At 37.9% G+C, this 68,291-nt stretch overlaps 5 protein-coding genes and 1 long non-coding RNA gene across 6 annotated transcripts; 3 read left to right on the top strand and 3 right to left on the bottom strand.

Annotated features, from left to right (window-relative positions):
- The first annotated feature begins 805 nt into the window (after positions 1-805).
- Positions 806-1,576, top strand: LOC136980041 (E3 ubiquitin-protein ligase SIAH1B-like). Its single transcript, XM_067276089.1, has one exon. The coding sequence runs from the start codon at positions 806-808 to the stop codon at positions 1,574-1,576; it is 771 nt and encodes a 256-aa protein (XP_067132190.1).
- Positions 1,577-4,129: 2,553 nt separating this feature from the next.
- LOC136980042 (uncharacterized) lies at positions 4,130-4,726 on the bottom strand. The gene has a single exon (XM_067276090.1). It carries the CDS (start codon positions 4,724-4,726, stop codon positions 4,130-4,132), a length of 597 nt encoding a protein of 198 aa, XP_067132191.1.
- A 26,617-nt stretch (positions 4,727-31,343) lies between these two features.
- On the top strand, positions 31,344-32,815 carry LOC136980043 (uncharacterized). The gene is made up of 2 exons (XM_067276091.1): positions 31,344-31,648; positions 32,090-32,815. The coding sequence occupies exons 1-2, from the start codon at positions 31,517-31,519 to the stop codon at positions 32,525-32,527; spliced, it is 570 nt and encodes a 189-aa protein (XP_067132192.1). The 5' UTR covers positions 31,344-31,516; the 3' UTR covers positions 32,528-32,815.
- Positions 32,816-39,892: 7,077 nt separating this feature from the next.
- Positions 39,893-43,092, top strand: LOC136980044 (uncharacterized). Its single transcript, XM_067276092.1, has 2 exons — positions 39,893-40,327; positions 42,262-43,092. Exons 1-2 carry the CDS (start codon positions 39,893-39,895, stop codon positions 43,090-43,092), a joined length of 1,266 nt encoding a protein of 421 aa, XP_067132193.1.
- A 1,496-nt stretch (positions 43,093-44,588) lies between these two features.
- LOC136980040 (uncharacterized) lies at positions 44,589-45,487 on the bottom strand. The gene is made up of 2 exons (XR_010881487.1): positions 45,441-45,487; positions 44,589-44,748 (listed from the first exon to the last, which is right to left on the bottom strand). It is a non-coding gene; the product is annotated as an uncharacterized lncRNA (long non-coding RNA).
- Positions 45,488-50,993: 5,506 nt separating this feature from the next.
- LOC136980046 (uncharacterized) lies at positions 50,994-52,261 on the bottom strand. The gene has a single exon (XM_067276093.1). It carries the CDS (start codon positions 52,259-52,261, stop codon positions 51,065-51,067), a length of 1,197 nt encoding a protein of 398 aa, XP_067132194.1. The 3' UTR covers positions 50,994-51,064.
- Positions 52,262-68,291: the final 16,030 nt, after the last annotated feature.

A 68,291-nucleotide genomic window follows, 5' to 3' on the forward strand; every position in this document is an offset into this window, starting at 1 on the left:
CCTCACCATTCGATGTCCAACACGACGTCGCAATTTCCCTCTTATACCATCCACAAGGAAATTAAATAATACCGGCACTATTAATCTCCCGAATGCTTGTACCGGATACTTGCCGGGATTATTCTCACGGGGCACTTCCAAAGACAGTCAACCCTTCAATTGGACATAGCCCAACAATTGGTTGTTCCCCAAATCGAACAAATCCTAAATCAAACCGAAATACGGTTACTACAAACCCGTCTAAAGGATCCCCAGACTCTACCCATCAAGGTAATAAACTCCGCCGATATTGGAAAAGCCGATCGTTCCTTGACAAATGTCCGGTATGACCTCGAACATTTATTACGTATGTCAACACCTCCTCCATCAACTACCTCGACCCCCTCGTTAATTACCATCCTGATGAGTTGCTTACTGATTGCTCTTCTTCCCATTGGCATTATATCTGGTTGTCGCTATTACCTACCACGCTGCCGATGTTGTCGATCCAACTCCCGCGAACGAAACCCTAATCCGGCAAATCACCTCCTCCAAGAGGTACAATTAGACAATCTAGCTGCGAACTTGGAGCAAGAGCACATTCCGGCCGCTGAGGGACCCAATGCCTCAAATTCCGCTCAGCGGAGACCGACACCTGTTGCCTTCTCCTATTAACTATTCGTATAGTCCGGTGCGCGTATACCTATGGGACCGGTTAGCCTACAAACTTCCCTTTATCCATTGTTTCTCCGTAATTCTACAATTTATATACTACCCCTCGCTTCACTGTCGGATATCTCACATATCCTCTTTCCCTTTCAGACCAATGGCCAGCACCGAAGACGCCGTTACGTCCCTCTTGACTTGCCCAGTTTGTTACGACCTGGCCCAACCACCGGTCTATCAGTGCACAAATGGGCACCTCATATGCTCCAGCTGTCGGCCTAGAATCGACCTGTGCCCCACCTGTCGAGAGTCATTGGGACATATCAGGAGCCTTGTCGTGGAACAACTAGCTTCCACGTTAAGCTTTCCATGTGCCCATCAGTCTTACGGTTGTCCCTTCCGTGCCCCCCTCCATCAGAGGGAGGAGCACCAAAAATCCTGCCATTTTCGACCGATGACATGTCCCTTCCCAGAATCTCGCTGCTCCTGGGAGGGAGACCATACCACGCTTCTTACCCATCTGCAACAACGCCACCCCCTTGCCCGTCTATACTCACGCTCCACCCTCCTTTTTATGGGGATCGCCTCGGGTCAACCCGAACCTACAATGTGGGCCTCCATTCTCGCCTGCTACGATCAGCATTTTTTGATTCGCGTCATTCGACGTCCGACGGAGATCCCGCTCTACCGGATCGAGGTTCTCCGCCTACCCACTCATCCGCCCAATTCCGACTCCACTACTTCCTTTTCCTACTTCCTTGCTCTCCGGAAAGGACGGTACTCTTTACAATGGTCCGTCCCTTCGGTGCCCACCTTAGGCGACGTTCCCCTTTCTACTGCCCTTCCTCCTCTCGAACTCCCCGTCGCGGTTGTACATTCCTTCAGCAACCGCGACAACTTCAAATTCTTCCTCCAAATTAATACCGATTGACCAACCCCTTTCAGATGGCCTCCACCGACTGGAGTCGAGGAAACATCTTCCATGACAGCAGAGCCAGAGCGACCGGAAGTCGATGCGGCGGCCCTCCGGGCTGCCCTAAATTTCGCAAAGTCCCAGCGGAAAAAGAACGCAACACCCGTCACCATCGTGTTGCCGCTGGGACACCAATGTCCCGAGGATCTTCGGCTCGCCCTGACCGACGAAGACGTTTTACGGACATGTGGTATCGAACAACGCAATCCTCAACGCCAAACCCACCAACGCACGCGGCGCGAGTCCCCCTGTTTCAGGACTCCGGCTCGACTTCCGGAGCTCAAAATCTCCCACGCCGATCCCGACACCGGAACCACAATCGCCGGACGCAATCTTGACCAAGTCTATTTAGTTATATTTAACCCAATATTTAACCTTTTAACCGAATTTATGTATTATTATATAACCGAATTTATATATATGCTTTTACATTCTTATATTATTATCGAATATTATAGCCATTTATACACATAGGTTATTATCACCATTTATATGTAACCATTTAACCATGTTAACCATATATGTAGCCTTTTATGTAGCCATTCAAATTCAATTGTGTTACTTTAATTAGTATGTTACCTTTAGTTTAATAAATTACATTTTGATGTTTTATTCAAGTTATTCATGTTAATTATTACATAGATTCGCGATACACTCAACCCAGTCTCTATTAACCAGATATCGGTTATAACCAATTTTCCCGAGAGAGAGAGTAGAAAACCCCACTTTACCTATCTGTTATCATACCTCTACCTATAACCATGAATTAATTGCCATTACGTATATTTTAATCTTTATTTTTGGATACCAAGACAGTATCAGCTAACAGCCACGCCAACAGGATGTCGACTTATCCAACGTTACCACCATTCGCCATTCAACCCACCAAATTCCAGCCATCTACTCCTCAACCGAGGACCAACTCTTCCTTCCTCCTAGCACTTTATCAACATTCTATCAACACTTACCTGTGATTTTCGTCAACCATCGCCATCTAATATCCAGTAATATCCCATCAACGTACGAACCGACAACAACTGAACAAAGGAAATAACGCACCCACGTGTTTCCTCGAACTACAACCTTTGTCTTCGACCTCCAGACCTCCAACCAATCACCGATGTTTACTGCTAATTAACAACAGGCATCCGTCCACCGACGTCGACGAATTACCATTGTATCAATCCGATACTACCAGACAACAGAACGACCCAGTTTTAACTCAGCCTATGTTTTGTATATCCTATTTCTGTATCGCGATCAACTCTGTACCGCTTTATAATATGTATCTATATATGTATCTTTATAGATGTATCTGTAAAATACGTACGAATTATTTCTCAGCGATCTGAGAGAGAGCACCCTTCATAAAAGCGAACACCCGGACAGTCAATAAAATCAAACTGGTCCCGTTTAGGACCAAGTTCGATTTCGAAAGTCCGAGGCAGTGTGAGACCCGTATTAGGCCTGTCCAATGTTAAATTTTAATTATTTCGAAGCCCTCTCGGGAGATAACGATCGCGATCCACGATAACGATCAAGTTTCGAAGGATGTACAATCTTCCGCCGTCAAACTCACTTCCCTCCTTCTCAGGATCCGACCTGAGTCACGGAACTCAAGTCATCATCCTCGATCGCGATTGGTGATCGTGGCGGAAGGGACTTAGAGTATAAATAGGGGGGAGATCTCTAAGAACGGGGAGCTGACGTCCGAAGAAGACGAACTGCCCGGCGACATCGTATCCGACTCGAAAGCCAAGTCGAGACGCCGAAGCCTCAGCCGACAAGCCAATCCTGCCGCCCACCTGTCGCTCCGCCAGGAAAACGCCCGAGTCCGACGAACATCCTCGACCTAAATCGATCACCGAGAGGTATGAATCCCCTAACAATTGTGAGCTCTCTCTCTCCCGCGATTAGGGACGGGATGCGTAGCGTTTCTGTAGTAGTTCCTATGTTCCAATAAACCATTATCTGTGTTGTCCTGTTATACGGATATTGCCTTTCTTTATCGACGACCCCACACACACTCCTCCACTCGACCTGACAAGTAACTGACCGATCCCGACAAGTCGGGATATCGCGCAAAATTAGCCATCCTTGACAGTGGGGCGGGTCTTGCCGACCTATTCGCCGAGAACAAGGAGGTCCGACTTCCGTCCTACCTCCCGGCGTTTCCCACATTTTGTATTGTCTTTTTCTGGTGTTTCTTTTGATGGGATCAGTAAACATTTTGCATGGCGAGTGAGAGATTCCTTTGGGGAAACAGAAATGTCTGTCTGTACTTCACATGTCTTTGTGGATTTCAGAGCAGCAGCAAATGTTTTTTGTTTCAGTGGTGCACTTGAAGTGACCATGCGACGTGCCTCTGGGTAGGGTAAGTTGTTTACTGTTTTTACACGCTGTATTTCTTTTTCTCTCTGCCATGAAGGGCATTTCCGGGAGTATGCAGGATGGGCATCTTTGCAGTTCACACAGCATGGGGTACTTTTACATTCGGTACTCTCGTGACCTTCAGTCCCACACTGTGCACATACGCTTTTCCCTGCGACAGGATGTTTGTGAGTGTCCAAACCGCTGGCATTTGAAACAACGCAGCGGGTTTGGGATATATGGACGAACTGAGCAACGTAGGTATCCTGCTGTAATGAAGGATGGCAATGTTGGCTTGTTGAAAGTAAGTATCAGGTGTTTGGTTGGTATCAACTTGCCATCTCGACGAATGGAAATGCGCCGGACAGCAACGACACCTTGATCTGAAAGACCGATCTGAATGTCTGATTCATCTTCAGACATCAAATCAATTTCAGATATCACACCACGTGATGAGTTTAGGCTTCCGTGTGGTGTGACAGTGACTTCCATTTCTCCCAGAGTCTTTGTTTGCAGAAGTTTTGCCGATTGTTGTGGGGAAGCTGTTTCCACCAGTAAATCTCCCGATCTTAATTTTTGTATTTTTTTCAATTGTCCAATAGTTGATTCAAACAATTTTTGAATCAAGAATGGAGATGCTTTAGATAGAGGTTTTTCTCCAGTCGCATGCACTATTAAGTAAGCAGGGTGGCTGGAGGTCTGGTCTTTGGTCACTTGTTTTGTGGTTTTATGATCCATATTTAAGAATATATATTCAGCTCCTAGTGACCCCACCCACCATGGGGCCCAACAAGGGGATGCCGTCACATGAGAGATCCCATAGACCGTCACACCAGGGTTTCCCAGGAGCTATACCCTCACAATGCAGTCAAGTAGAGCACACCTTGTCTGACGTGTCTGCCCGGTCTGCATCGATCGGTTGACTCCAAGCCGAGGTCACAGAATGACTCAACGACCAGCCGATTGACTCAAACGGAGCCTGATTTGAGCCTCCCGTTTATCCGAAGCAGGGGCCAAAGCAGTGTGTTGGGGACGTTATGTTGCCCCTCAACTACCAGGATCCCCCTTTCCGGCATACGGGAGACCACGCACGGCAAACACGTGGGTGGGCGTTCAGATCCCAGGGATGGTAAAGAAGAGATACTAAACCATCTCTGGGAGGTCCCCTCACCACGGACAGGAACCCACATCGAAGGGACAAAACCACTTAGCAAAGTTTATTAAGGGCTACTGTACCCTTGGGACCTGTGGTCCGGTTATAATCCAATACACTTTGTCTAATCCTCACTTTTCTTCTTTCAGTTCTAATTTCGACGTTCCAGCTTCAGCTACTTGGTGAGTTCGTCTTTAAGTGCGGCGGCCGATTTATTCTTAATTAATTCGCATATTTTATACTAAAATGTCTGGCGTTTACTCTCCATCAAACGCAGTTTTCGATTGGGTTATCAGCGACGCCACATCTGCCTTCGAGAAAAGCAGAAACTTAAAAATGGATATTAAAAAACAAATTACTGAAAGTTTGGGTAAGGCTAAAGATTTATTTCACGAACTACTCAGGAACTACAACCGTATAGTCACTTTAGAGGCTAAAGAATCTGTAGCTCCGGTTGATGAGGCCCGAAGTCAGGCCGTTTCTCAGCCAGCCCCTAAAACGTACGTGTCCGTACTTAAGCTCTGACCACCTCCCGTCAACGACAAAGTGGTAATCATTTATAACAATGATGAATCTAAATCCATCCAAGAAACAATGGAAGCAGTCACTCAGAATGTCGATCTTACTCAATTGAAAGTTGGAATAACAGCCACGAGAGAGATCAAAAATGGTATTGTAGTAAATTGCAACTCTCACGATGCTACTAAGCGACTCGTTGCTGCACTTTCAGTAGCTCCTCACCTCTAAAAATCCAATCAATTGACCAGTGTTAGTTAACGCCATCCTGTCTCTTAGACAAGCTCATGCAAGACAAGAGATGCTCTTATTAGAAATTGTCAGAAGCAACACTGCAGGCAAGAAAGACATCAGCGAAGGGAAAAGATTGTGCTCAATTATATACCATTTCTTAAAGGAATTGTTAAGAAAATTAGCAAAAATAGGAATTTACAGATAGTTTATAGGCGTAATCCCACTGTATATAGGCTCTTAAGGAACAATAAAGGAAGTTATAACCGTAACACCCTGACAGGGATATACTCCATACAATTGGAGGACCGTAGATTTAACTCCAACTTGGTATATATAGGAGCAAATATGAGAAATGTAAAGAAAAGAATCGATGAGCATAAACAATCGGTGAATAGAAACATTGACACTACGGTCCTTGCTGCTTATGCCAAACAGCGTATCATCAAAGTTTCCTGGGATCAGGCCTCGATTATCAAAGTTACAAGATCCAAGCAGGCAGTGAAGCATATAGAAAAATTAGAAATTTACAAGGTGGAAATGAACGCATGCTGCATCAATCATAGAGATGCCAACGTGTTATCAACCACATGGAAGGCGTGCTATGATAAATTGACTTAATCTATATAAGCAGTACTGTTAACTGCGATGATTAGCAAAGATTATACATCCATTAAAAATTTATTTTGTTGGTTGGTTTTCTTTAGACATACTAATTCATTTTATATTTATCGCAATTTTTTTAATGGCATATTACATATTAATGTAAAATTGTATAATCATTTTTGAATTTTTGTTTTGCACAAGTTTTGAATTTCTCAATCAATTCAGGAGAATAACTGAGGATGATCACTTAAAACGTTCAAAAACGTTTTTAAGATATTAAAACATTTTGCTGGACTATTGAAGGTTTTGTCTTGATTTTAAAAACTGTAAACCCTGTGTAATGTATGGAGAAATTTAACTTTAAGAACAGGGAGACCATCCATGTAATCGTCTGAAGATATGCTACAGACAGCTGGAAAAAAAAGACCAGGTGTGAGGAAAAGACAAAGAGAAGAAAAGGGGAGTCTAATGATCATGAATCAGAGGATGAAGAAGAGGAGCAGGATGAGAGGTGGAACAGAAGAGTGGGAAACAGTAACGTTAGAACACAGGATGTTGGCAGTGCCAATTCACATAGGGATAGCGCTGAGGAAGGTGTTAATAGAGAGCCTTACAACTTAAGGCATCGAAAAATTGACTTACGTAGATTACACTATGCAAGCTAATTGCTTCTGAGGGGATATACACATAAATAACCGCAAAATGCTACACGTTATTTTTTCTTTACTTTTTTGCTTGTTTTCCATTTGTCACATGTCTGTTTTTGTGTGGATCCCTCTCCATTTCCTTCCTCAGTACCACCAGTTCACTGTTGGTGGGGTGTGCGACTTGGTGATTGCCCAAAGTGTGATCATGTGGGATAAAGCAACATCCATTGATAGGCGATATAAAAACAAGGGTAACCCACATGAAGGGGCTTTTCATGTTGGATTTTTTCGTATGAGGATGCAGCAGGTTGCAAAAACTAGGAAAGAGTACAGGAGAACTAACCGACCTGGGATTTAATAAGTTATAGATTGGAAAAAAAAATTTCCATTGAGGAGATATGTCAAGATAAAATGAGATTAGTCTTTACTCTTTTTTGGTTCCAAGGGAAACTTTGTTTTTTTTTTAGTCGCTTCCTTTCCTTAACTGTTTATATGATATTACCTTAGCATTATTGTTTTCCACATGGTTTGTCAAAAAAAAGTAGGTCTTTGCGTGAAGAAGGAAAATTAGGAGAAGGTAAATCATACTGGAATATTAGTGTAATGCGATCAGAAGTCACGACTTAGAATTGTGTATTATTTTGTTAGCTGACTATTGATTTTGTTTTTTGTTCAACCCCACAGACCACATGCTACAGGAGTATATACACTATTAGACCTACCTGTTATTTGAAATTTAGCACCTATGGCAGTTTAAATACAGTGTCTTTATACATGACACTCTTTTGTCATAAATACACTGATATGGTCGAAGAGATTTGATAAACTCCACTATTTCATTTATTTTTCGTTTTATTGAGACCATCACAATTGTAAAGTTACTCTCATTGCTGCCATTATCAGAATAAAAATGACTTCTCTTTATTGGAGGAATTTTGGTGTAAAATTTTACGCATGTGTAGAGACATGTTCTACTCTTTTTTCAATCACACACATTGTTATTAGATTAAATAATTGTTTTGTTTTGTCGGTTATATACACGTAGCTTTGGTCAATTATTGAGTCCTTATCATATTACTTTCTTCATACGCTCTGTGAATTTTGGTCTATAGGAGTCACTATAACTTCTATGTTAACTAACAGATTTTGAAAATGGTTAGATATAGTAAATCTAGTAACTAAATTTCAGTTTGTATACAAGAAAAATGAAATCAATGACAACAAAAAATATACACATTACATTTTATTAATAAACACAGAAAACTTTATGTTGCATTTGTTGATATAATGAAGGCATTTGATTCAATTTATGTTCAAACACTGGTTAATATACTTAATCTGAAAGAATCTGGAAAGAAATTTTTAACTTCAATCTTGAGGTTGTTTTCTAAATATAAATTCTGAAAATATTTGATTACCATGATTATACTAATTTTATTACAACTTGGGGTATCCTTCAAGGTGATTCATTGTCTCCCTATCAATATCCAACATATAAAAATTAAATAACTTGTTTCTACATGAAACAGACGAAATTAAAATTTATGATAAAACATACCATTATCTACTTTATGCATATGATCTTGCTATATTTGCACCAACAGAAATAGCATTATGAGAAAAAATTAATTTATTAAACAAGTATTTGAAAACTAGCAGATAAGGAGGAAAAAGTGATCTGTGTTGGATAGGTTGCGATAGCCATTCACAAGATTGAAGTTGCTAACCTTACGATTCAAAAGACTTCAATATGAGACTTGCATAAATAAAAAAAAATCTCATAAAAATGCTAGAATAATTGCTTTTTAAAATTTTTGCAACAGATTGTATAAACTATGCAAGAAGTATGTTCTCATAAACATTGCATTTATGAAAAAATCATTGCGCTCAATTTGAAAAATTTGGCCTACCAATGGGCAAGCAGTTCTGTTCCCTGAACACTGGGAATTTGGTCATGAGTATGCGCCTCTCCAGGAAAACCTGACCATGTAGTGTGTTCTCGTCTGTAATGCCTGAATAGGGGCAAGTTGCCCTTAAAAATACCTCCTGAAAGATATCCCACCTAGGCAGATCATCCAGGTGTTGTGTTGCCATAACTTAACAAACAAAACAGTTGAAGAAATTTTAGACTAATAAATTTCCGATCCAATATAATATTTTCATTCCCTATCTATCTGTACTTCCTTAATCTCAAGAAAAGTTACATAGATAAAAGTTGAAACCAGACATGGAAATCATAAGAAAAAAAAACCAATTTACTTAGACAAACTTCAGATTTGTACTGCAAGTTACATTATTTTAATACAAAAATTTCCTCCTGAGTCAAGTTAGATACATAACTGGCGTGACTGTATTGTTAACAGGAAAAGAATAATGTACTACACTCCACATAGGCAAGTGCTATTTGCTACCTGTCACAGTAATGGCATAATGGTGCATCTATTTTGTGCTATATCTTTGTCACAGTAACGCAGTGAAAATATATAAATTTTTTTATACTATGCGAGAATCTGATATTAAGTTAATTGAAATATTACTTTAAGTAAGTCAATTATTTAATCCAATACCCTCAGGAAAAAGGGGCAAACAAAAGGTCACCGTAAAGGGGAAGACCAACCCAAACAAAACCCACACACGTCCTGTTTCATGTGATTTCTTGATAAATAAAACAGATTAAATATCAACAATTATTAGTCAGGTGATAACCTAAGTTCTAACCTTAGTCAATACAGGCAATTAGTAATTTGAAACTGTCAAAAACTGTGATTTAGGAGATAATTGGAGCCATGATGACAGATACAAAATGGCAATAAATTCATCGATACGTCAACTTTTTGACAGTTTGTCTAAACAGCACCTGGACCCAGTTCGAACTTAGAACAGTTACTTCGTAGATAGCTGAGTCAGTTCTCATGCAAAAAGGCATATAAAAAGGGGTCATACCCGAACATCAGAGTAATTGTGGGAACGCCAAGAGGTAGGACGGAGTCGTACCTCCTTTTTCTCAGTGAACAGGTTGGCAAAGACCCACCCCACTGTCAAGGATGGCTAAATTTTTTTGATATCCCAACTCGTCGGGATTGGGTAATTAATTGTCAGGTCGAGTGGAGGAAGTTTGTGGGTTCGTCGATAAGTTTATGGCGATATTTGAATAAACGGACCCAGGATGAAAACACATGACGATTTATTTAGACGGACAAACAAAATAGAGAAATCTCACGCGTCCCATCCCTAATCGCGGGAGAGAAAGAGTTTACACATGTTGGGGGATCATACCTCGTCTTCTGATATCTCGGTTGGAATCGAAGGTGAAATCGTCTCGGCTCTCCGGTTGTGGAGGTAAGCAGGAGGATTGGTTGGGGCAGCTCGTCATCGGCGGGCTTTGGTGGCTTCGGGGGTTCGGCCCTCGATTCTCGGGATTAATTCTACGGGTCGGGCGTCTTATGCGGACCTTCAGCGACCCCGTTCACAGATATCTACCCCCTTTATATACTCCAGGGTCTTGTCCGCTGCGATTACCAATCGCGACGGTGGGTGATGAGTCCATCTCCGTGACTCAGAGGTCGGATCCGGAGAGGAGGGAAGCGTGTTTGACAGAGGAAGGCTGCACATCCTTTGACTCTTGATCGCTATCTCCCGAGGGGATTCGAACAATAAAATTTTAAAATTGGACTGGCCGGTTTAACCCGGTCCTCACATAATTTTCAAAAGAAAACCTCCAAGCCGGTAACTCCATTTGGATCGCTGTTCCACTTTCCTACTGAAAGACTGCGCAGGACTTGATTGCCACTGTATAAGAGGTATTTACTGAGAGTAAATAGAAACTCTCTCTCTGTTATAAGATAGACTAATGCTAAGGTAAACTAAAGAAACTTAGGCCGAAGAAATGTCCAGTATAGAGACAGTATATTGACAAGAGCAAAGTAATTAGTGCCGTGCCAATAGAATTATTAACTTTTCTATAGAGTGGCCTACATTCTATTTTCTGTGTTATGTCGTGACATCATAGTTAGTTGATAGGTAGTTGACAAAAAGCGATAAACTGTCAACATTTACGCCTGAGAGAGAAACATCTGCTCAGTTCTCAGTCACCTAAAGGACACTTTCTCACCACATTTCAACCTGAGATTCTAATTTCATCCATCCAAAAAAAAACAATGCATCAAATTTGGCAGTTGTCGCGCGGATCTAGAGTCGTCGAGACCCCAAAATTCATAGTGTAGTAGTATTCATAGCAGTAGTTTAATTCATCGCCTTTGGATTTCTTGCCATTGGACTAATCGCCCAGCCTATTGGATTTATTACCGAGCTAACATCCCCAGAACTTCTAAGGAACAATTTATCACCATGCAAATCCTATGTAAACTCTCTCTCTCTCAAATCGCATCATTAGGTTTATCCCCCTTTCTGTTTCTTTGTATGTAAAGTCATGCTCTGTGTAAATAAACGTTGTATTTTGATTAATGAGGCCTCTGTTACTTCTGGTGCCTTCTCTCTCCCTCCATCCCGAATCTGACCGCTCATGAGACCGGTCTTTAAACCGCCACGACTTCCTTGTCACCTAAGACGCACTGGTGTCAATCCTGACAAGGGCATCAAAGAGGTGCAACTTCTACCATCAGGGAACAAATTGCCTGGCCGTCTGTTCAAATCCCTGATCAACAACAGGAGTATCTTCACGACGTTTACTGATGGTTTGTATAGAGAATCTGTCAAAGTGCAGCAAGATACCAATACTTAGGCATGTCTTGCATGCACTGCATCTACATAATGTCTTACTATTATTTATTACTGTGTTCTATAATCTTATGTGGTCTTTGCCTGGCTTGGCAATGGAAATAATAATCGATAACCTCCAATAGTCAGGAGAAGTGTGCTCTGCCCACATTCTGTTAAACAGATTGAAAAGATTGCTAAGGGAATTGTCTGACAAATTTTTAATCATGTGTAGTGGATTTTATCTGGGCCTACAGCAGCATTCCCTGAGCGAGAGATCACTGTATGTAGTTCTATTCTGGTGAATGGCACATTGTATTCCTTATTAGATCAGAAATGAAAGTCTAAATGTTCTCTTTCTGTTTGGGCTTTATAGGATTGAAAATTCTTTGTATACATAATATTGCTGGATGAAGATGTAAAAGTTTCATTCAATAAATCAGCAATACCTTGTATATCACTGATTATTGTGCCCTTATTTTCCAGCATGGACAGAGTGAAATGCATATTTCCCATTGATTTTATGGATTTTATCCCAGACTGCTTTTGAGCTGGTGGAAGATGTTACGCTAGAAACATACCTCCTCCAAGAATCCCTCTGACTTTGCCTTCTTATTTTTCTAGCATTTGCTTTTGCATTTTTAAAAGCAATCAAATTTTCAGCAGTGGGGTACTTCTGAAAATCCTCCATGCTTTCTTTTGTTTTTTAAATGCTGCCTTGCATTCTGGTTCCACCATGGTTTCAAATGTTGGATATCTGGTTCAAACATTGTATATATTTGTGTTGTGAAAAAAACTTAATTTTTTTCTTGGACTTGCCTCAGAGTTGGAACATGTATTATTCTAAAAAATCTTATCGATAATAAAATTTTGTCCTTTGAATTATATCCTGTCATCTTTAAAGTAACCCCAAACATTGCAATGGTGTCTGCGACAGAATCCCAATATTGTTTAAACCGTATATCTTTTCGATTGTATCATTATATCAACAGAAGTGTTTAAAACTTTAACATGGTATCAAATAGCCGAGTGGGAAGTATCATCCATAGTGATAGGACCAATAGTAATCTTCCCTTAGTTGTAACAATATTTTTGGCGATGATTTGAATGTTTTAAAATTCTCAAAGTGATTCTGTAAATGTGAGACAGTTTTTCCAAACTGAAGAGAATATTGCCAATCTAGCAGGATGGAACAACGTAGTGAAGATAGTGGTTCTCCAAGCTAGACTAAAAGGGGAACCTGAGAATACATTCTTTTGTCTTTTGGAACAGTATCAGTCTTACGAGGACATAAAGCGGGATCTGGTTGAATGTTTTGATAAGATGAAGGCTAGGGATAAAAATATTATAGATTAACTGCTAAATTTAAGGCAAGGGGCTAAAGAGTCCATAACAAACTTTGCCATATGTACCAGGACTCTGTTGTCCAGAGCAGTAAAGGACTATCATAAAATCAATGTGCTACGTGATGACGTAATAATGGAAAGGTTCAGATTCCAGAGTGTTCTTTTGTTTAGAGAAGATCTCAGTGAATTCTGTGCCAGCAGTTTTAGGTAAGTTCTGTTTTGTGTGGTTTCTCCAGTGTCGGCAGGGGCCTTTCGTAGATATAGCAGGATACTCATATTAATATTAGACCTAATTTAAGTATAATCATAAAAATAATAATATTATTGTACCATGAGTCATTGCAGCATGTCGTCCTCACGTCCTCTGACTCTCGCGTCTATAATACAGTTATTTCAAGAGAAAATAGACCATGATAAAGCCTCGGTCGACAAATCGAAAAATTTCAGCAGACAGCTAAAAGATAACGTGTGGTATAATCTAGGAGAAGCTACTTTCCTGGTTAACCATTTAAAGGATTTCTTTATCACAATAGCCGAAGTAAACAAAGACTTAAAGAAAAAACTACAAAACAAAACAGACTTTGGCTTCCGCGAGCCACCCAACCCCACAACAAGCCACCTATGCAGATGTTGTCAAGCGTCCTCCTCCTCCCTCTAATGATAGGGTTATTTTAATCTATCCTAATGAAGAGGAGAAAGTCAAAGAGGTTATGAATAAAGTAGCAGATGACATTAACCCCTTCTCTATTGGAGTAGGTATTGAGAATATTCGGAAAATTAGAAAGGGATTTGCAGTCAGCTGTAATGACCCAGATGGTGCCACCAAACTAACCGAAGTTCTAAAAAAAGGGATGACATTAAGGTTAAATCTCCGACCTTACAGGACCCTAGAGTGATCATCCCCAACCTAGATTGGGATTTGTCCGAGCGGGACGTAAGAGCACGCGTCCTCGGACAAGGCACAAACTCATCTAATAACGATGACATCAAACGTATCTTCTTTATGGGAAAGGAGGAAAGAAAGATGAGATCTTGGGTGATCATAATCAGCCCCAAACTTAGAAGAGAACTAAAAGATCAAGGCAACAAGATTTACATAGGATGGATGACAAAAAAATTATTCGACTTCCACTACTACAGGAGATGTACGAACTGTTGGTCGTACTCACATACTAGAGCTCACTGCAAAGAGCAACGGATCTGTTCCGACTGTGCGTCAGATGCTCATCCCTCCAAAGACTGCCAAGAAGCAGAAGAGAATCATACCTGCATCAATTGCCTAAAATATAACAAAACATGCAAGTCACCAAAGGATCGTGTTGACCCTGGTCATAGCACCAGGAGCAGGCATTGCCCTGTACTTAAATATCATATCAAACTTAAATACGCTTCTACAAAGCAATATTAAGCAAATCTGTAGCTTCGGGATCAACATTCATAATGGCTTTAAAAGTAATACAAATTAATTTAGATAGAGGCTCCACCACTACCGACCATTTTATTAAATACGCAATTAATCATCATGTTGACATAGCATTAATTCAAGAGCCTTATGCTACTAATAGAATTCTTGGCATACCGCAGTGTTGTCTGTTTAAGTTTAACAAGCGTCTTTCAGCCTCGATTGTTGAACTGTCAAACGACTATTCCACCTCTGTACTCATTGGCTTTCAAAATTATCAATTCATAATTAATTCCACGTATCTTGCTCCCTCTGGTTGTATCAAGGAATAGCTTCTAACTCTAAAACCGCTTTTTTCAGCCATTAAATCACCCGTTCTAATAGGCATAGATGGAAATGGAAGATCTCCCGTGTGGTTTGACAGACTACTTAACAAATAAGGCGAACGCCTTTTAGAATTTATTTATGAATTAGATTTAAGCATAGCAAATAGTGAAGGGCCACAGATGTTTCATTCCCACCAAGGAGAAAGCTATATCGACCTGACTTTAACTAAAGGGGAAGTAGGGAGTATAATTCTAAACTGGGAAGTCTAACTAGAAGAAACCCTGTCAGGACACAGATACCTAACTTTTGATATAGAAATTGATTCGCACCCTCTATTACCCAAAAATCATCTCTCAAAAAATTATAACCTAAGTAAAGCAAAATGGGATAACTTTAGCAATGTATATTTCCAACGAAATAGAGATTGGACTCTTTATTAACAAATAAAAATTGCTCAGTCGATTATTTAGTTAACAGTTACACCAAAGCTAACCAATCCTCTGCTGATAATTCTATACCTATTAAAAGAAATTACAAACATATTGTTCCTTGGTGGAATCAAGAGTTGACGGCCCTCAGGAGAAAAGTTAATTGTTTAAGACGCCGATATCAAAGACATGATGATCCAGATCGTGCGATTTTTAGAAATAGATACCTAATTGCCAAAAGGGACTACCAAAAATTAATAAGAAACTCAAAAACAGAATCATGGAAAAATTTTTGCACTATCGAGGGTAACTCGGATTTGTTTGGCAGAGTATATAAGTTACTAAAAAATGATTACACTACTCAAATTCAAAAATTGTCAATCAAAAACTCTTCCGGCCAAACCATGTATAATGATACAGAAATTGCTAATCTATTTTTAGATGCTTTCTTCCGATCGGACAATATCCACTCAGATAATTCCTACCATGAGGAAATCCGGGCCTCTATTGATGAACCTTACTCCACGAACAACGACTTACCCTTCGAGCTTTCGGAAATAAGAGATGATGTTTCGGCACAAGAGAACAAAAAGTCCCCAGGCCAAGATGGATTAAACGCAGAAATCATAAAAAAAGCCTACAGTCTATCCCCTAACGTTTTATTACATATCTATAATTCTTGCCTTTCTTCTGGGTGCTTTCAGGCCGCCTGGAAGCAAGCCATAGTTAAAATCATCCCGAAACCAAGCAAAATTCTAGACAATCCTAAATCATTTTGGCCTATTTCTCTCCTCTTGGTATTAGGAAAAATTCTCGAACGTCTGCTTGTAAATCGGATAGCTAACCATTTAAACGAAAATCAGTTCGGCTTTACCTTGCAGCGAAGTACAACTGAAGCACTTATTAAGGTACGCGACCGAATGAAAGATGCACTAAGCAATAAAAAAAGTATGTATAGTGATTTCGTTAGATATCTCGTCTGCGTTTGATACAGCTTGGCCTGCTCTAATACTATATGAGCTCCGCAGAGCGAAATTACCGAAAAATCTGCACGATCTTCTAGTAGATTACTTTAGGGAAAGGAGGGCTTCACTAGCTTACAACTCAGCTGTTGCATCCAAATTTGTGTCCCTTCGAGTTCCTCAAGGTTCCTTGCTCGGGCCTGTGTTCTGGAATATCCTAATAAACACGGTCTTTAATATCAAACTCCCCTCCAGAAGTGAACTTGTAGCTTTTGCCGACAATTTAGTTGTGGCGGTGACTGATAAAAATATTTATAGTCTAAAAAAGAAATGTAAATCTAGAGAAATGGGCCAAGGAATGTAAACTATCTTTTAATACGAAAAAAACAAAATTGCTATTTGTAACGCGAAAACTAAAAGTGAAAAAGACAACGCTAACTTTAAATGGGCAGGTGTTAGAATACATTAATTTTTTTAAATATCTAGGGGTTATATTGCCTGACAAGCTTTCCTGGTCGCCGCACATCAGAATCCAGTTAAAAAAGGTTGAAAGATTACTTCAATCTTTTTATAGGGCCCCTTAAATGGGGTCTAAACTCCAAATCCATCAGCATTCTTTACGAGGCTGTGATTTTACTGCTCTTGGGTTATGCTATAGATGTTTGGGGGATGTGCTCACACACCAAAAAAATAAAGAAATGCTCCTCAAATTTCAAAGGAGAATTTGCATTAGAGTAATTAAAGGATACAGAACAATTTCTAGAAAATCCGCGATACTTTTGGCTAATAAAATACCCTTAGACGTGCACTTGAAAGAGCGCTATGACTATTTCTTTTTGAAATCTTCTGGGACCTCCCTTGTTGGAGGCATTTCCCTTTCTTTTGAAACACAAGATTCAATCAAATCACTACCTCACCCCGCATGTAATCATGAGCATGCAATAGTAATTTATGATGAGTCGCGCGTTTTAAAACTGTTCATGGATGGTTCCCGTTCTGCTCATGGTGTAAGTGCAGCCTTCGCATTTCTGTCGAGGGATCAAGTAATCCACAAATCAAACTACAAGCTCCACTCGGTTAGTTAGTAAAGGTTTTTTTGGCACAAGGGCCATACAGGCCAAGCTGCGCCACAACACATGGTATAAATAAATACATAAATAAATAACAATAATAAATAGAATAAAATAAAACAACAGAAAAGAACAAGAAACAAAGAACTGATAACAAAAATATATAACAATTAAAATGTATATAGCAACAAGGTGTAAATATAAATAAACAAACAAATCTGTTATTAAATATTTGTGACTTTTAGAAAGTTCAATAATTTATCAACATTTTGCCTCTGGCCCAAAATCTCTTTAAAACTTGCATTTCCAAAATGCTGCCTACGAATCCTTTCAGAGGCAGTGCAATTGCTCAGTATGTGCTTAACACTAACAGTACAATTGCAATACTGACACACAGGCTGGTCATCACCCTTCAAAAGGTATTGATGAGTCAGTCGAGTGTGTCCAATTCTCAAACGAGTAAGAATGACCTCGGATCTCCTGTCATAGGGTTTCTTCTGTGTCCAATTTTCTATCATAGGTTTGATTTCATGTAGTTTATTGTGGACTTGTGCATTCCACACATTTTGCCATCTCTCCTCTAGTCATTTTTTAACAACTAGCTTCAAATCACCTCCTTCAATATGCATTGTATGCTGAGAAGGACTTGCTGACTTTGCAGCTGCATCAGCTTCTTCATTCCCTTTTATACCTACATGGCCTGGGACCCAACAAAATTTTATAGAGAAATTCCTCGCAAAAAGATGGCAAATCAGCTTACGAATTTTAATCACTATGGAGTGAGAACTAAATTCATACCAGATCAAAGCCTGGAGTGCACTAACTGAGTCAGTGTAAATCATGCAGCAACGATGACCTTTCCTATTTATATACTTTGAGGTTAAATAAATAGCCTGCAACTCTGCAGTAAAAATGGAAGAATTCGGTGCTATTTGTTCTGCCACGATTTCGTCTTGGCAAACAAAGGCTAAGCCAACATAGTCATCCGATTTAGATCCATCGGTGTATATAGGAATTAAATTCCTGTCACGATGTTGAATTTCTGCGAAAGTGCTGTTTACAGACATAGTCTGGGGTTGTTTCTTTTGGGAACTGCTTTAAGCTTAAATCAACATTAATCACTGGGATTAACCAAGGTGAAATACTATTAACCTAAACCTGTGAAATGTTGCTTGTGTCCAGGTCAATCGTGCTGCAAATAGTCTTTTCAGCTGTGTATCTGAACAATCAGCTGAAAGTTTATTCTGAGATTTCTGTTTAATGTAATAAAAAAAAGACAACTGTTCTCTCCTAAGAAATAGCGGAGGCTCGTAAGCATCCACATACAAACTTTGAACAGGAGAAGTTCGAAATGCACCAGTGCACAAACGCAATGCTTGATGGTGGATTGGATCCAGCACCCGAAGAGTAGATTCTCGCGCACAGCCATACATAACGCATCCGTAGTCCAGCTTAGAGCGGACAAGGGCCCTATAAATCCTGAGCATAGAACATTTGTCTGCTCCCCAGGAAAAGCAGCAGAGTACCTTTAAAAGGTTCAGAGCTTTTAAACATCTCTTCAAATTTGTTGAGTTTGAGTCGATAATTCACTTTTATTGAATTTTTTTTCCAGTGTGTTCATTTATATTTGAGTGTTTAGTTTAAAATTTTGGATTCGATTTAGATTTGGTAGAGGAATAACACCTCTTTACAGTAAGTAACAGAAAAAAAATGGATGAAAGTTTTAGAACACGTTTGACAACAGATATCACCTGGAAAAGTGTGCCAAGAAAAAGTGTGTGGGGGTCCGTATATTTTTAACTGTAATTGTTCTTTAAAGTCTTTTTTATAGAAATTTGGAAGTGTAGTGAAGAGAAATTTATTTCTCTTCATTTAAAGGAGAAGGGGTGTAAGAAACTGAGTCTGAGCGTTATATTTATTTTATTATTATTTTTCATTTTATTATGTTTTGTTTGGACGAAGTTTCCCCACCACTCTCTCTCTTTTTTTTTTTTTTTTAAAGAAGATAATAAACCAACTTACGAAAGAACGAGCACCGTAAAAAAAAATCTTGCGCACTTGTGCTGCCCAGCGGAAATAAACAGTCTGCAGAAAAAATGGAAAGGGGAATCCCCACACTCACTAGCAAAGAAATACTTACTAAACCATCATAAAGTATCCCAGAAAATTGTGCTAAATACTTTGTAAATGGTTTGTAAGATTTTGTCGAAGAATTAAAGCTGCCAGAAGGAAACTTGATGTTAGAAAAACTATGTATGTAAATAAGGGGAGTAACCTAGCTGAACTGTGACGTCACCTCACAGCATAAAACCAGCACGCTAACCGAAGACGATCGAGGTGATTTCCAGAGCGAGGTTATTCCTGTTCAAAGTCGAGATGGAGAATTAGGCAATCCAAGTCCAAGGGTTTAAAGAGGAATTCGATTTGACGATAGCGAAAGGATTGAGAAAATAGGTTCCTAGTATAGTGAGGTGACGAATAGACGTTTAGTTCGTAAGAGATTCTGTTCATAGTTCCTAAGTATTTGATTTGTCAAATTTTCAAAGGGGAACTAAGATTAAGTTAAGCTAAGTAGCTGAGTTTTCTTGTCGATTTTGTTAATAAATTTTGTTTTGGATTATAGACAATTGTACATAGTTAAATTCGATTTACTCATTAAATATATTTGAAACTTTTGCTTTGATTTGGTATTTGTCGTTATTCTTACTAATATTTTTGGTGCACGCATAAAAGCCCAGGCCTGGCAAACTAATCTCTAATCTGCGTACAGTACCCGTTAGGTTAACGGAAGTTTTACCCACCACAGTTAGTGTCGGTGTCCTAAGATACTAAAAATAGTACTTTACAACATATATTTATATATTTATTAGAATAAGTGTTCATAAATTAATTTTTTGATATTTATTTTAATGAATGAATGGGAACATTCTGTTGAAGTTTATAATTATTAATTCTTTTTAAATAGTTCAAAAAAATTTTCTTGACAATACCAAAACAGTATGCAGTATTATGTATATTATATCAGATATTATTTACACAAAATCTTTAACATGATAACTTATAGCAAACTATAAAAGAATGCAAAATAAAGATGTGTTTTTAATTTTTAAGCTAATGAATGGACTCGCCAAGCGACATTATTCCTAATAGAAACAAGATTGAATCTATTCAGAAATCCAAATTATGGCAGAGGATTTCTGACTGCCTCAAACAAAGTGGGTACACATTTCAGTCCACAGAATGCCATGCTAAATGGCAAAATTTAGTGTGTACCTACAGGAAAAAAGTGGACAGATTGAAACAGTCTGGTGTTGGTGCCACAAAATGGGAATATTTCCATAAATTTCACGAAGTTTTTGGAAATAAATCAAATGTGAACCCCCCAGTAATTACCTTTGAAGTTCTCTGCCATGTACCAGTACCTCTGAAAATTGTTTTCAATTTTGTGAAAATGAAAATTTATTTTCTGCTCCCAGTACATCAAATTCCCAAAGGGAAGCAAAAACAAATGAAAGACCAAGAAAGAAGAAAAGAACTAATGATGAACCACCATTGTGGTTTAAAAATTATTTAGAAGAAAAAAAAATAAATAAATAAAAGACAAAAAGGAAAGCAGAAGTTGAAGAACAATGATGGAATGATTTAAAAAAAATAGAAGAAGAAAAATTAAAAGACATGCAAAACTTCACAGATGTTTTGTTAAAATTGGCAGAAAATAAAATGTAAAATGTTTAAATATTTTAATAAAGTTTTTTTTGTTTTGACGATTACTCATAAATGTATTTAAGATTTACCAAAATACATCTATTCAAAAAATCAAAACACTTTCAATAATGAACAAAGTTTATTAGAATAATGTAACTCACAATTACAAATAACTAAAAGTAATAACAAAATGTTAAATACATGATTAATACATTTCCTGAAACTGGTTCAAATATTTAATAAAATATTGTTTAAATTATATACAGTATTACTAAATGCAGATGAACATGGTATCATTGTGATTAAAAATTCACAACATAATAGCAGACAACAATAATTACAAACTTGATTTTAAGGTATTAACAGAAAAAAAAATTAAAGTAGATAATTTTTAACCTTTATGATGGGCATATGTTTTATTACCAATTTTCTCTCTCGCTAATTCCATCTTGATATTCTTCTCCAAAATTCGGAGAACTGGTTTGAAAATTATCATTTATAGAACAAGCATCTGGAGGTATATCATTGTGTGAAAATTCAAACCTGCTGGAACCAAACTCTAGCAATAAAATTTTTATTGCTTGTTTCCCACGGAGAAAAAAATGAATCATGAGGAACAAAATCTGAATAGTGCTGGTTGGTGGAGGAGAGAAACGTGACTGAGGAGATAAAAGGACGACCAGAGAAGGAAAGGTGATCGGTTACGAAGTGTCCATAAAACAGTGTGTCCGTCCTGAAAGAAACCAATGTTGTACGGAAGGAACTTGACCTAAGGATATCTCGAACTTGTTACAAGAAATACTCGGACCAAGAGGTATGACCTCCCCAATTCGTGTGAACTCTCCTTCCAAGTACCCTAAACTTAGGTGATGGTATCTCGCCCATATTTGTAGCAGTAGCTTTTAGTCTTAATAAATTGTTGTTGTATTTTCCATTGATGTCATTCATTCGAGTATCGCCGCCGCTCTATTGTCGGACCCATCCACTTCCTCACTCTCACTCGCGTAACACGTGACATGTAACAAACCCGAACTGCCATCTTGACTGTGGGCGGGTCTCACCGACCAGTTAGCCGGAGAAAAGGGAGGTGCGACTCCGTCCACCTCCCAGCGCACCCACAATTGTATAAAATGCACAAATTGTGCAATACACAGCCAGTAATAATTACTTCTGGAATGAAATCCCATCGAAACATATGTAGATGTTTTAGCCTTCTAAATCTTCCAAATAATTGTCCAAATGCTTGTTCAATAACAATTCTAGTTGAACTAAGAATTTTATTATAATATTTTTTAATATAGTTTAAGTGTCCGTTATCACGATAAGGAGGTAATAATTTTCTGAAATCATCTCAGGATTATCATTTATTAGCTGATAGTGCATATCCATTATCCAAAAAATTATGTTTCATTTTTAAAAAGAGAGGACTTCTTTGGAAAACTCTGGCATCATTTGATGAGCCTGGCCAACCAGCAAAGACATCTATAAATTTTAATTTTGCGTCACATACAGCCTGTAGAATGACAGAAGTGAAATTTTTTCTATTGAAATGTGCAACCTTTTCATTTTTGGGGGCTGTAAATGGAATACGAGTTCCATCAATACAGCCTAAAACTCCAGGAAAACTGTTGGACCCTCTCAGTTCATTAAATTCGTTAACAGTTTTTTCAACTTCTCCACCTATGGGCCACTGGATAACTCTCTCTGCTATTTCCATTATATCCTTACAGAATGCAATAAATTCTCTGTGAGCATGGCCCTGCCCAATGCCAAATCTGTCAGCTACACCACGAAAAGATTCTTGATTGCCAATCAACCATAACAACAGTAATATGAAATCTTCTCTTTTCATTGGCAGCTTTCTTTTATTAGGCTCTGAAATAATCATCTGCATCAAACGCTGACATAAAAATAAAATTTCTTAAATGATGACTGCTGTTTAAATATAGTTTCTTTTGCCACATATATATATTTTTACCTAAAATATTTCATTTATTTTAAAGTTTTGAAACAATTAAATTTTTTAAAATTAAACACTTTATCCTTTGTCAAATATTTTACTGTAATTGTTTTCACAAACTAAACAGATAATTATAATTTAAGCACTTTTACATACCTTAACTGTTGAACGATTCAAATGAAAGTGAGATTTAAAATCTTCCATGGAATACAAAGGAACTACCTCTTCTACATATCCTATTATTTTGGCCTTCTTTCTCTTTTTATTTTCTTCCATAGCTGCTACATTTACATGTAGCAGTTCGTCGTCATCGTGTTTTATTTTCCTTTTATATGAGATCATCACATTGTCATTAAAAATATTGCAAAATGCTGTAACAGCAAAAGAAATGATACTCTTGTCGTCCATCTTGCTGAGAATGGAATTATAAGAACTAAGCACTTCGTAGTCGAGTTGGAACGTCGTTGATGACGTCGAACTGTTGACTTCAACACTCAACACTGGTGTTGAAAATTCGAATGTCCCAAATGGCCTGTTCCACATTGGATTGTGGCCATTAAAATCACCGAGAAAAAAGAGTGGGATTGGCAGCTGTTCAACCAAGGCATCCAACTCGTCCTTGTTGACTCTGATATCTGGTGGCAAGTAAATGGAACAAACTGTGACAGTAACACCAATAGAAATTCTGACTGCCACAGCTTGCAGCTCTGTTGTTATTTGTACCGGTAAGGAAGGGATGCGGTTTGAAACCAGTATAGCCACACCTCCACTGGCGCGGGTGTGGCTACCATCATCCTTATGGTGGAGATGAAATCCTTTTAAAAAAATTTTTTCTCCAGGTTTTAGATGTGTTTCCTGGAGTGCCACATAGAGAGAGATGAGGTAGATGATGTCAAGTGTTTAACGTCAGAGAAGTTGTTGCGGAAACCACGATAGTTCCATTGAATTATTTTGTAATCCATTGTGTGTTTGAGGCAGCATTCTTTGCGAGGGTATCCCTCTTTAATTTAACAGGGGGTCTTTCTTTTGGAGGTGACATTGGTTTTGTAACCTCCATATTATTCTCTTCATCAGAGATATCAGATTATGTGTTTTTATTTTTTTGTGAGGTGTGTTGTTTTTGTTGTTGTTGTGTGGTGTTTTTGTGTATGTTTGTTGTTTTTTTAATTTTGTTTGTTTTGGTTTGTTTGTGTTGTTTGGTGTTTTGTTTTTTTTGTTGTGTTGTTTTTTGTGGTTTTTTGTTTTTTTTTTTGGTTTTTTGTTTGTGTGGTTTTTTTTTTGTTTTTTTTTTGTTTTTTGGTTGTTGTTTTTTTTGTGTTTATGTTTGTTGTTTTGTGTTTTGTGTTGTGTTTTTTGTTTTTTGTTGTTGTTTGTTGTTGTTGTTTTGGTTGTTTGTGTGTTTTTTGTTGTTTTGTTTTTTTGGTTTTGTTGGTTTGTGTTTTGTTGTTGTGTTTTGTGTGTTGGTTTGTTTTTTGGTTTGTTGTGTGTTGTTTGTTTTGGTTGGTGTGTTTTGTTGTTTGTTGTTGTTTTGTTTTGTGTTTTTGTGGTTGTTGTTTGTGTTTGTATTTTTGTTGTGTTGTTGGTTTTTTGATTTGTTTTTTTGTGGTTTAATCCATTGTGTGTTTGAGGCAGCATTCTTTGCGAGGGTATCCCTCTTTAATTTAACAGGGGGTCTTTCTTTTGGAGGTGACATTGGTTTTGTAACCTCCATATTATTCTCTTCATCAGAGATATCAGAGAACTCGCTCACAGACTGAGCCTCTGATTTTTTAGATTTAGAGAAAGCTGCTTTCACTCTGTTTAATGGGTTCTTACTAGCCTTTTTAGAACCCAGGTTTCTTTTTGTTACCCCTGTTTTAGGTAGGGGTGATTTTGGTTTTATATTCTCCTTTTCTGGTGTTTCTTTTGATGGGATCAGTAAACATTTTGCATGGCGAGTGAGAGATTCCTTTGGGAATACAGAAATATCTGTTTGAACCCCACATGTCTTAGCAGATTTCAACACAGCAGCAAATGTCTTTTTTTGCAAAGGTGCACTTGGAGTGACCATGCGACGAGCCTCTGGATATGAGATGTTTTTCACAGCTTTTACCTGCTGAATCTCTTTTTCTCTTTGCCATGCAGGGCATTTCCGAGAGTAGGCAGGATGGGCATCTTCACAGTTTACACAGTGTGGAGTACTTTTACATTCAGTACTATCATGTCCTTCAGTTCCACACTGTGCACATAAGCTTTTGCCTCGGCAAGACGTCTGGGAATGTCCAAATTGCTGGCATTTGAAGCAACGCAGCAAATTTGGAATATACGGACAAACCGCGCAGCGCAGATATCCAGCTGTAATGAAGGATGGCAATGCAGGGTTGTTGAATGTGAGAATTAAGTGTTTTGTGGGTATCAACTTGCCGTCTCGACGAATCGAAATGCGTCGAACAGAAGTGACACCTTGGTCTGAGAGGCTGATCTAAATGTCTGATTCGTCTTCAGACATCAAGTCAAACTCAGATATCACACCTCGTGATGAGTTCAAACTTCCATGTGGTGAGACTGATATTCCCATGTCTCCGAGAGTCTTCATTGACAAAAGCTTTGCTGTTTGTTGAGGAGAGGCTGTTTCTACCAGTAGATCCCGACCTCAATTTTTGCGTTTTTTTTAAAATGCCCAATGGTTGATTCGAATAATTTTTGAATAAAAAAAAAGAACACTTGGCGAGGGGTTTTTCTCCAGTTGCATGCACTATTAAGTAAGCAGGTTGGCTGGAGGTCTTTTCTTTGGTCACTTGTTTTAAGTTTTTGGAATCCATATTTAAGAGTTCATATTCAGCTCCTAGTAACCCCACCCACCATGGGGCCCAACAGGGGAATGCCGTCACATGAGAGGATCCCATAGACCGTCACACCAGGGTTTCCCAGGAGCTATACCCTCACAATACAGTCGAGAAGAGCACACCTTGTCTGACGTGTCCGCCCGGTCTGCATCGATCGTTTGACTCCAGGCCGAGGTCAACAATGACTCAATGACCAGCCAATTGACTCAAACAGAGCCTGATTTGAGCCTCCCGTTTATTCGAAGCAGGGGCCAAAGCAGTGTGTTGGGGACATTATGTTGCCCCTCAACTACCAGGATCCCCCTTTCCGGCATACGGGACACCACGCACGTCAAACACGTGGGTGGGCATTCAGATCCCGGGGATGGTAAAGAAGAGATACTGAACCATCTCTGGGAGGTCCCCTCACCACAGATAGGAACCCACATCGAGGGGGCTAATTTTAAGGAGCCAATCATTTGCAAGCAAGAGAAAACGTCATCTTGAAAAACAAAAATGGCTGCTTCTGATATACTGTTGTTAACCACGTTTGTTTACTTACTGAGAGAAAGAGATACTAAAAAAAGAAAGTGATGTTGGGTGAGAGATATTTTAAAAAACCAAGAATTACATGGTTACCATGCTAATTTGGTGCGAGAAATGAGACTGAATGACAGTTTTTTTTAGGTAGGACTGTTTATACTAATTTTTATTCTCTTTAGTAAGAAAATATATGAATAACAAAAAATTTATTATAACACGTTTTAAGTTTTTTAGAATGACGAATGAATTATTTGATGAATTGCTCTGTAGAGTAGGGCAATTAATACACAGAAAGGATACGAATTTTCGTAAAGCCATATCTCCAAGAGAACGTTTTAAAGTCACATTAAGGTAGAGTTTTGAGTTTATTACGCAATCTTTACTATTTACCGATTGAAATAAAACAGAATTTGTGTTTTTATGTCGATAAGCAAGCAAGCATACTTGCCATTGATATAGTTCTAGTTTGTTTAAATTTTATTTGTTGCCACTAAGTTTAAAAGAACTTTATCCATTGATTCACAGAATAATTTTTACGATTAGATATAAAATATAAAATTTCTTATTTTGTTTCATAATTCATAAAAAATCGTTCAATGGTAGGTTTAAATAAAAAAAAATTGATATTTAAAACTTATATGTTTATAATTATATTTTAAATTAAATAAGACTTTTGAGATCTTATTTTATATCTATATTGAAAATGTATTTATTTATTTTATTAAGGAAATGTAATAATAGATTATAAATGATATGTTTGATAATTTTAGGTATTTAGCTAGTGGAGATTATCAAATTTCCCAAGCATTTGCATTTCGAATGGGTCGATCAACTGTTTGTACCACAATTAAAGAAACTTGCGAAGCTATTTGGAATGTGTTGGCCAAAGAATATCTGAAGTTTCCAAGCAGAGAGGAATTTGTCAATCTTGCTATGGAATTTTCCTCATTGTGTTGGTTCTATAGATGGGAAACATATACAAATGGTTTGCCCTCCAAATACAGGCTCTTTATATTATAATTATAAAGGCAACTTTAGTAAAGTTCTCCTAGCTGTAAGCAATGCCAAGTATAAATTTATATATGTTGATATAGGAGGATTTGGTGGAAGAAGTGATGGAGGTATATTTTCCCATTTGAGTCTTGGCAGATCGCTGGAAACTGGAAAATTGGATTGGCCACAATCATCACCAATAAGTGGAATGCCTAGTAACCTACCATATTTTATGGTAGGTGACGAGGCATTTCCATTAAAAACTTAATTACCAAGACCATACCCTAGTAGACAATTAACAACAAAAAGAATATTTAACTATAGACTCAGCCGAGCTAGACGTGTTATAGAAAATACATTTGGTATTCTTTCTGCACGTTGAAGGATTTTATGCAGATGCATTCAAGCTTCTCCAGAAACTGTAGATAGTATTATATAAGCATGTGTGTGTCTGCATAATTTTGTGATGACAAAAGAAAGCAAAGTAAATTCAGACACAAAATATTATTGTCCATCCCATTTTATTGATAAAGAAACTGCTGATGGAACTATTTTAGAAGGACAGTGGAGAAAGGAGATAGGAAGTGGATCATCTCTTCCTCAAAGACCATGTCAACAGCATAATTATTCACTACGTGCAAGAGACATTAGAGAACAATTTGCCACTTATTTTCAAGAAAATAATATTTTACCATGGCAATTAAATTATGTAAATCGTATCGAATAACAAATATATAATAAAATGTAAAAATCAGAAATAAAATAATTTTTAAATAGTAGAATGTCTTATTTACAAAATTTTATTATGTACAACATGATTATTTATATAACAAATTATGTATAACATTACAAAAGAACATTTATGAATGTTCTTTTGTAATGTTATACATAACTTCCTCTATCTTAAAACGAGCCTCTGCTCGCTTTTGTGGAGAAAGGTTTCTTAACCTGTCAGCTAAACTGACACTATAATGATACAGCTCGTCTTCTTTTTGCTGTTTGTTCAACCATTGCCTCTGTTAGCTGAATTAAAGTGTGCACATCATCTTCCTTATTTTTCTTTCGACGCTTTGGTGGCAAAGATTGTTCTGTAGATGACGATGACATGCAAGGTACAGCTTTTGAAATATCGTTAAAAACTATAAATATATATAGGCTATACATAGCAGATAAAAAAAAATTAAACTACAAGTAATAAAATTAAAACATGAATGTAGACTTAACAATACAGGTATAAACTAAAGGAAAAATATTTGATGTATGTAAGAGCATTTAACATTATTATTAAATAACTTGAGATAAGGAATGATTAATTTACTAACAACATATAAACTATATATTAACTTTCAATGTAATATATTGTTGTGTTCTATCTGAAAGACTTTGAAAATTTGGACTTCCTGGATAAGACATCTGAACAGGACACATCTCTTCCACATCTTCACTTTGTATGCCATCATTTAATAAAAGATTGCTACTAGTTCTAATAAAATAAAGAAAAAATGTATAAGTGAAGTTTTATCTAAATTATTTTTCAACTTTAAAAAAATTTGTTTTAACTATGACTTTTTATTGTCTTATATCATTATTCATTATAATATTTAATAATATACTTCTGTTACATACTGTGAAAATTGTACATCCTGTCCATCGAATATATTCATTAATAGGTGCATTTGAGAAAACCATTTCCAATTGCAATTGTGGAGGTCGTCCACACCTGCACCACTTCTAGTTTTTTCATCTATCATTTTTTTTTCTTTTCTGTAGGTATCCACAAGATTCTTCCATTTGTTTCTTTACTATCTTCAACTTCAAAATAATAACAACAGAAAAATAAAATTCCATGTTAAAATATTTATAAATAATAATCAATGAAAATTAACAGCATTGTTCTTCCTTATATTATTTTATAAATACTTATTAAAATTCAATTAAACTTTTAAAAGACAATCATTTAATATACAGTGGTATTTTGCCATTCTGTACTTTGTATGGGTATTTTTTTGTTTTTAATGATTTATGTATGCTAAGTTTGTAAACCTATTGTTAAATTTGTCTTAAATTCTACTTAAAAGGTTTTTATAAGCGTATTCTTGGGGGACTGCAGCTGATTAATTTAATTTACATCTAATTATTACAAAAAACCACCCCTGAATGTTTCACAATAATATTTGTTATTAGTAACTATCAGTTATTAAATATTTTTAGAATGTTTTGGTATTTAAATCTGTCACTATCAAAATATTGCCTAAACTCTTTGGTTAATATTCAAGTTATTGATATTTGTCTGATATTACATATGAATTGAGTCATTATTTAACTTATCAAATTTTATATGTTTAAAACCCAAATAATCTTATTAATAACTTAAATCAATTATTTACATAAGAAATAATATACAAATGCATGTGCTTCCAATTTGATTGATCATTTTACACCGAATAGTTTGTACTTGTAGTTAGGCCTACTATATGCAAACTTCACTCACCTGTCAAATTAAGATTCTCCGCAATCAACTTCCATCGATTTTCCTTCAGTTGAATGTCTTTGTACCTTCGATCCATTTTTATATACAAAAATGGAGCAGCTTCCATTTCTTCTAATAACTTTTTGAAATCTACTCTACTCCAAGAAGAAGTTTGTGTCGCCATCTTGAAAACAACAAGAACCACGTGACAACTAGAAGGAATGATTGGGGGCAAAATTTTTTCTCTAGCAAAAAAGTTCGACAGTTCCGAACTTTGAAGTGATTCACAAAATGGTAAAATTCTCCGGAAACGACGTCATGTCTGACGTGTTATTTGCTCTGTTTTTCGCTTTCGCCAGCGAATCGCGCTCAGTGTGAACTAAGCTTTAGGAATTCAGAATATAGATATTTTTTAATTGTACTAATCCCTATATAAAAACAATACAATAATTAAAATTATAATGAAATCTGTAGCAGCTAGGAATTTAATTCTTAAAAAATTCTGACAGTACAAACCAAAAATACTGGATGATATGAAGAAAAAATAATACTAACAACTGACTTCTTCTGATCCTTGATCGCATACATAAGACATTTACAAAATAAGATTAAATTTGAGAAAACTAATATAATATATACTTACGATACTAATACTCAAAAGATTATGTCTACTAGTTATTGTCCATTCCCAAAATAATGATCAACACAGTAAGGAGAGAGAATAAAAATAATACAAGATTGGAGTTTTATAAAGAGGTTAAAGATACAGATTTCAATTATAATGATCATAGAAAAAAAATGATAGGAAATATAAGTTCAACTAGGAAAAACAATTTGTATGAGTCAAATAATGTTAAAAATAATATATTGGTAGGTTTTTGGAATGTTTAAGGTCTTTATGCGATTTTCCTTTAAGTCCCTGTAAAGGAATTTATAAATTCCAATACTGTAATAGGATTTACTGAAACGTGGATGACAAAATTGAATGAAGCAGAGAACACTTTTTTAGAACAAGAACATAGAATAGCTGTTAGCGATGCTCAAAGGAAGAGTAGATTTGGCTGCCCTTCCAAAGGAATAATGCTACTAACAAAGAAAAATTTGGGTGAGATTTCTGTTAATTATATATCAAAAAACTTCATTTTGGTGATAGTAGAACTTAATAATAATATTAAACTAAGGATCCATCCATAAATTACGTAAGGGCGATTTCGGCCATTCTAGACCCCCACCCACCTGTGTGAGACTTTTGGTACTGGAAACAGATGAATCTGACCATTTCCCGACTCAATTGGTTTTGGAAAATTATAAAAAAACAAGTAGAGTGAAGAAGGCATCTAAACAAACAGACAAGACAAAAATAGGTAACAGAATTTCCTATAGAGGGGGTGCAGTCACGTGATAAATGTCATTGCCACGCCCACCAAAACAATCATCCGTCATATTGGTTGCTGATTTGACTTTACCCTGTCGTTCGCTTATTATGTCAACGTGGAAGAAAGGCATCTTACCTGGCTATGCAGCCGATTTAAAAGATAATGATTTGATAGAATATAAAAAGAAAATTTCTTTTATTGGATGGGATCCATACGAAATGAAACCAACGGATTTTTCCTCCAACAATTTAACCACGTGGCCCACTATAGAACATGGAACCAGTAAATTATTTGGTTTTAACAACTAATGCTGTCACACTGGATCAGATGAAGGCATACAAATCACTCGATGCTCATAATTATTTGACAAGCGGATTTATCCATCGTGATATTTTATCAAGGTACGTATCTTCATTTGAGACTTTCCATTTCTCATAACATAAACTGCATTATGTAAAGATGAATTTAATTTTATATTTAGTCACATTTTAAGTTGATTAAGTTGTATTTATAATTACCATCAAATTTTTTCTTTTGTCACCATGGTTTTGTGTTGTGCAAGTCTAACAACCTATTATTAAAATTAATTAGCCTAATAAACCCTCCAATTTTTTATAGCCACATTTATCATATCAGGGATTGACTAAAGCAAAATAGACTATTTTTTTTTTTTTGTAAAAATTTAGTCTTTAATTAACCACAATCAAATTTTTAGTAAAATGAATTTCAAGCATCTCATCAGCATATTTCAGGCATAAAGACCCCACATCAGCCTAATACATCCATACAGAGATGCTTGAAATATTAGGGCTTATTAGTTTAATCTTAATTTATGTTGTGGGCTAGAAGCATTATTTAATAACCTATTATTGTTTAAATATATTATTAGAAGTAAATAGCACAGTTTCTTATAATTGTTTTTGTACACAGGTTAATCACTCACAAAATCTACGGCAGCCAGCTTTAGTAGTGTGGGTTTTAGCAAAGAAAAATGGAGAGGTGATAACTGGGCATTGCAATTGCATGGCTGGACAATCTTCCTCCTGCTCTCATGTTGGTGCTATTCTTTTTGCCATTGCAGAAGGAATTAAAATAAGGAGCTCCCAGACATTTACTGACCGACCAAATAATTGGATTGTGCCACATGTAAAAGATTGTGGTTACAAACCACTACGAAAAATAAACTTTATGTCAGCTGCAACTGCAAGCAAACGGCAATGCCTTGAAGAAAAAAATATACAAAACCTTATTTGTCAAGTAATAAAACTTGGAATACCTGTATAAACAAACCAAGTAAGAAAGAACTTGAGCAGTTTTTGAACAAAATTTCTGTTCATAATCCAACTGCTGCAATTTTGTCAGTGATGGCAGGTTACTGTAATTCTTTCACAAACCATGTCAATTCATCTTTACATAAGAACCCACTTACAACTTTATTTGATGCCAAAAAAACTGCCTTACCTTGGGATCAGCTGTTAAATCACTGTAGGACAGTGTTTGAAACTTTACATCTGACAGATGAAGAAATTGAATTTATTAAAGAAAACACACAAGCACAGAGTAGAAGCAAGCTGTGGTTTGTGCATAGATCGGAAAGAATAACTGCTTCTGTTATGAAAAGTGTGTGTAGAGCAGATTTAGAGACTCCACCAGTTTCATTAATTAAAAAAAGTTGTTACCCTAAAGAATTCTCCTTTAGGAGTGCTGCAACTGCATGGGGTTGTGAACATGAACAAATTGCTTGTGATAAGTATAGAAGATTACAACACAAAAAACATGAAAATTTTAGTATGAAAGTTTGTGGACTTCACTTAAATTCGTCCTGGCCTTACATTGGTGCAACACCAGATGGAATTGTAAATTGCAATTGCTGTGGAGCAAGTTTAATACAAATTAAGTGCCCATGGTGTAAGAGATGAAAATATAGAAGAAAACCCTCCAAACTTTCTAAATAAAATGCGTAAATTCACACTAAAGAAAGATCATGTGTACTACTATCAAATTCAAACTCAGCTGTTTATTTGCAATGCTAGTTATTGTGATTTTGTTGTTTGGACAAAAAAGTTCATTTACATTGAACGCATTACACGTGACGAATTGTTGTGGGCAAGCATCGTGCAACAAAGTAAAGCCTTTTTTGTGCACTGTATTACTAGAGCTAATTGTAAAAAAATTTTCTTCCCAGCCAGCTCTACTCCCACGAAAAGATTCAGAAAATGTATAAATTTTATAGAATAAAATACTTTACTGTACAGCAAATTGTTTAGTTTGATGTAAAAATTGCCACTTTTAAGCAAAAAAAAAAAAAACCCAGAATGTATTACAGTATTGAATAAATATTGTAATTCATTTGACTAATAAATAAAATTTATTTATTATACATATTATTGGAACTGTCAGTTGGCAAAAGATTTCCACTTCCAAATGACAAATTGTGTTATAACAAAATTATTAATCAAATGGAACTACACTGATAAGTTTATTAGAGCACAACAAATTGTGACAATTTTTTCAATTGTTGTTACAGAATCTTTGGTTCTAACTGCAAGATTCTATATTGATTTCGAATGCGGCCAATTACTCTTTCTACATGTATCCTCAGATGTGAAAGTTTTCTGCTCTGCATCACATCTATAGCTGAAAGTTGTTTCTTTCCTCTTGTGTATGCTGGATGTGGGTATTCTGTATGCAGTATCTGTATATCTGTATCTGTGTATCTGTATCTGTGTATCTGTATCTATATATAATTCTGTATGCATTTCACATCTATAGCTGAAAGTTGTTTCTTTCCTCTTGTGTATGCTGGTTCCCCTTTAACGCAAAAACGTCTGATTGAAGAGCCTATATAGCTACATGAAAGAAGAAGTTTGTAATCCCTTTACCTGACTAAAAACTTCTTATGCTGGTAAAAGATTCATTCTAAACATAAGATTCTTGTAATCAAAATCTTCAATTGTAATTCTCAGATTTCCAAATGGCTTTAAATAAGAAAATAAAGGAATGTGAACTCACAAGTTACTTAGATGACTTGTCAGACTCAAACTTATGTAGTAGTGAGTTTGACAGGCCAAGCTAGCTTGGCCTCTACTCAGCACCGACGACTCATATAGGCAGGACTGTGCAGTCCTGCTGGTGTCAACAGTACTACCTGACTAGTGCAGGTTCCCTTCACCAGCCAAGGGTCAACCACCACCTGTTACCTGCATCCACAGCGTGAACCAAGACTTACTGACTGAACTTTTGTGTTTCAACAGTGGGTGCTCTCTCTGTGTTCCTTCCCTGTGAATTACTTGAAATCATCTGTCTGCAGCCACTCCCTATGGTTCTTCACACGAGTTTGTGACTAATTGCCAGATCTCCCTGACAACTTCCTAAGGATTCTCTGCTGTACTTGGAGTTGGACCGTTCTTCCCCTCTGGACTTCTTAGCTGGAACTCTCCATGGCTTCACTGCTGCGGTAAGTGCTTTGTTCGTTTTCACCTGCCAACCACTTTGCTCCCCTCTGTCCGAGTTGGATCCCATCCCACTGGGACAGAGTCTTTGTGCCACTGGCATCTTTTCTCTGTACATTTTACATTACACTCTCTTGGTTGGCTGTTTACACTTACCATCGTTACGCGCATCATGTGCTCCAAGGAGAATACAGTGCTGACTGCTTTTCTGAAGAAGGCTTTCAACATTGCTGACGAGATCAATGGCTGCTATGTCGATAAGACCTCCAAACGACTGAACTCTGCTCAAAATACGAAGTACAAGCACATCAACGACCTGGTGATAAAATTAATCGACCTTGCTTCTACAACAATCAAGGAGAACTGCAACCCCAAAGATAGTGACATACAGTGTTTTTGTGCCCATGGTCAGGGGGCCCCCTCTTCTCCCTCAACAGAACACCAGCTGCAGAAGAAGACCCAGCTGAAATTGCACAATGACATATTAAGTGCAGAGGCCACTCCTCCAATGCCAGTTCTACACCCACCTAGGTCAACTTTTGGTGTCAGTCACAGACTGGAAGCTCTCTTCGACTGGTTGGAAACCATTGTTAACAACAAACTGCTATCCACTGTGGGCAATGTCAAGGACGGTTACCCTGCTCAAGGTGTACAAGCCATGTTAGAAAAACTCAAAACTTATATAAATAACTGTGACCACAATAAATGGAATCTCGAACTCCAGAGCATCAACTCAAAGCTTAGGAATATCACCAAGAGCAATGCTCAGATGGCAAACAATATAGAACACATTGTAGACAAGTTAAACCTGGACTCCCCATCGTCACTGTTGGAGAAACTGTCATCTGAACTAGATAAAAGAATAACCGAGGGTCCCATTGGTGAGTTACTGGACAGTCAAAAGTCCATTAACAAAAAAATGGAACAACTTTGCAATACGAGCTCCTCGCCTAAAGCCACCCAAAGATCATACAGTACCGTACTACAGTCGGGAAAACAGGTGGACTCCATTAACAAAACTAAAACTAAAACTTTGAAATCTAATAACAATGTCCTCCTCCTATATGACGAAGGAGATGAGAAAAACTAATAAACTGCGTAAGATCCTGCATGAAAAGATATAACCCTCACAACTCCAAATTGTTATTGATAAAATCCGCAACGTAGGAAATGGTGGTCTAGCTACAGAAATTCGAAACCAACAGGAAGCCAATAGACTTGAGAATTTCATAGAAAAGGAGGTACCTCATATCACTGTTAAAATGCCAAAGAAGAGAGAGCCACATATTGCCATTTACTCTGTGCCAGCGCAGATCTCTTGTGAGGAACTCCCCTCTATCATATACAGGCAAAATGACATCATCAGCAAAGCCATAACCGAAAAGGAGTTCAATCAAGTCTTCAAAATCAAGTTCTCCATGGGAAAGAAAAACAAAAACTACATCAACTGGGTTACTCAAGTCTCTCCCTACCTGCCCAAGAGTTTGCTGATCCTCGGGAAGGTTTCCCTGGAGTGGTCTAAGTGCAGAGTCTCTGATTTCTGCCCTGTCCTGCAATGCTACAGGTGCTGCAGGTTCGGACACTCAACTAATACGTGCAGCCAACAGACTCCTACGTGTAGCCACTGTGCGGGTGAGCACTCCTTCAAAGAATGCACCAATACCAACAAGCCTGCAGTGCGCTGAAACTGTAAGCATGATAAAGTGGCCAGGAAAGAATATAACGCTAGAGACATCTCCTGCTTAGTATACCAGAAAATCAAATCCAACATCATAAACAGCACCGATTATGGACCAACAACATAACTCAACCATCAGTATTCTGCAATACAACATCGGCAGAAGCATAGCCGCTTCTTCAGTCTTAACCACTCACCTGAATAACTACGGCTTCCTGGCCATGAGAACCCTACTGTGTTTGTAATAACCCGGCCTGCCTCCCTACCACTTGCTCGACCCTACACTGAACTCCTGATTATCCTTGGACAGTCTCCTTTGTTCCAAACAACGGTCTGTCCTTGCTCCATCATGGAAACATCAGCTCACAGTATACTTGCTGCACAGAACTCATCATCAATGGCCATCGCTTTGTATTCATCAACTTCTACTGCCCCAAGTAACTCGCTATTGAAGAAATCTTGAACACTATTTAGAACTGCATGGATAACTTCAGGGATGTTTATTTTATTCTAGCTGGTGATACTAATGCTCACTCCCCGACCTGGAGAGGGGATCGCCTCGACCCTCGTGGCCGCAGCTGGGAGGAGTTCTTTGCCCGTAATGGGCTCATTGTTATCAACAACCCACACTCTCCCCCTACCTTCGTTTCCAGCCAGGGATACAGCTGGATAGACGTCACAGCATGTTCCCTGAGCTGCTACCCTCTCATCGCTGATTGGAGGGTCCTGGAAGACTCTTTTGGATGACCATGCCATGATCGCCTTTAATATTAAATTCTTCACTGATGAAATCTCCCGGCAACCACACCTCAAGTTTAATCTTAGACATGTGGACTGGGATAGCCTCACTCGTCACCTTAACGATAACCTGCTTAATTGTAACCACCCTGACCCACAGATTGCCAAGGACTACATTGACAAGAACATTAAGACTATTGAGAAGGCCTGTCTTACATCTCCAGATTAAAAAAAAATAACTACAGGCAGGTCCCGTGGTGGACACACAACTTGAAAGAACTCCGTCAGAAAAATATTCGTCTTTGCAAGAAATTCCAGAGCTGTCCTACTGAACCCAATCGTTCCAATTTCAAGGCCCTTTACCTCCAGCATTTCCGTAACTACAAAACGCCAAACAGATCTCCTGGACCCATTTTGTGAAAAGGCTGCTAAAAACCCTTGGGGTTTCATAACCCGTTATGCAACCAACGAATTCAAGCGTTGTGCTATCCTACATTCTGACACTCCTGGTCAAGATTTTTTTCAGGCAGCAAGTCGGAAAATGGATCTTTTCTGTTTGGAAGACGACTGTAATCAAGACACTGACTATCATCGAAGGATCCGAAATCTAATTACAAGTGACATCACCACTCTTTCAGCGCCATGAAATTGATAAGACCATTGCTAACCTTAACAACAAGAAGGCTTCTGGACGAGATGATATCACGCCTGAGTTGGTAAAACATCTCTGGAATATCATCCCAGATCAGCTAATACAGATCTACAATGCTTGTCTGCAGCATGGGGTTTTCCCCTCTGACTGGAAGAACGCTAAGATTGTGCCAGTACCTAAGCCTTGGAACCCAGAAGAAAGTCGCCCCATCTCTCTTCTCCCAGTCCGTAGCAAAATTCTGGAGAGGCTCATAGCCAACAGACTTCATTGGCATCTTGAGAAAAACAACCTGCTGCATAACAACCAGTACGGCTTCCGAACACAACATTCAACGGCTGACGCTGTTAACAGGGTTATTAAGAGCATTAACACGTTGACTGCCATCTACGAGATGACTCGTAGTTACCGTTTCTGCCTAGGACGCCACCTACGAGTTATATCGTAGTTTGTTTCCTTGCCATATTTGTGCAGCTACGATGTAATTCGTAGTATATCAGTGTAAATATGAATAGATAGCTTCAGGGGCAAGAACAAAAAATCAAGTTTGGCTTACATGAACAGAACATTTATTAATTAATAAATGAACAGAAAATATAATCATAAAAAGTTTATTCAAAATCGAAAGCAAAACGATATTTTTATTGTTTGTGATAATTTTTAAAACAATCTTCTACGCAAAGGGCTGGCTTCTCAAGACAGATTGGACAGAAATAACGCGTTTCTCGGCGTTTTTTAGCTTTGGTACAAATTCGACATGGCTTTGTCAGATGTTTTTTCTGAGTAGATGGGATACTCTGTAAATAGTGAAGCTTCTGCAATTTAATTTTTTTTGAAACTGGTTGAATCTCTTCTCCAATCAACGCTTTGACGAATGCTTCTCTAAACTTTATAAGTTTTATTTTAGAAGAAGTTGCTTTTTGAAAGAGTTTGTGCGCATTATGTATATATATTTCTATAATATGTAATGCAACCTTTTTGGGCCATCTAATAGTCTTTTTTAGAGCTGTGTAGTACGATAGCATTTGATCTGATCGTCAATGCCAGACATTCCATGATTATAATCTCAAATTATATTCGGTTTCATCGAACATTTTCCATTGCGATTGAACACCTCTACCATTTCAACAACGTGCATGTTTGAAATGGTAAGGACTTTTCGTTTGTCTTTCCATTTACATACAGTAACAGGACCATTTCGCTGCCAAATAAACTCCCCCATTCTCACCAAAAATTTTGTCAGATTCTGAATCACTTAGATTAGTGTAGTAATCAAGTTGTTTTTTAGTCAGTGGTCTTTTTTTATCCATTTTGGGATATTTATAATTTGATTATAAAAATAAATAAAAAATAACACTCTCAAAAAAGACGTAAATGTGATGTGCTCGCCTCTATATCCGATTTATTACTAATGAATTTAGACGCACATCTCCGATTGGCTGTAGCGAAGTGACAGGACGAATCGTGTCTGTGCACGAATTAACTCGTAGTTTGGCTTTAGCGAAGAGCTTTCTGTTACATAAGCCAACTACGAGATAATTCGTAATACCTTTATTTCAAGAAAAACACATTCTATATGCTATTTGATTATTACTGTGTACTCTAATTATATTATATTATTAAAAACTCTAATCAAATTAAGTTGGCGTTTTACAACAGAATCCTAAAAAGTCATGTGGCAGTCAACGTGTTAATCGCCTTCTAGAAAACCACAAATACGTAATCGCCATCAGCCTGGACATTAGCAAGGCTTTTGACAGTGCCTGGTGGCCATCTGTCCTTCACTCCCTAAGGAACAAAAGTTGTCCTGCCAATCTTTATCATATTATACAAGATTACCTCACAGACCGTTCTGCTGTTCTACACTTTGGGGCCGAGACCCTAAGCGTTTTTTGTGTGCGATTTTCGAAGCTTGCTTTTGCAACTAGTTGACTAACTATTATCTCGTTCTTTCTGTGTCGTTGGACACTGCATTTTATTTTGACGTACACACGCAATACTAGTCTCTCTGCTGCTTGCCTACTCGTGGCGGCCCTGTTGCCCCGTCTCTGGGGTACTGAAAGCAGCAAAAAGGCAGTTCTCACTGCCATCCTACTTTACTTCGATCTTCCCGCTGTCTGTTTTTTGCGGGTATGCGTGCTGAAGAGCCCTCAGTCCCTGACAAGGACCATCTTGAGGTTAGTAGAGAAAAACTGACGTTTATCAGACAAACGGCGGAGAAATATATGGGGGATAATCCGAACTCAAAATTCGGTACGAAGATAAACTCCAATAGGCTGTTGGAATTGTTCGATGAGATGATCAAAGTCTTCAATAATACCTACCAGTCTAAGGACACTCAAATAGCTGAGCTGTCCAATAAGCTGGATTTGCTCTTGGAGAAAAACTCCGGGAGACTGACAGTTCCCACCTATGCCGAGAAGACCCATCCTGTCACCGGTCCACCCGCCAGCACCATCTCAGTGGTCATTATTGAAAGCTCAGTCAAAAAAGAAGATGCAGAAGCTATCAAAACCAAGCTAAAAAATACGCTTGACCCACGCAACCTAAAGCTGGGTATCAAGCAAGTGAGAAAGATCAGAAACCACAGCCTGCTGGTATAGGTGGAGGGACTGGGCAGGAGTGGTGAGCTTATAACCCAAGTTAATAACATTGAGAATTTAAAGGCAAGGGAGCCAAAACGCATCTTGCCAAAAGTAATGATCTTCAACATTCCTTCAACGCTGAATAAAGATCAAATCACGGAATGTCTTTACATGCAGAATACCACTCTAGCCAATTTCTACCCAGAGATTTGATATTTATCTTTTTCAAAATCTCCCAAGTAAATTTGGCCGGAAACAAGATACCAAGCACTGGATCTGCGAAGTATCCCCGGCATTACGTAAAATAATGTTAAAGATGAAGAAGGTCAACATTGACAGGGTGCGCTGCTCGGTGGAGGAGCACTACAGCGTAATACAGTGTTTTAAATGCTGTAAATACGGGCATTTTGCCTGGGAATGTCAAAGTGAAAGCAACTTTTGCAACCACTGTGGAGGTGACCACAGATATAGTGAGTGCAAAAACAAAGGTACAGCCCCCAACTGTATCAACTGCATCCGCAACAAATCAAGCACATTCGCCCATATAGCTAACCACCCATCCTGTACAGAGAGACAAAAAGTAATAAAAACTATCGCATCCAGAACCAATTATGGATAGCAGTATAGAAAATGTCCTATACAGACAAAACAACAGTCAGTCTCTACTGTTTCTCAGGATCGTTCAGGCTAACCTCGGGCGTGGTGTGGCTGCGGTGTCCCAGCTTGTTGCATGGAGCAACCAAAATGCAGATGTCATTCTCGTACGTGAACTACAACTGTATCCGGCTGGAAAGCGCAAGACTGCAGCTGAGGAAGACCTGTAAACTGTTTGATCTAGGCTGGCCTACGCCGAAGAATATACTTGTAAATATTTCTATGATATTGCCTGTACTTATTGATTTGATAACTATATACCATAAGTTTAAAAATGTATACCGATAGTATTGTAGTTGCTATGTTCAAGACACTTACAAATACTGTTTCTACTCTTCCAATATTAAGGAAGTTTTAGTGTCGGGCTATTTTAATCTCATAAGTGTTATATTATATTCTCTTATTTCTGTAACCAAATATCTCCGTAGAGCGTAAGCGGCACGGAGTGATTAAAACAGAACTGTCAGCTCGGGTGAGAAAGTATGATACACCTTAAAAGACAAGTTCCAACAAAATTGAAATTGTTCTACACTTTGGTGGACAGTGTACATCGAAAAGTCATCTGTGGCTGTCCACAGAGCTCAGTCTGCAGCCCTCTGCTCTGGAATGTGGTGTTTGACGATTTTCTCCGTCAAAACTTTGGGCAACACGACCTAGTTGCTTATGCGAACGATGCACTGATTCTGTATGGTGGCAGCTCTTGTGCCGATCTGGAGCTTAACTGCAACGCAATCCTTGCCAGGATCCTTGCCTGGAGCAACAACTTTAAGCTCTCCTTTAACCCTGCAAAGACCTGTGGTATTGTTTTCAACAAGCCCGGTCAGTCTAACATCTACTGGCGAGGCCCCACTGTTAAGATGGGTGGGCACTCGGTTTGTATAGTCAAGACCATAAAATACTTAGGAGTTATCTTGGATTTTTGTCTGCTGTGGAATGCCCACACCAAATTTATTACCGAGCGTACTGGCAGGATATTCAACACTCTCGCAGGTATCGCAAGGAAACGATGGGGCTTGGCCACTGAGGCACTCAACACCATCTACGATCAGATATTCCTGCCCATTATCACCTGTGGCTGCTGGGGCCTAGATATCAATAAAATCCATATTAAAAGGAAATTCATTGCAGCACAGAGAAGGGCTCTTCTACAAATAACCAAAGCGTACAATACCACCTCCAACGCCACCTTGCAGGTCTTGGCCAAAAAAGCCCCAATCAATTTGGTGATTACCCTCAACACTCAGTTGTGTCATTTGAAATAGGTATCGGGGTGTATATTGTGGCCCCATCATATTAATTACGAAGATTACAAAACTAATGTAACTCTGACCCACTCTCGTCACCCTGCTACACCTCTTAGTCATGCTGGGGGTATCAAAACTGATCCTAACGTTCAAATTTACACAGACGGGTCCAAAACAGACGTAAACATAGGTAGTGGTTTTGTTGCCTTTAGCAATGGTATTGAGATTCATACCGCTCAGTTCAGGCTTGGGGAACACTGTTCTGTGTTTCAGGCGGAGCTATTCGCCACTGCTAAGGCCATTAATTGGTCCAACAGGAACTTTACAAGCAATAAGATCATCATCATTACGGACAGCGCGTCGGCAATGACACTTCTTCGGAATAGGTCTTCACACCCTATCACAGTTGACATTTATGAGGCTGCTATTAACTCTACAAACAACGTGTTTTTAAATTGGACTAGAGCCCACCAGGGTACCTATGGGAATGAGAGGGCGGACACCATTGCTAAGCTGGCATCCAACAACAATGCCCTGCCTATCTCTTACAAGAAGTATAATAATAAGACCATCAAATCCATCCTGTGGGAAGATCTCTTTGCCTCGTGGCAGAATGTGTGGAGTCATAAGAGCTCAGTCACTTCTGACTTCATCCCAAACATCAAAGAATTCGCCAAGTATAAGTGGTACATTCCCGGCCACCACATCTCACAGTTCCTCTCCAACCATGGGAGGTTTTACGCCTACCTAGATAGGTTCAAGCATACCTCCAACCCCCATTGCTCAACCTGTGGCATCCCGGATAGCAACATCCATTATCTCCTGCAGTGTCCTTATGCTGGAGTCTGAAAGACTTCACCTAAAGATCACCATAGAGGCCCACAACTACAGCTGGCTCCCTGACAACTTGGACTGCCTGCTCAAACATAGTGAGATTTACAGTGCCTTCAAGCATCTAGTGTCAACATACTTGAAGAAAACCACGATCCGTGCATACTAACATTTCTGTCAACCAATTCATCACATCTCTAGGGCAGTCTGCTGCCTTATACCCTCCTCTTTGTACTTCTTGCCACGTCCACAGTGTTAACTATGTACTCCATCTCTTTCAGCATATTGTATTTGTATATATGTGTATTTTGTATGTATTCATTTTTACCTTTGTTCCGTTAGTATTTGCAGTTATTTCATTGCTGTTTTTTTATTTATTTGTTTATTTTTTTTCTTTATATACTTTTCATCATTCATAAACTGTTATATTGTTGTATTGTATATCCTCTTTTGTATAGTCAATTTGAATTATTAGTCATGTATACCGTTTACATAAAGTAGTAATACAAATACGAAAACTACTACCGTTGTCGCGACTTCTCCCGGCTATGTTTATTACAGTACTGGGCATGTACCTTTATGTGTTTGGTATTTTACTTTAATAAATAACTGAACTGTGTATGCTGGAAGTAAAAGCTTTGCACAATAGAAACCTACACTGTCAGCTATATTAAACCCTGTGTCAGCTAAAATAATATCACCGGGATTGAGATAATTTAAAAAGCCAGAATGCTCAGTTAAATATTGATCACTAACTCTACCTCCTCATGGTTCCGAAATAAATGATACTGTTCCTTGAGGTATTACTCCTATTAAAAATTTTATGGTGTTGTAATGTTTATATTGTGACCAAGTCTGAGCCCTAGAGATTAATGATGAAGGTCTATCAATAAAAATTTCAAAACAATCTATTATTATGGCAATGTTTTCTCCAAGGCAGTTTTTAAATACACTACGCATTGTTTGCTGTAAAATGTCCCTAGATGGCCAGTGAATTAAATCAGACAAACGAACATTCAAAACATTTGTCCATTTTTCCAGGATTCTTGAAACTGTTGATCGTGAAACATGAAACCCGTAGGCAAGATCCTGACGACAAAGTCATTCTGAATCTCATCAAACACTCCAAAAATTCCTGAAACTGCATTAATTTACTTTGTTCTGAATGTTGAACAGAAAAAGAACATAAGTCAAATACAGCCAGAAAAACATTGAAGTTTACCATTCCTGTAAAAAATCTTGTTTTTTCATCATTTCCTTGACATGACTGAAGTGAATAATAATCATTTATGGTGGCTGTTGCATTTAATGTTGCCAGTTCTTTCCAAAGTGCATCACATTCCTGTTCCAAATTATGTATCATAATGGAAGTAAGTTCTGTTTGTGACATTGATGCAACTCCTTTTTCGTTCTCAGTTTGCATGTAAACAGTACTCTTTCCATTATTGCACAAATCTGAAGCTGATTTTAAATTTACAACGCTTTCTGAAACTTCTTCATTGGAAGAAACTTCAGTTTGATGCACTTTTTCACACTGTCTACTTTTTCTTCTTTTCATAGCACGTTCATATCGTTCTTGTCTTGCTCTTGCTTCCTTTGATCTGCTACTTTCTCCCATGTTTATAGTTGGGGCCCAATCTGGAGATTCTAAATCATACAGCTTTGCTAGTTTTCCTTTAAATAAAAAATAGTTTCACAATAAGTTTTGCTCACATACACATATACTTTTGTGTTTACAAGTAGAGAAAAATAGGAAGCAGCGAGACAGCAAAATTTATAATAAGAAAGTAACTTTACAGAAAGTATTTCCATCATTAGCCCTTGTAATTCATTCTAATATGTTCTTTTATGGCATGACAGTCTGAGAAAATGTAAATGCATATTAGTTTCTTAATAAACATTATTGTTCCATTTAACTAATTTTTTTCTTCTGTAATTTGGCTTTAAAACATTGTCTAACACGTACCAGGTATGAAAGAGATATCAAGGAAAGAAATTTATCTTTTCGTTGCACCTTTTACTTCAGTTTAAATATTAAGTAAAATCCTACATTTTATTTGTAACCTTTAAATTAAAAGTTAACTGTATGTGTCACCATATTAATTCTAAAGAGAACAGGATTTTATGACCACGAATAATTTTCTCAAAGATGGATGGTACATAATATTTGACTGACCCACTAATGTTTTCTACGGGGCATCCATTATTTTTCTCAGGATTAAAATAATTGTGAAATAACTGGAGTAAAGAGTGAATTAAGAAAAGCATCTCACAGTTCCCTACTCTCTCCTATACGAATTACAAGGTAACGCAATCTCAATTTATAAAAAATAATACCAAAAACAAGACCAATTATGTACATTTACCTGAAATGAAATGTTTATTGCAAACACGTTTATTATCCGTCACAGAGAGAATCGGTAAAGTTTTGCCTGTTAATTCTGGAAAGCCATTCCGTTCGCCTTTGCCGGGAAAGATCTTTGGTTTTTTTATCTTGATGGTGAATTACCGCCGGAATTCGGAAAAACAACCGATCTTTATGCTTTCTGCGGTTGGAATCGCAACCAAATACTACGCAATGGACCATAATAAATTAAAATTAAACTTTAAAAATATGAGTTAGATGGCGATATCGAGGTCGGTAACCAACATGGCGCGCGCTTGTTGAGTAGAGTTGTGTGACGTCACGTGCACCCCCTCTATAATAAACATAAATTCTTAACATATATAGACTACTTAACTAAAAGATTAATAATTCATGAGAAAGAAAATACATCAATAAATAACTATAAAAGACTTATTATAAAATTAGATTAATATACATATAAAAGCAGCTTAGGGCCTCAGATAAGTGTCCATAAAAATGACTGATATGACAAAGCTTGTTATGATCACAAAATTAAATACAGGTACTCCTCACTTTATGACTGAGTTCTGTTCTGACGACTACGTCGTTAAGCGAATTGGCCGATAAGCGAGGAGCTTGCGCCGGGAATATAGGATCGTTATAAAATTATGCAAATTATGCAACAAACTTCAAATTTATTCATAAAAAAACTATTATAGTATGCTTAGTGCAAATGTCACCATTTGCCACTGACTGACACTCAAGCCGAGAAAGGGAATTCCCCGAATTGCAAATCAAAACTCGATTGGTCGTAAGTGCGAGTGGTTGTTAAGCAGATAGGTTGTAAAATAAGGAGTACCTGTACAGAAGAATTCTTTAAGAAGTATTTAGTTAATAAAAAAATATACTATAATTAATTAAAGCAAAAAAGAAGATTTACTACTTAAACATTAGTATAAAGTTAACAGAAGCAAGAAACTCAGACTTTTTGGTCAATAGTTAATTGTTTTATAGTATTAAAGGCAGGAAATATAGTTAAAAAAGAGTTGCATATGAAAATTGGTTACAATATTTCAAAATCTTTTCACATTGTTACTGGGACAAATCTAGATCTATACAATATGACTTTAAGAAAGAACAAAAAAGAAGTCAGGAGGAGATAATTCAGATAGACAAAGTTCAAACATGTAAAAATAGATTAAGAAAAAAATCAACACCGGGATCTGATTTGATTCCGAATTTCTTGATTGAAAACGTTCCTCGGAATTAATTAAATATTTAAATAAACTATACAATGATTTTTATAGGCAAAGTAATATTCTGGGTATACGGAATGAGGTAATTTTTGTAATAATACTTAAACAAAACAATAGAGATGACCCCTCAAGTTATTATCCTATAGCACTGTTATCAGGTTTATGCAAAATATTCTCTGCAGTTTTAGCTGAAAAATTTAACTGGACTAAATCAAATGGGTATAGGAACATTACACAGTATGCATTTGTAGATAATGGAGGTACTCAAATGGCATTGTTTGTTTTGATGTCATTAGTGCAACTACAGCTTATGAAAAAAAGACAAAGTCTTTGCCTTATTTTTGGATTTAGAAAAAGTGTACGACTCAATAAGTATTATCACCTTACTAAAAAAAGTGAAAAAATACAATGCTTGTGAAAATTTGACAAAAATGGTGAATATGTTATTTAGCCAGTATAATATAATTATTAAACACAATAATATTCTATGGCCATCTTTTGAAATAAACAGGTTGGTTGGTTGGTTAAAGTTTATTGGCACAAAAGCCACATAGGCCAAGCTGCGCCACAACTTATGGTATATATATGTACTGTTCATAAATAACAATAAAAATGAACAAAACAAAAAACAAAAAACCAATAACAAAAATATACAACAGTTAAACTGTGTATAACAACAAGATGTATATAAATATAAATAAATGAATAATTAAATTTCTTTATAAATATTTGTAACTTTTAGAAAGTTCAATAATTTATCAACATTTGGCCTCTGGCCCAAAATCTCGTTAAAACTTGCATTTCCAAAATGCTGCCTACGAATCCGTTCAGAGGCGATGCAATTGCTCAGTATGTGCTTAACACTTACATTACAGTTGCAATACTGACATACAGGCTGGTCATCACCCTTCAAAAGGTATTGATGAGTCAGTCGAGTATGTCCAATTCTCAAACGAGTAAGAATGACCTCAGATCTCCTGTCATAGGGTTTCTTCTGTGTCCAATTTTCTATCACAGGTTTGATCTCGTGTAGTTTATTGTGAACTTGTGCGTTCCACACATTTTGCCATCTCTCCTCTAGTCGTTTTTTAACAACTAGCTTCAAGTCACCTCCTTCAATAAACATTGTATGCTGAGAAGGGCTTGCTGACTTTGCAGCTGCGTCAGCTTCTTCATTTCCTCTTATACCTACATGGCCTGGGACCCAACAAAATTTTACAAGAATATTACTTGCAATAAGATGGCAAAACAGTTTGCGAATTTTAATCACTATAGAGTGAGAACTAGGTTCATGTGAGATCAAAGCCTGAAGTGCACTAACTGAGTCAGCGTAAATAACACAGCGACGATGACCTTTACTAATTATATATTTTAAGGCTAGGTAAATAGCCTGCAACTCTGCAGTAAAGATGGAAGAATTCGATGCAATTTGTTCTGCCACGATCTCATCCTGGCAGACAAAGGCTGAGCCAACGTAATCAACCGATTTAGATCCATCAGTATAAATAGGAATTAAATTCCTGTCGTGGTGTTGAATTTCTGCAAAGTGCTGCCTATAGATAGTAGTCTGGGGTGGTTTCTCTTAGAAACTGCTTTAAGCTTAAAGTCAACATTTATCACAGGAGTTGACCAAGGTGATATATTATCGACCTCGACCTGCGAAATGTTGCTTGTGTCCAGGTCAATCGTGCTGCTTACATTCTCCATTCTTATGTCAAATGTAGGGACACTACTTGGGCGAGCTGCAAATAATCTCCTCAGCTGACTATCTGAACAATCAGCTAAAAGTTTATTTTGAGATCTCTGTTTAATGTAATAAAAAAGAGACAACTGTTCTCTCCTAAGAGATAGTGGAGGCTCATGAGCATCCACATACAAACTTTGTACAGGAGAAGTTCGAAATGCACCAGTGCACAAACGCAATGCTTGATGGTGGATTGGATCCAGCATCCGAAGAGTAGATTCTCGTGTAGAGCCATACACAACGCATCCATAGTCCAGCTTAGAGCGAACAAGGGCCCTATAAATCCTGAGCATAGAACATTTGTCTGCTCCCCAGGATGAGCAGCACAATACCTTTAATAGGTTTAAAGCTTTTAAACATCTACTCTTCAAATTGCGCAAGTGTGGTAAGAACGTCAATTTATGGTCAAACACGACACCCAAAAATTTTGCTTCGTTGACCATTGGGATTTTAACCCCATTTAGGTGAATTTCAGGATCCAGGTGCAAACCACGCCTTCGGCAAAAGTGGATGCACGAGGTCTTCTCTACGTTAAAACTGAAACCATTGGTCTTGGACCAATTGTCTATTCGATTTAAGGAGGTTTGCAGTTGTCTCTCAATAAAACCCATGTTACTAGACTGACAGGAAATCTGAAAGTCATCCACATACAGAGAGTGTTTCACACTGGAGGGAGACAGTTAGTTATACTGTTAATTTTTATTAGGAACAGAGTTACACTCAAAATAGAACCTTGAGGACACCCTCTTCTTGTGTGAAAGGCCTAGACAAAGTGTTGCCCATCCTGACTTGGAATCTTCGATTCTGTAGGAAGTTTTTTATAAAAATTGGCAAATTACCCCGCAATCCGAATTTGTGCAGATCACGAGTATCCCATATCGCCAGCAGCGATCATAGGCCTTCTCTATATCAAAAAACACAGACACTAAGTGCTGTCGTCTAACAAACGCTTCGCGAATGGATGTTTCAAGATTTAGTAAATTATCTGTTGTACTTCTGTTCCTACGAAATCCACTCTGATGTAGTGAAAAGTAGTTTTTTTCCTCTAAGAGGAACATCAGGCGTCTGTTTACCATTCTCTCGAAAAGTTTGCACAGACAACTAGTCAAAGAAATTGGTCTGTAATTAAAGGGATTCTTGCGGTCTTTACCTGGTTTGGGTATGGGAATAATAATTGATAGCCTCCAAGAGTCAGGAAAAATATGTTCTGTCCATATTCTGTTAAACAGATTCAGAAGGTTACTAAGGGAATTGTTTGACAGATTTTTTATCATGCTGTAGTGGATTTTATCCACACCTACAGCAGTATTCCCCGAGTGAGAGATTGCTGTACATAGTTCTATTCTGCTGAATGGCACATTATATTCCTCATTAGATGGGGAGTGGAAGTTTAGATATTGTTTTTCACTTTGGACTTTATAAGCCTGAAAATCCCTTGTATACATAATATTGCTGAATGAAGACGAAAATGTGTCACCCAACAAATCAGCAATACCTTTTATGTCACTGATTATTGTGCCATTACTTTCCAGCATGGACAGAGAGTGAGAAGCATAGTTTCCATTGATTTTATGGATTTTATCCCAGACTGCTTTTGAGCTGGTGGAAGATGTTATGCTAGAAACATACTTTCTCCAAGAATCCCTTTGGCTTTGCCTTCTTATTTTTCTGGCATTAGCCTTTGCTTTCTTAAAAGAAACCAAATTGTTAGCAGTGGGGTATCTTCTGAAAATCCCCCATGCTTTCTTTTGCTTTTTAAATTCTGCCTCGCAATTCTAATCCCACCATTGGTTTTCGGATATCTGGTTGACGTTTTCCCCATTGTTTTTTCGGCTGCCTGAATAATACTGGAAGTGACAACTTCGACTGCATCATTGATATCAGCAGTATTGACCATTTCCTCAGTGACGTTAGCCAAAGAGGAAAAAGCAGGCCAATCTGCCGTTTCAAGTTTCCAGCGTGGTGGACGGGCTGTTTCACAGCTTTCTCTGCCTTGGTATTTTAGAAATATTGGGAAGTGGTCACTGGAAAGTGGATTAGATCCAACCTCCCATATAAACGCTGAAAACAGATTTGGGGTTGCTAATGATAGATCAATGGCAGTGAATGTTCTTGTTGGGGCGTGGAAGTATGTCACTTCTCCAGTATTAAATAAATATAGTTGGTGATTACCTATGAATCTTTCAATGGCTCTGCCTCGACGGTTGATATCGTGACTGCCCCACATTGGATTGTGGCCATTGAAATCACCAAGTAAAAGGAAAGGAGTTGGCAGCTGTTCAACCAATGCATCCAATTCATCGTCATTGACTCTGACATCTGGTGGCAAGTATATGGAACAAACTGTGACAGTGACGCCCATAGATATTCTGACTGCCACAGCTTGCAGCTCTGTTGTTATTTGTACCGGAAAAGACGGGATGCGGTTTGAAACCAGTACAGCCACACCTCCACTGGCGCGGGTGTGGCTGTCGTCATCTTTACGGTAAAGATCGAATCCTTTTAAAGAAATTCTTTCTCCAGGTTTTAGATGTGTTTCCTGGAGTGCCACGCAGAGAGATGAGGTAGAGTATGTCAGGTGTTTAACGTCAGAGAAGTTGTTGCGGAAACCACGACAGTTCCATTGGATTATTTTATAATCCATTATGTGTTTGAGGTAGCATTCTTTGCGAGGGTATCCCTCTTTAATTTAACAGGGGGTCTCTCTTTTGGAGGTGACTTTGGTTTTGTAACCTCCGAATTAGTCTCTTCATCAGAAAAGTCAGAGAACTCACTCATAGACTGAGTCTCCGACTTTTTAGCTGATTTAGAGAGGGCAACTTTTACTTTTTGCTTGTTAAGTGGGTTTTTATTGGCCTTTTTTGAACCCACATTTCTTGTTATTACCCCTGTTTTAGGTAGGGGTGTCTTGGTCTTCTTGCTCTCCTTTTCTGGTGTTTGGGTAGATGGCAGTATTAAACATTTCGCATGGCGGGTAAAGGATTCACTTGGAGAGACAGAGATATCTGTTTGAACCGCACAAGTGTTTGTGGATTTCAAGACAGCAGCATAGGTCTTCTGCTTCAGTGGTGCACTTGAAGTGACCATGCGGCGAGCCTCTGGGTATGGTAGGTTGTTGACTGTTTTCACTCGCTGGATCTCTTTCTCTCTCTGCCATGCAGGGCATTTTCGGGAGTAGGCAGGATGGGCATCCTTGCAGTTTACACAGCATGGGGTAGTTTTACATTCGGTACTCTCATGACCTTCAGTCCCACACTGTGCGCATACGCTTTTCCCTCGGCAAGATGTTTGTGAATGTCCAAATCGCTGGCATTTAAAGCAACGTAGCGGATTTGGAACATATGGGCGAACTGGACAGCGTAGATACCCTGCTGTAATAACAGATGGCAAAGTCGGATTATTAAATGTGAAAATAAGATGTTTCGTAGGAATCAACTTGCCATCCCGACGAATGGAGATGCGTCGGACAGCAGTGACGCCTTGGTCTGAAAGACCGATCTGAATGTCTGATTCATCTTCAGACATCAGATCAATTTCAGATATCACACCACGTGATGAGTTTAGGCTTCCGTGTGGTGTGACAGTGACTTCCATTTCTCCCAGAGTCTTTGTTTGCAGAAGTTTTGCCGATTGTTGTGGAGAAGCTGTTTCCACCAGTAAATCTCCCGATCTTAATTTTTGTATTTTTTTCAACTGTCCTATGGTCGATTCAAACAATTTTTGAATCAAGAATGGCGATACTTTAGATAGAGGTTTTTCTCCAGTTGCATGCACTATTAAGTAAGCAGGTTGGCTGGAGTTCTGGTCTTTGGTCGCTTGTTTTGTTGTTTTAAAATCCATATTTAAGAATTTACATTCAGCTCCTAGTGACCCCACCCACCATGGGGCCCAACAGGGGGATGCCGTCACATGGGAGACTCTCATAGACCGTCGCACCAGGGTTTCCCAGGAGCTATACCCTCACAATGCAGTCGAGAAGAGCACACCTTGTCTGACGTGTCTGCCCGGTCTGCATCGATCGGTTGACTCCAAGCCGAGGTCAAAATGACTCAACGACCAGCCGATTGACTCAAACGGAGCCTGATTTGAGCCTCCCGTTTATCCGAAGCAGGGGCCAAAGCAGTGTGTTGGGGACGGTATGTTGCCCCTCAACTACCAGGATCCCCCTTTCCGGCATACGGGCCACCACGCACGGCAAACACGTGGGTGGGCGTTCAGATCCCAGGGATGGTAAAGAAGAGATACTAAACCATCTCTGGGAGGTCCCCTCACCACGGACAGGAGCCCACATTGAGGGGGGCTGATAACAAATTTTCAAGAAAAAGACAAGGTCAAAACGTTGATGGGCATCCAGGCATAAAGAAAGACGCTGCACATCCTTCTCAATCTGAGTGTTTTTATCTCAGAATGTTACTTCATCACGTACGTGGTCCAACCTCATTCGAGGACTTAAAAACTGTAAATGGAGTTGTCAAAGAAACGTATCAAGCAGCTTGCCGAGATAGAAGTTTGCTGGAAACCGACGATCATTGGGAAAATACTTTGAGAGAAGCTTCGATTTTGCAATGTCCATTAAAGCTGAGGGAATTGTTTGTAGTCATTCTACTATTTGTTCAGCCATCTGAACCATTAAAATTGTGAGACAACTTCAAAGACGATTTTTCTGAAGACATTAGACACAGAATTCGACACCAAAATCAGGATTTTACTTTGCCTTTCAATGACGATATGTACAACAAAGGTTTGATACAAATCGATAATAAGTTATCGGAATTGAATGACAAAAGTTTAAGTGATTTCGGATTACCCTTTCCTATTCGTTCACGAAATGATGCAATGGGTACACGGCTGGTACGTCAGTACAACGTCACTGAGTTAACAGATTTTGTCAACGAAAATTTGTCAAAATTAGTCACAGATCAATTACAGGCGTTTGATACAATAATTGACAGTGTGACAAATAATAGAGGCAAAATATTTTTTTTGGACGCCCCAGGAGGCACGGAAAAGACATTCCTCACCAATTTATTACTAGCACAGGTAAGGTAATCTGGAAAAATAGCCATCGCAGCCGCTTCTTCAGGGATTGCTGCTACTCTATTGAGCGACGGGAAAACTGCACACTCCACATTCAAACTCCCATTATCAGTATCTCTGGAGCAACAATCCGTATGTTCCTTACGCAAAAACACGCCTCTTGGAAAATTGTTACAGGACGCATCACTGATAATGTGGGACGAATGTACCATGAGTCACAGAGCCCATGTTGAAGCTGTGGACCGAACGTTAAAGGACCTTAGAAACTCGAGCGCCATTATGGGGGCAGTTACTTTTGTGTTTGCTGGTGATTTTTGGCAGAAACTCCCTGTAGTTACAAAAGGGACGCGTGCAGATATCATCAAAACATGCCTTAAATCATCTCCCTTATGGAGTTCCATTCAAAACCTGAACTTGCGAACTAACATGAGAGCCTATCATAGCAGAGATATGCATACGACTGCCCACAACTGCTCAAACTTGGGGAAAGAGTTTTTCCTTCTCCAAATTTGAGCACTAACTGTGCTGAAATTGTTTTAAATGAGACACTAGGTCAGATAGTCCACAGTCTGCAGCATCTTATAGATGCTGCATATTCTGGCCTTGAAAATTTACTTAAGAGAGACTTTCATTGGCTGTGTTCAAGGGCAATAGTATCACCTAGGAACGACACTGTCAATGAAATCAACAATCTAATTATACAAAAAGTCCCCGACCAAATCAAAAACTATAAGTCGATTGACACAGTCACTAATATCAAAAATGCAATCCACTATCCACAAGAATTTTTAAATTCACTTAATACTTCTGGCTTGCCATTTAACAAATTACCACTAAAAGTCGGTACGCCTATCATGCTTTTAAGAAATTTATGCCCTCCTAACATGTGCAATGGCACAAGGCTTCTAATTAAAGACTTAAAAGACAACTTAATTGTGGCGACCATCCTCACCGGCCCTGCAGCTGGCCAGTTGGCAAACATCCCGAGGATTCCAATGATTCTGACGGACTTCCCGATATCTTTCAAACGGCTGCAATTTCCCATAAAAACATCGTTTGTGATGACTATTAATAAGTCCCAGGGACAAACCTTCTCTTTGGTTGGAATCGACCTACGAAAACAGTGTTTTTCCCGTGGCCAACTTTATGTTGGTTTATCACGAGTTGGAACTCCACAGAAACAGTACATTTTGCTACCAAAAAATAACACTACGTCAAACATTGTGTACAGAGAAGCTCTAAGCCACTAATAAATTTAAACATGTCTACCACAGATAACAACAGAAATTACAAAATACAAAAGAGTGGAATATATAATCGCAAAAAAACATTAATTTTTTGCGTGAATTTTTTAAAATAAACAAATATAAAAAATACAAAATAAAATATAAATATATATAAAAAATACAAATAATGCTAAAAAATTTCCCGCGACTTTCATATACATGTTAAAAAAATTAACAATGAACATTTATGTGATTTTTGAATAAAAAGTACTTACTTTAAGAGAGTAATAAAAATTTGTATATTGATTTTTTACTGATACTGTTATAGTCACAAACTGAATTCCACGCGGGCAAAACCGCAGGCACAGCTAATATGTAATAAATCTGAAGATGAATATAAAAATATTTCTACATTTTTTCCATTGTTTTGTTGTTTCTTAAAGTTTAATTTATTTAAATTTATGATACGTAAAGTAAGTTTATTTACCAAATGCTAATATTTTAAACCGCTTTAATATTTCGATGTAAATTTGAACAACAAATTTTAAAATTTTAAATAAAAGATATACTGAAATTTTCTTTTATTTACAATGATTACGTCACTTTTACAGAAAGTAGAACACGAGACGATCTTCACCCACATTTCAATCTGGGGGGAAAGACCGCCAGGTGTCGTAGTTATAAAGGTAACAACCTTTACGTCAGCTACCGTTGTGGATGAAATTCGTTAACTGTCAATTACATTTTCTTGAATTTGATTCGCAGGTTGGAAAAAATCGTCATTACTTAAATGCCTAAAACTTAAAAATTATATAAAATTGAAAATAAATTCAAAACTTTTGAAAAAATCGTATCGGATGGAAAATCAAAAAAGAATTTAATATAAATTTGAAAAAAAAATTTTAGCAAAAAACTACCACGAAAAAAATTCACATATAAAAAAATTATGTGACAATAAAGAACGATTTTTTCTTTACTAGACGTAACTGTTTAAAATTTTTTTTCCTAAACAGAAACGAGAAAAACGCGTGGGAAAATTCTTAAAAATTTTCCCACGCTTCTTCTCCACAACTAAGTGGTAGCGCCACGTCTGACTGTTCCACTGTTAAGAGGTTAACGAACGATCCCAAAGTGGCAGCCTACCGCTCTAAAGACCCAGAAGAGTCGAAAAATCTCCATGAATTTTTCAGGTGGTGGTCCGTCTGGATATGTCAGGCCCCATCCTCACCAACCCGGTCTCTCCATTGTGGGCCTGCCTAAATACATAATAGGCTAAGGCCATTATTAGCCCACAAATGACTCTTTGACAAGAGAGAAAATTTATATAGATACACGAAATGTTCATATATCCCCGCGTTTCTTTATGCAGCGCTTGAGAAGCGCTTTACAGCGAACTCACTGAAACTGGTTTCTAATTGGCAAACAGTGCTCGTGATGTCATTTCGCTGCACTCTCGCTGCATAAAGAAACGCGGCCTATATAACAAACACTGAAAAGAAAAATATATAGTTTGGTTATTTTTGCCTACCATTGTCACTTTAATCGCGATACTCAGAAGGTACGAAATTGCACAATCTGATTGGTCAAGTAGACACCAATTGGAAATATCTTTTAAAAAATTTAAGATATATTTTTTCCTAATGTTTACTCTAAGAATTTCATTGCTAAAATTGCATGGTTACAAAATAATTAATTTTTATATTTGGGCTACCAATAGCTCAAATCGGTTACTTTTAGAGCACAACTTTGATACTTTTTGACTTTCAGATCTGGCAACATTGTCCATGCTTTTCGTTACTTAATTTGAAAATGCCATTTAGTATGGAATCCGTTTCAGAGAGCTCCGATGTTAATCCATCAGACATTTTTGAAAACGTGACGTGTATCACGTTTTATCGCTATTTTCCCACGGAAGATACAGCTCAAAAATTTTGTCATCTTGTGGGAATGGTTCCACATCCGGACTTAACAGGTTTTATTCCGCCTTGTCTACATTGCAGAGGTAAGTTTTCCTTGATTTTTGCCTGTGCCAGGAGGGCTTTACGCGAATATCTGTTAGCTAATTCAGTTTATCATATTTTTCAGGCACGATGGAGAAGAGATTAGATCAGTCAGAGAAGTTCGGATATAATTACTGCTGTTTGAAATTAAAACTAAAGGAAAAAAAGAGGAGACAAACTGGCGGTTGACCTTTGGGGCAAGGATGATAGAAAAGTGTGAAGAGAGGGCCGTGAGCGGTAAGTACCGGGCAGAGATAAGAATGCCAAGATAAGCTTTTACAAAATGTGGGCCTAGGCCCACAGAGAACAGTGTGGGTGCTCCAAATTGGAGGTGACAGATGAAACCCGACAATTACAGTACACTTAACTAAAACAAGAACAAAATGCTCCTTCGAAGGAGAGGTAGCACACAAACACCAACTCGGAATGGACGAAAAACACCACGAAGCAAACGCCGTTACATGGAATTCCGAGTAAAGCACAGGTGGCAGATGAACATAAACTGACGAACCACTGTCTTGGGGGACCCTGAGTACTATGTAGGACTTACTACAGGTTCAGGGGTACAAGAAAGGTCGCGTGATGAACATTCCCCAGATGAGAACATAACATCCCCAAAGTGGGAGAACAGAGCCCGATAGTGAAGAGGCGCCCGACAGAACACTCGGTCCCGATAAACCGAACACAATGAGATAGCCTTTAAGAAGCCGAACGTGGGTGCAAAGACGAACACCCGGTGAGAGCCCCAGGGCTCGACATAACAGAACAATACCACGACAATACACGAAAAGCAAGCATTCGCGACAACCTTTGCTGACAAGTTCCCATCTTGGGAAGGTCCTGGGTGCCATATCGGACTTACAACCGGCACAGGATTACAAAAAGCCGCGTGTAGATCTATGTGGCAGGATCAGAGGAGGGACGCCTACTGGAGCGCTGGTTAGTACTAGGATGAAAGTTCGGAGATGTGATCCCTGTGTTGTAGATGAAGGTCTTGAAGGCAGTTGTTGTTTTCTTGTTGAAGAGAAAGTCCTTATTCTGACAGGGCCAATGGAACCCTTGGGAGTACATGACACTTTTCAGCTGGACACGGTGGGTAGAGTACACTGGGCAGTGGAACAGTATATGTTCTGGTGTTTCTTTCCCCTTCTTGCAATCACACATTCCGTTGCCTTTGTTCAAGAAACGTTTAAGGTAGTGTTTAAAGCCGCCATGCCCAGTGATGAACTGCGTTGTATGGAAGTCAGGAGTGTAGTGGTTCGCTTTGTTCCTCTCTTCGATGGTTGGGAAAAAGTCAAAAGTGCTCCTTCCCGTAGAACCAGTGGCCCACCTTTCTTGCCACCTACTGATAGTGAATTCGTGGAGCTGAGCTTTGACCCAGCTGAGTGGGACGAAGGAGAAGGTAGGTTCCGCTATATTACAGATGGCCTTCTTTGCTAAGAAGTCCGCTTTGTCGTTTCCTAGTACTCCGGAATGTCCCTTGGTCCAATGGAAAGAGATGTTAATGTTTTTCTTTTCCAGCAAGTTGGTCATAAGCGTGATGTCCTTAATAAGTTTTAGATTTGTGTTTAGTGCCTGGATCTGATGGAGCGCCACCTTACTGTCGCTAACCAAGGCTATCTTTTCCTTGGCTCCTTGTTTAACTGTCCTCTGGACGTATTTCAATGCGTTGGAGATTGCCAGGCTCTCGGCTTGATTGATCGTACAGAATGGACTTAATTTGAAATACGCCTGATGGATCACCCTACTGTTGTTGTTGAGGTGCACAAAGGCAGCCCCTACACCCATTGGGCCTTTCGACCCATCCGTGTAGATAGTGGTGCAAGTCTTCTCACGAATCCCAGAGTTAATGTCCACCACTGGGGGCACGGTGGCGGGGTGCACTAGACTGTAATCATTATATTTATCGATACCATTTTTGAGAATGTTTTCAGCTATGGTTTTAATCTGAGGCGGAGTAGTATTGCAGGTGACCAGGTGAGAAGGGAAGTGCTTGAGTTGGAATAACCAGTATCTACCAGCCGCCTTGAGGTCGAGAGGGACGGTGTTGGCTATCACTTGCAGCCCACTGGTCGGGGCCGTCCGATAGGCCCGACACACAGTAATGAGACAGCAGCGTTGAATTGTTTGGAGTTTTTTACTGATTTGTTGCCTACGGGTAGCATATCCCCAAACCTCGGCGCCATACAAGACAGCCGGCTCGATCGCACAATGGTAAATAAGAGAAGAACTTTTGTGGCTGAGGCCCCAAAGGTTCCTGCTAATGGACCTAAGAGCGTGCGACATGGTCACCGCTTTTTGCTTTACATAGTCCATGTGGGGCGACCAGGTCAATTGGCTGTCGACTTGTATTCCAAGATATTTGATTATGTCTGTACACCTGATTCTCTCATTCCGAATTTTTATTGATGGCTTTTTATTGAGCGGTTTCTTCCTTGGGAATACGATACAAGCACACTTATTGGTGTTGATGATTAATTTGTTTTTGACAGTCCAGTCCTGGATGTTGTCCAGCAGGGAATTCATTCCGCTTTGAATAACTTCTTGATTCCTGTGGTTCATCAGGATAAGGGTATCATCTGCAAACCCTATGATTTTGGCTTTCAAGTTGGAGTGAGCCTTATCCTGGATGTGAAGAAGACCATTGTATAGTATTATCCAAAGTAGGGGGCCCGAACTCGACCCTTGGGGGCATCCCCTAGTAATCTGCTTGATGACCATCTTGCCAGTTGGGCCCAACTGTGCTTGCCGGTGCGTGAGAAAGCTTCTATAAAGCCCAAGGATGTTAGAAGGGCAATTTATGTTTTTCAAGGCCAGAATGATGGCCGGCCACCAGGCGTGGTTAAATGCCCCCTTAAAGTCTATGGCTACAGCCAGAGTATGTTGGTCTTTCTTCTTAGCCTCCTTTATGCTGTTGATTAGTTCCTGGAGGGCCAAATTTGTACCTTTCTTTTTTCTAAACCCATACTGCAGAGGGTGAAGGGTGTTGTTGAGTTCTGAATGATGTTGGAGCCTCCTAGCCATAAGGGAATCCAAAATTTTCCCCATTATCGATAAAAGCGAAATGGGTCGGTAGTCATTCGGGGTGTTTGGCTTGTCGCATTTCGGTATCAGCCTAATTTTTGCCACCTTCCACCTGTCCGGGAAGTGTTTCATTTGTAGGCATTTGTTATAAATTACCAGGAGGTGGGCTGGGATTGCCCTAAGAGCCCCTTTCGCCATTTGTCCGGTAATTTCGTCTGGACCCGGCGCCTTCCTGTTGTTTATTTTCCTGAAAAGGGTGGCAATTTCTGTCATTGAAAAATTTTTGTCAGTGATTTGTTTATCCTCTGTCATGCTGCACGTCCTGATGTGATCGTGGTACTGAGTGTCTTCGCTGGGGTTATCGTCAGGAAAGAGAGCATTAAGAACATAACTGTAAGTTTCCTCGATGCTTTTGGTATAATTCCCGTCTTCCTTTTTGACCGAGCAGGGAGTGTGTGCAGCTTTTGTTTTGTTAAAGGCTATATAGTACGGTATAGTCCATGGCCCTTTCTCACCCACCCTGTTGCAAAACTGTTTCCAAGATTGTGTTCTCGCCTCATTTATGGCCTGTTTGTACACTTTTTTGATTTTTAAGTATTCCTGACGTAGGTCCTCCTTACTGTTTCCGTTAGCCTTCCTGTAGCCTCTTTTTGCTTTTCTTGTTTTCTTCCTCAGATCCTGGAGGTGCGAGTTCCACCAGGCTGTTTTTGTGGTATGAAGTCTCTCCTTAGTGGCTAGCCGATATGCCATGTGTAAGGTATGGGTTAATTCTTCAATAGCGTGGTCCAGCTCCCCAGTGGTTTGGATGTTGATAAGAGGGTCAGGCTTCCAGAGAGTTTTGACCAAGTCTTCGTAGAGGTCCCAGTTTGTGTGCTTACTGATGGTGCAGATGGCAGGAGGAATGGTGCAGGCAAGTATTGTGAGGATGTAGTTGTGGTCACTAGGGACCATGTAGTCCAGAGTCTTGCAGGAGTGAACAGACCCCAGTATCCTATTGTTCCCTATGCAGACATCTATCCAACTCTCACCCTGGGCCGAAGAGAAAGTAGGAAGGGGGGAGGTGTTGAGAGAGTGGAAGTGGTTCTCCTCCAGAAATTCCCTGACGATTAGATCAGTCAGAGAAGTTCGGATATAATTACTGCTGTTTGAAATTAAAACTAAAGGAAAAAAAGAGGAGACAAACTGGCGGTTGACCTTTGGTGGAGTATGCAGTTTTAGGGGAGTGGGGTCTCGCTCCCTCGGACGCCGAGTCTCGACGCGGAGCATGGATAATAGGCAGAGGTCAGTAGAAGTTAATGCATTATCGGTTATAGGCACGATAACGTGCTTGCAAGCAATGGCCACCCGAACTACCTCATTTGGAGACTAATATCTGGCAAAGGGTCAACTGTCGGACTATTAAAGGGAAGTAACTTTTATGTAAAATAGGCTTATTTCTAATTTATTGCTTGTAAAAATCGCACATAAAAGCAGTTTCAATATTGAGTTTGGTGTTTATTACTTTAGTTAATACTTATAAATACATAATTTCTCTCTTTATCCGAGAATAATTTGCACTGGTTCCTTTTTCAGAGTTGAATGAAAGTGTAAAATGCCGAAGAAAGAATTTCTACAATTATTCAATTTCGTTTTGAAATTGTCATTTGACGTCATTCTCGTATCTTATTTCAAACAAACATTTGTTGTTTTCAGATTCACCATCCACCAAAAAGCAGCGTTTCCTTGCAACGAGTGACGAATTGCCTTTGGGAAAACCCAAGAAGAATTGAGGAACGTTTTTTTTTCGTTTACCAAAGACACTCGTAAGAAATGAAACAAGAATATGATAAAGAAGAAAGTGTATTTGGTGCATGCGAAGAGAAAATTAAATGAAGAGTTTTTTTAATTATTTTCCAAATGAACGATTGATATAAATTTGTATTTCAAGAAAAATTCATTAATTTTGATATTATTTATGGCTGTCGGTAATATTTGTGACCACCGAAATAAGCCGTTAGTGTATTCGTATGTGGTGTAATGAAATTGAAGTAGATTGTAACCTTTACGTGTTAGATTAAGGAAACTTATGATAAGAGTGAAAATTAGTTTTCTATCTATCATGAAATTTTTATGCCCACTAGTTTTAAAGTATTTTTAAATTTATATTTTTATGTAGTAGATTGACAATAAGTTGAGAATTGGTCTTTAAAAATTGGTTTTCATATACTTATGAACTATATTTTACAGGTTTTCCTCGTGAATTGACATGTAAACTATGTCATCGTGGATTCGACTGCGCAGAAACTCTATTGATGCACGCAACAGTTCACGCGAAAAAAAAAACGTTTTGTCTGCAATTATTGCCAAAGTCAATTTGCAGACAGAAGAGGTCTGATTAGACACCAACGATGTCACACCGGAGAAAAACCTTTTATTTGCGAAGACTGCGGAAATAAATACAGCCGGAAGGAAAGCTTGAAAGTACATACAAGAAGCCACACTGGGGAGAAGCCCTTCTGTACTCGATGCCCCCGGAGATTCGTGTGGGAGTCGAGTTTACGTGACCATGTAAAAAAATTTCATTAAAGTTAAGAGATTTTTGATCCAATCTTAATCGCATTTGTTTGTTCAATATTCGTAGTGTTCAATACAATCTAAACATTTCATCCATTTTCATATTCGACTGCGCAGAAACTCTATTGATGCACGCAACAGTTCACGCGAAAAAAAAAACGTTTTGTCTGCAATTATTGCCAAAGTCAATTTGCAGACAGAAGAGGTCTGATTAGACACCAACGATGTCACACCGGAGAAAAACCTTTTATTTGCGAAGACTGCGGAAATAAATACAGCCGGAAGGAAAGCTTGAAAGTACATACAAGAAGCCACACTGGGGAGAAGCCCTTCTGTACTCGATGCCCCCGGAGATTCGTGTGGGAGTCGAGTTTACGTGACCATGTAAAAAAATTTCATTAAAGTTAAGAGATTTTTGATCCAATCTTAATCGCATTTGTTTGTTCAATATTCGTAGTGTTCAATACAATCTAAACATTTCATCCATTTTCATATTGTTCTTTTTGATTGTATATTTCTTTTCACACACCGTTTTGATTCGATAATTTTTCTTTTTTTCATTTTCCTTATGGATAAAAATACAAGAAATATTGCGTACAGTACATTATAAGCAAGTAAAAAAAATTTCCTAATACTCCAATCTACAATTCGTTACGTAAATACATTGTAAATATAATAGTCCGATACTGCTAAGTTCGAAATTATTAATTACACAAACAATAGGAAATATTTTATATTCCCCAATTTTTATTACTAAATTAAGTCCGTTTATACAAGTAAAGGGATGAGAAATTTTTGAGTCCACGTGCCGTACAGGGCCGGATTTAGGCATTTCGAAGCCGTGAGCTGAACTCCGAGGCCTCACCAACCCTTCACAATTTTATCAGTCAACGCGTCAGAACATCTTGCATACAGTAACTTCGTATTACTGTCATATAACTTTACATTTCAAAATAAGAGAGATTAGTTATATAAAACATATATGCTTGTAAATTTAGATATAAAATTTATAGTTATAAACATTTAATCTGAATTTTAAAGTAATTCGAATGTTACCATCATTTTATTTGTTCTGTTTGTATGGAGTTAGGCAACACCACCTAGGAATAAAGCCTCCAAATGCTTTCAGCAACCTCGTGTGAAGTCACTACTAGCAGTCCTTTCTAACAACTGTTTCCAAGCTCATCGTGTTGAACACGCTGGTTTTCAGACTTTTGTTCTTCGAATTGGACTTATTATTTACTTTAATATATTTATACTTTCACCATACTTTCTAGCTAAGGTTTTTTCAGGATAAACGATATGCCTCGAAAGTGTTGTGTACCAGCTTGCAAAGGGAACTATGCAACAGGACCAAAAGTTAGTGCTTTTAGTTTCCCTTCAGATGAAGTTTTACGGCAGAAATGGATATCTGCGATTCATCGAGCCAACTTTGTACCTACAAAACAGTCAGTGGTGAGTAATTTAATTCTTTTTTTACCTTTTAAGATGGAATAAACCTCATTAACAGTACTTTAGAATAGTTTACTTTGTTTTAGCTTTGTAATTTCTTTTGTTTTAGCTCAAAATGGTAAGTTTGTTTGTTTAATGAGAGAGAAATTCGTTTTAAATTGCTTTGTTCATAAAAATTTATGTCAATATCTATATAAATGCTTTTGTTTTAGATATATTTAATTTTTAAAACATTTATATGGAATCGCTATTCCAGCAGGGAAGATCCAAATTAGAAATTAGCAAGTATAAACCAAAGCATGTTCTGCTTAGTCTATACTATAGAGCAGGGCTTCTTAAACTGTGGGTCGCAGACCCCCAGGGGGGTCGCGAGACTACTGAAAGGGGGTCGCAAAGATCTGATACTTTTCAATCATTATAAATAAAATTTTAAAATTAGTATACACACTACGTACAAATATAAATACAAATAAAAATCATACAAAATACTATTGTAGTTTTATTATAACTATTTTTTGAAAAAAGTGGCAATGCAAAACTGTTATGTAGGGCCTATAAATGAAAATATGGAAGTAGCATTTAAAATAATAAATACAACGCGCTCCTCGATTTTCAACTGAACGTTCGACATTGATGTCTGGCCGCCAGCGTCAGTGTTTGCAAGATAACTTAGTGATTATAAGTACCCAGACGCCGCGTCGCCTTACAGCTTACACATACAATACGGAAGCATAATCAAGCTAGGCTAGGCGAATCGGCATATTATTTTTATAAAAGAATAATAAAAAAAATTAAATGAAAGCTTCTTTTTCGGCGTCTTTGTGATACGGTGCCTTTGTGCGCTGCACACTTTGAACACGCCATGCGTCGGGGTTGATCTGATCGTAATTTGTTGTCATTGCACTGGTAAAGATTCGAGTGTAGTTATTTTTCTGTTTGTACAGGAGGGTCTAATGATGTGTTCACTTGTTTATAATCGATCAGCGCCGCCGTAACTTATCCGTTACAATTCCCAGACACGCACCTGTTATCAAAGAGTTGACCGTTACGATTTGACCGTTACGAGATTGACGGTTGCGATTTGCGCTGATCGATTATAAACAAGTGAACACATCATTAGACCCTCCTGTACTTCAGTTTGGACTCAGCTTTGTCTTCGTAGTGACATGTGTGTATTTACTGTGTAATTTTCAGTTGGTGTTTTTAATTATTACGTTAAAGTTCAACTACATTTTGTTTAATTATTTATTATTATTTAACCATCATGGATAAATGGCTAATTAAAATTCCAACTAATAAGTCTGCCACGCCGTCACAACCAAGTTGCAGTGCTTCAAATCCGACTTCTAGCAAAACAAAAAAAAGAAAATATGACGAATCATATTTGCAGTATGGCTTCACATGCTCTTCTCACAACAATGAAGAACAACCAGTGTGCTTAATTTGCAAAGAAGTTTTGGCTGCAGAAAGCATGAAACCGTCAAAACTGCAACGACATTTGAATACTAAACATGCAACGTTATCAAAAAAGCCAATAGAATATTTTGAGCGTCTTTTGCAAACATCAAATAAAGAAAAGAACACTTTGGAGAATTATGTTACTTTGAATGATAAATATCTATTGGCATCGTATGAAGTTTCGTATTTGATAGCAAAAACGAAAAAGCCTTTTACTATTGGAGAGCAACTTTTACTACCTGCAGCTATAAGAATGTCTGAAATTGTTCATGGAAAACAGTATGCTGCTGAAATTAGTAAAATTCCATTATCAAATGACACTGTGTCCAAAAGAATTTCAGACATTAGCAATGATCAATTTCAACAGCTTCTTATGAGGCTTAAAGACAGCTCAAAGTTTGCAATACAACTGGACGAGTCGACAGACATTTCAAATATGGCACAGTTGTTACTTTTTGTAAGATATATTTATGAGGGAAGCATTCATGAAGATATACTGTTTTGTCGTCCTCTGGAAGGTCATACTCGTGGAAAAGATATATATAAAAAAGTAAATGAGTTTTTTGAAAAAGAAGGATTAAATTGGAAAAATTGTGTTGGTGTGTGCACGGACGGTGCTGCAGCAATGACCGGACAAGATCTTGGTTTTACAGCATTTGTTAAAGCTGGAAATGATCATATTACATTTACACATTGTATGATTCACCGAGAGGCACTTGTTGTTAAAAAAAATTGCACCAGAATTAAACACTGTGTTTTTTGATGCAGTCAAAATCATTAACTTTATTAAAAGTCGAGCACTTAATAGTCGATTGTTTAAAAATTTGTGCATTGATATGGATTCGGATTATACAAGTTTATTGCTACATGCTGAAGTTAGGTGGCTATCAAGAGGTCGAAGTTTGAAACGATTATTAACTTTAAAAGATGAAGTTCTTATATTTCTAACAGAGCAAAATTCTAATTTGGCCGATTATTTTCACGATAATTTATGGCTTCTCAAGCTATGCTATTTGGCAGATATTTTTGATAAAATCAATGATATGAATTTATCAATGCAGGGAGTCTGCGTTAATATGTTTATGTTAAAAAATAAACTTGAGGCCTTTGTTAAAAAAATTCTTATATGGAAGAACAGAGTGGAAAGTGGATCGCTCGAAATGTTTCCATTTACTGACGAGTATATAATTAGTAACAATATTTCAAAAAAAGATACTCCTATAACAAAAATTATAGTTAATCATTTGAAGGATATGGAAGTTTACATGCATAGGTATTTTCCCAATGATATCGATACACAACAATGGATTTGCAATCCATTTTCAATTGAAATGGAAGAAATTAATTTTTTAAACTTAAAAGCACAAGAAGAATTTGCCGAATTAACAAGTGATACTACCTTGCGACTCAGATTTTCTCAAGTGCCTGTGCATGAATTTTGGATAGAAATCAAATCAGAATATCCCCTACTATCGGAAATGGCAATGAACAAATTACTGCCATTTTGTACAACATATTTATGTGAATCAGCCTTTTCCACATTAACTTACATAAAATCAAAATACCGTTCAACTTTAATAAACGTTGAAAATTTATTACGATCTGCACTAACTCAAATTGAGCCTAGATTTAATTATTTGTGTAAAAATAAACAATCACATCCGTCACATTAATATTGTTTGATGTTAATAATATGTTTTTATTAAAAAAATTGTTACAAAAGTTTATTTTTTCTATTGAATAAATATATATATAGTTTTATGTCATTCTATTTATTGTGTTTTATTACGACCGATATCCCGTCAACGTTTCCAATTATATATATGTGAAATGAATGGGTACGTATTCTTTAATCCTTATTTTATTTACATTGTAAAATAGTGCGATATTACATCTACATCTACGGTTAATATATATTTCATTATATGGAGGAGGGGGTCGTTTAAAATTTCCTAAGCTTGAAGGGGGTCGCTATATAAAAAAGTTTAAGAAGCCCTGCTATAGAGAATATGCAGAATATGAATACTTTAATATATTATTATTTGTATTTATAAACATGGAAGTTCAGAAAGTACCTGTTAAAGTGTATAAGAAATAATTGGTTCAATAAAACAGATGAAGCTCTGAGCTTTCCAGATTTCAGTGAAGAGTTGAAGGAAAACATTGCATCTGTTAAAGCTTTAAAGATGCTTCATCTGTTAGAAAAACACGAATTATTAAAATATGGTAGTGCTTTGTCACTAAAGTGCCTCTATTCTACTTCTATTGAAAGGCAGAATGTGAAGTTGGCTATTCAAATATTTAATAATAATACAGCTGTAGCTTTGAGACATATGGGACCAAAAAACAGTATTGAAGAATGGGAATCAACTGCCATATTTATTGAAATAATATATCAGTGGTGGTGTGTAGTGAATTTGAAGACATTTCTTAAAGGTCAGAAACTAAGAAATCCACTACAACAACCAGTAACTGCAAATTCAAAACATATACTTGAATTTCTTAATTGTTTTCTCTTGTGGCTCAATAACTGAAATCTTTTAAATGATGATAAAAAATTAACCAGAGAAACATATACTGCATTAAAACACACTACAGCTGCTCTTATTGATTTTTGTGATTATTGGATTAATGTAAAAAAAAGAAACTACCTTCTTCTTAGTAAAATTCAAACAGATAGTCTAGAGGACAAGTTTGGCAAATACCGTCAAATGTGTGGTGGAAACTATCACATATCCCTCAGACAGTTATTTGAAACTGAAAGTAAGTTGAGGGCACGAAGTATATTTTCATTAATATTGAAATCTAAGAAAAATGGTAATATACTTATAACTAAAAATAATATCTTTGTTGAATGCACAAATGTAGACGATATTAAAAGTATTGTTGTTCCTGATTCTTTAAATATTGTTGTGGAAGAATATGATTTTGAAGAGATAGGAGAGTGTACATGGCCTGTTCTTCATTACATTGCTGGCTACTGCTCACATCAGGTCATTAAATCTGTAAACTGTGATTACTGTAAAGTCTTTTTTAACCTCTGATGATAGTATAACAGAAGACATTAGCTTAATACTTTCTATAGATAGAGGAGGTTTAACATATCCAAGCAGTTGGTTA

This window comes from Centruroides vittatus, unplaced genomic scaffold (genome assembly GCF_030686945.1).
Source record: "Centruroides vittatus isolate TY-2023 unplaced genomic scaffold, ASM3068694v2 contig_66, whole genome shotgun sequence".
Lineage (NCBI taxonomy): Eukaryota > Metazoa > Arthropoda > Arachnida > Scorpiones > Buthidae > Centruroides > Centruroides vittatus.

Excerpts from the sequence above, each read along its gene's own strand:
- LOC136980043 (XM_067276091.1), top strand. The coding sequence starts at position 31,517 with ATGGAACCAGTAAATTATTTGGTTTTAACAACTAATGCTGTCACACTG. Across the intron at positions 31,649-32,089 it reads GTGATATTTTATCAAGGTAC|AAGCATTATTTAATAACCTA; the intron begins GTATCTTCATTT and ends GTTGTGGGCTAG.
- LOC136980041 (XM_067276089.1), top strand. The coding sequence starts at position 806 with ATGGCCAGCACCGAAGACGCCGTTACGTCCCTCTTGACTTGCCCAGTT.
- LOC136980044 (XM_067276092.1), top strand. The coding sequence starts at position 39,893 with ATGCGTGCTGAAGAGCCCTCAGTCCCTGACAAGGACCATCTTGAGGTT. Across the intron at positions 40,328-42,261 it reads TAAAGCTGGGTATCAAGCAA|GTATCGGGGTGTATATTGTG; the intron begins GTGAGAAAGATC and ends CATTTGAAATAG.
- LOC136980046 (XM_067276093.1), bottom strand. The coding sequence starts at position 52,261 with ATGGATTTTAAAACAACAAAACAAGCGACCAAAGACCAGAACTCCAGC.
- LOC136980042 (XM_067276090.1), bottom strand. The coding sequence starts at position 4,726 with ATGGATCATAAAACCACAAAACAAGTGACCAAAGACCAGACCTCCAGC.